This window comes from Oncorhynchus nerka, linkage group LG20 (assembly GCF_034236695.1).
Source record: "Oncorhynchus nerka isolate Pitt River linkage group LG20, Oner_Uvic_2.0, whole genome shotgun sequence".
Lineage (NCBI taxonomy): Eukaryota > Metazoa > Chordata > Actinopteri > Salmoniformes > Salmonidae > Oncorhynchus > Oncorhynchus nerka.
Genome location: NC_088415.1, coordinates 28700528 through 28752340, shown reverse-complemented (window position 1 = coordinate 28752340; position 51813 = coordinate 28700528). Strand labels below are relative to the sequence as shown.

The 51813-nt window shown below is 42.4% G+C and overlaps 4 protein-coding genes and 1 pseudogene across 4 annotated transcripts; 3 read left to right on the top strand and 2 right to left on the bottom strand.

Annotated features, from left to right (window-relative positions):
• The first annotated feature begins 913 nt into the window (after window positions 1-913).
• Window positions 914-8683, top strand: LOC115101882 (RING finger protein 207-like; annotated as a pseudogene).
• Window positions 8684-8786: 103 nt separating this feature from the next.
• Window positions 8787-15274, bottom strand: LOC115101646 (protein-S-isoprenylcysteine O-methyltransferase-like). Its single transcript, XM_029621106.2, has 5 exons — window positions 15018-15274; window positions 14511-14599; window positions 13915-14084; window positions 13455-13672; window positions 8787-13115 (listed from the first exon to the last, which is right to left on the bottom strand). The coding sequence occupies exons 1-5, from the start codon at window positions 15231-15233 to the stop codon at window positions 12930-12932; spliced, it is 879 nt and encodes a 292-aa protein (XP_029476966.1). The 5' UTR covers window positions 15234-15274; the 3' UTR covers window positions 8787-12929.
• Window positions 15275-29766: 14492 nt separating this feature from the next.
• Window positions 29767-31205, top strand: LOC115101645 (transcription factor HES-5-like). Its single transcript, XM_029621105.2, has 2 exons — window positions 29767-29890; window positions 30013-31205. The coding sequence occupies exons 1-2, from the start codon at window positions 29843-29845 to the stop codon at window positions 30433-30435; spliced, it is 471 nt and encodes a 156-aa protein (XP_029476965.1). The 5' UTR covers window positions 29767-29842; the 3' UTR covers window positions 30436-31205.
• Window positions 31206-33954: 2749 nt separating this feature from the next.
• LOC115101644 (transcription factor HES-5-like) lies at window positions 33955-35151 on the top strand. The gene is made up of 2 exons (XM_029621103.2): window positions 33955-34056; window positions 34210-35151. Exons 1-2 carry the CDS (start codon window positions 33997-33999, stop codon window positions 34648-34650), a joined length of 501 nt encoding a protein of 166 aa, XP_029476963.2. The 5' UTR covers window positions 33955-33996; the 3' UTR covers window positions 34651-35151.
• Window positions 35152-37568: 2417 nt separating this feature from the next.
• On the bottom strand, window positions 37569-43092 carry LOC115101643 (taste receptor type 1 member 1-like). Its single transcript, XM_029621102.2, has 6 exons — window positions 42911-43092; window positions 42441-42744; window positions 41379-42134; window positions 40980-41201; window positions 40696-40819; window positions 37569-39827 (listed from the first exon to the last, which is right to left on the bottom strand). Exons 1-6 carry the CDS (start codon window positions 43090-43092, stop codon window positions 38902-38904), a joined length of 2514 nt encoding a protein of 837 aa, XP_029476962.2. The 3' UTR covers window positions 37569-38901.
• Between the last annotated feature and the right edge of the window lie 8721 nt (window positions 43093-51813).

The following is a 51813-nucleotide window of genomic DNA, read 5'->3' as shown; positions in this document are numbered from 1 at the left end:
AGACAACAAGGTAAAACATGACAAGATATACTACGTGTTCCCTTTATTGTTCCGCTCTGCATTAGGAACCAATGCATGACATTTGACAGGAGTCAGTGGAGCCTGCAGTGTCCCCTATGAGGCTCTACTAGGCCAGCACTCCATCCCCTCCAGTCACACTCAAAGACCCTCCTCACATCTGTCATTCCTGCTTGGGAGAGCAGATAAGGCAGCAAGCAGCAAGGTAATTGTTCAGCCCATATTCTTATTATATTTATTAAGTATCTGCTTCTTAACATATTCATTAAGTATAGGCTTACAGGTGCATTTTCAATCATTCTCTGAAACGTCACCGACATAGATCAGCATCACTATGATGGGCTTTCCTGTGTTGTATTTTCAGATGTGTGGAGCAGTGGAGGCTGCTGAGGGGAGGACGGCTCATAATAATGGCTGGAACGGAGCAAATGGAATGGCATCAAACACATAGAAACCATGTGTTTGGTGTATTTGATACCATTCCACCAATTCTGCTTCAGCCATTACCACGTCCTCCCCAATTAAGATGCCACCAACCTTCTGTGGTGTGGAAGAATATTCTGCCTTTTGGAGAAGCTATATGATCCAGACAGTACCAACTGTCACCCCTTGGTATGCCATGAGCAGTACAAACACCCCTGTCTGCTGAACCTTTACCACAAAGGCCAACTCTCCTGCCGCCACTGTGGGTAAGAAAGTTTGGTTTCTTGTGACTGTATTACAGCAGCTTGGAAACATAAAATGGGTCATTCCATTGATTTAGTGGATGGCATGATATAAGTATTTTAATACTTAATACTTATTTCAATGACCAACTCAGGGGCCTTGTTGGCGCCCCCCCTTGGGTTGTGCCGTGGCGGAGATCTTTGTGGGCTATACTCGGCCTTGTCTCAGGATGAATAAGTTGCTGGTGGAAGATATCCCTCCAGTGGTGTGGGGCTGTGCTTTGGCAAAGTGGGTGGGGTTATATCCTGCCTGTTTGACCCTGTCCGGGAGTATCATTGGATGGGGCCACAGTGTCTCCTGACCCCTCCTGTCTCAGCCTCCAGTATTTATGCTGCAATAGTTTATGTGTTGGGGGGCTAGGGTCAGTCTGTTATATCTGGAGTATTTATCATGTCTTATCCGGTGTCCGGTGTGAATTTAAGTGTGCTCTCTCTAATTCTCTCTCTCTCGGAGGACCTGAGCCCTAGGACCATGCCTCAGGACGACCTGGCATGATGACTCCTTGCTGTCCCCAGTCCACCTGGCTGTGCTGCTGCTCCAGTTTCAACTGTTCTGCCTGCGGCTATGGAACCCTGACCTGTTCACCGGACGTGCTACCTGTCCCAGACCTGCTGTTTTCAACTCTCTAGAGACAGCAGGAGAGGTAGAGATACTCTCAATGATAGGCTATGAAAGCCAACTGACATTTACTCCTGAGGTGCTGACTTGTTGCACCCTCGACAACTACTCTGATTATTATTATTTGACCATGCGGGTCATTTATGAACATTTGAACATCTTGGCCATGTTCTGTTATAATCTCCACCCGGCACAGCCAGAAGAGGACTGGACACCCCTCATAGCCTGGTTCCTCTCTACGTTTCTTCCTAGGTTTTGGCCTTTCTATGGAGTTTTTCCTAGCCACCGTGCTTCTACACCTGCATTGATTGCTGTTTGGGGTTTTAGGCTGGGTTTCTGTACAGCACTTTGATATATCAGCTGATGTAAGAAGGGCTATATAAATACATTTGATTTGATTTGTTGTATGAGTGTACAGTCGGAGATTGGAACGTTGGGGGTCGAGTTATGTACATTGAAAGATATATAGAGCAACACAACTTCTCCAGTTAGCAATGGTAGGATAAAAGTCCCTGGGGATTATCTGGGAGAAATTAACAGCTGCAGTGTAAATCCTGCCTTTGTTTCATCCTGCCTGGCATTGAGCACAGTGTGGTCCTAGAAACCTGGCAACTCAGTGACAAGATAAAGAGAATTTGGGCACCTAGGCATTTGAATGATTGATCCCTCTGGGCTCCGGTGAAGTTCATTGCTGTGACCTCCAGGACTGGATTATATAACGTTGTCATTTTGCAGTACTGTGGATATGGATATGTTAATGTCAGTGCAAACTAGTTTAGATGAGATTGTGGTGGTATTTCCAGGATGCATATGAGTTTATTTAGCATAAATCACATGAAGCTTAACATGACATAACTAACTTACTGACATGGATATTAAATGCTCTGTCATATAGGCTATGTGCTCTGTTTTCTATGGGTTGCCTAGTGTTTATGCTCTAGTTGAAGGGTTGTAAACTGTGAGCATTCTATTTACAATGCTCTTGCATGAGAGGGTGAGAGGCTACAGTGGACCTTACTAAGTGTGGGACAAGTCTAGTCAATCCTCTAGCTCCCCTTAAAAGACTGAAAATATGCTTTAAGTAACATGTTCGTTTATGAGATTAATTCAGTTAATGACATGGGAAATCACACTGGTGTAAAGTAATATGCAGTGTTGTTTGTCAGAATTCAGTGTGATACTACAGTACCAGTAGTGTAGTAACCTAAAAAGTGTTAAACAAATCTAAATATATTTTATATTTGAGATTCTTCAAAGTAGCCACACTTTGCCTTGATGACAGCTTTGCACACTCTTGTAGCCAGCCGCTGTGTGGAGCTTTTGGGAAACAACCCACAAGAACAAGATACTCTCCCGCCACGACATTGTCTCCCTTGCCAATCACACGATGGGGCCCACAAAACATGTGGTGTGTTAAAACTACAATCTTCTTCAATCTTAAAGTGTTACGTACCCCTTTAAAAACAGCTAGAAATATTTTATGGATAAACTAGCAGGTGCACTGAAAATGTTGGTGAAAATGTTGGTGAAATCGAAGGCTCTCAAACTCAAATTCTTTCTTCTCTGAGATTCCATTGTAATGTCTGCATGTATGTCTGATCGTGACTGTTTGTCTGTCTACCCACAAGCCCTCCACGATGAGCTAGCTGTACATCATGTTCTCCACAGAGAAGTCCATGCTGTCGATCAACTGTTTCAGAGACATGCAAGTGTGAGTTACAGTCAGCTCCTATCCCTAATATTTTATCACTTAAATAATTAAATAGTCAACTATTAAGCAATATTGAGACAGCACATATGCAAAGCTGTGAAAGGCTGGACTAAGCCATCATAGTGAGTGCATTCTCCTAATTATAACTCTATTAGCTACAGCTGTGGGCCAATTTTATCTTGGGCAGATGAGCCGAAAACACAATAACAAATCATTTGTAGACTGCAATTGACCGCAAGAAGCGCCAAAAAATACAAAATTTGACTGAAACATAATAATTTTGAACCTTGCTACATTTGTATACAATCACATATACACTATACAGTTAATTCGGAATGTATTCAGATACCTTGACCTTTTCCATATTTTGTTACGTTATAGCCTTATTCTAAAATGGATTAAATCGTTTTTTAAAATCATCAATCTACACATAATGACAAAGCAAAAACTGTTTTTTGTTTTTTTTGTTGCAAATAATACAAATTTAAAAAACAGAAATATCACATTTACATAAGTATTCCGACCCTTTACTCAGTACTTTGTTGAAGCACCTTTGGCAGCCTCGAGTCTTCTTGGGTATAACGCTACAAGCTTGGCACACCTGTATTTGGGGAGTTTCTCCAATTCTTCTCTGCAGATCCTCTCAAGCTCTGTCAGGTTGGATGGGTAGCATAGCTGCACAACTATTTTCAGGGCTCTCCAGAGCCGTTAGATCGATCGGGTTCAAGTCCGGGCTCTGGCTGGGCCACTCAAGGACATTGAGACTTGTCCCAACGCCTACTGCGTTGTCTTGGCTGTGTGCTTAGGGTCATTGTCTTGGTGGAAGGTAAACCTTCGCCCCAGTCGGCATGATGCTGCCTCCACCATGCTTCACCATAGGGATGGTGCCAGGTTTCCTCCAGACGTGACACTTGGAATTCAGGCCAAAGAGTTTAATCTTGGTTTCATCAGACCAGGGAATCTTGATCTCTGGGGAGTGGCTTCCGTCTGGCCACTCTACCATAAAGGCCAGATTGGTGGAGTGCTGCAGAGATGGTTGTCCGTCTGGAAGGTTCTTCCATCTCCACAGAGGAACTCTGGAGCCCTGTCAGAGTCACCATCACCACCTCAGCGCCCAATATCCTTCTCCCCTGATTGCTCATTGTTGCCAGGCGGCCAACTCTAGGAAGAGTCTTGGTGGTTCCAAACTTCTTCCATTGGAGAATGATGGAGACCAATGCTGCAGATATTTGTTTGTACCCTTCCCCAGATCTGTGCCTCAACACAATCCTGGCTCGGGGCTCTACGGACATATCCTTCAACCTTATGGCTTGGTTTCTATTCTGATTTGCACTGTCAACTGTGGGACCTTATATAGACAGGTGTGTGCCTTTCCAAATAATGTCCAATCAATTGAATTACCACAGGTGGCTCCAATCAAGTTGTAGAAACATCTCATGGATGATCAATGGAAACAGGATGCACCTGAGCTCATTTTCGAGTCTCATAACAAAGGGTCTGAATACTTGTGTAAATAAGGTATTTCTGTTTTATGTATTTAATACATTTGCTAACTCGTTTTGTCATTATGGGGTATTGTGTGTAGATTGATGAGGACATTTATTTATTTAATCCATTTTAGAATAAGGCTGTAACGTAACCAAATGTAGAAAAAGTCAAGGGATCTGAATACTTTCAGAATGCACTGTATATACCTATAGACAGCAATACGTGTGGTGGAACTTGGTGGAGTTTAGTTTGTTGGGTGTGTGTGTGTGTGTGTGTGTGTGTGTGTGTGTGTGTGTGTGTGTGTGTGTGCGTGTGTGTGTGTGTGTGTGTGTGTGTGTGTGTGTGTGTGTGTGTGTGTGTGTGTGTGTGTGTGTGTGTGTGTGTGTGTGTGTGTGTTTGTGTGTGTGTGTGTGTGTGTGTGTGTGTGTGTGTGTGTGTGTGTGTGTGTGTGTGTGTGTGTGTGCGTGTGGTGTTGTCTAGTGCCTTCTCATGGTGTGACCCCTGACTCCTAGGCGGTGAAGGAGCTCCAGACGTCGGCCAGAGGCCATCATCCTGCTGAAGGCCATGATCGAGGAGGTCAGAGAGAATGTTGATGAGGAGGAGTGCGCAATCAGCACTATTTTCAACAAAGTGCAGGTGAGTCATCGGCCATTTTGAAAACATTGAACTCAACTCAGGGGGTGGCAGTTAACTTAGAAGTTAAGAGCCAGTAACCGAAAGGTCTCTGGTTTGAATCCCCGAGCCAGCAAGGTGGAAAAAAATCTGCCATTCTGCCTTTGAGCAAGGCATCTCTCTGATTCCAAGTTGTTGGGTTAAATGTGGAAGTCTGTTGTAAAATTTCCCTCGATTTCCTCAATTAATCAATGTTGTCGTTGTTTTTTTATGCAGTTCCGCAAATGGTATTAAATTCTACCACAAGGTGTCACTCTTCATGTCCTAGCTCGTAAAGTAGCTGAAGGTTCAATACCTTGCACAACATTACATTAGAGCAACATTTTATTGACTTATACTGGATACAGTTGTAATGCTCAAGTAGTGCTTTTCATTTACAAACCGAGAGGAAATTTATGTAAATTAGTTTTGGTTGGGAAAGTATTCATTAGAGTACAGTAAATTTAATCTTGAGAGATTTGCAATGCAATTAAATGACCCAGATAATATTGTCCTCTTTTGAATGAAAAACTGTCAGATCGAAAACAAATTATCCTAAGAGCAGCGCAAAGGTGAGAATACATTTTGCTTCATGCTACCTTGCCTGAAAATCATGTTTATCATGTAGCCCTAATGTATAGCCTATGCTCAGAGAAACTGTTAACCTGTTATTGTTTGAATGGGCCTTCCGAACAGAGCGCACACAGATTCAGCCACAATGGTTGCCTCTAGCCATTAAAAATCGCTGTAAACTCAATTAACTCTCGAAGAAGGAAGTCTTACCACAGACAGACAATATGCGTCCCAAATGCCACCACATTCCCTTTATAGTGCACTACTTTTGACCAGAAGTAGCGCACTATATAGGAAATAGTGTGACATTCGGGTGCACAAGACTTCCTGCTTTGAGAATTCATTAGACTGTACAATACCAAGAGATATTGAACAGCCTAATGGCTTGTCTAATGCCTGCCTAATATGTATCCTGTTCCACATGTATATATAGATCCTACTGGGAGATTAAGGTGTCCCTGGCAGCAGACCAATATAGATTAAAGCCAAATGAATAATAATGTGTCAGGACTAGCTACATCAGGCTTGCCTGGCACCACTTCCAACCCAGTAGCAAATGAGAACAGCTGTCTCATCTGGCTGCACTCTTACCCACTCTCCAGGTAATATCCTGTCTATGGTATGCCTGTTTATCCTGGAGTAGTGATACATGTTGCCTATTTTTACAATGTCTTATTCACAGTGCCCAACTGTATTTGTAATCCTAATTGATGTTCCATCTTGAGCAGGTGTAATATAATCAACTCAAGCCAATGTTCTCCTCCACCTTGCTATAGTGTAGTATGATGCATAATGCCTAATCTGGTTCTATGAATCCAGAAGGGCACAAACCAAAACATTAAATGGAATATTAGCAATTATGAATACGGTCTTTAAGCAAATTTGTTTGACTTTGATATCTGTTATCCAGCGACTAAAGAAGATTGACAAACTGCCACACAGACTGAGACCAGCTCAGAATAGCAGTATTAAGTCCCTCTCTCTTGTCATCTTGCCTCCTCAACTGATGTTTGGTCATGTCACATCCCAAATATACACCCCATATGCCTTCTTCTATGTTTCTGGTTTAGATCAACACAGAATATCGGTCCGAGTTTGCTTATTGCCTTGAGTCTCTGTTACTGCTGGGCTAAAGACGCTCCGTGTCCATTGCCGGGAGTGTCGGGATGGAGCAGACTGTGAGACATATTTCACCCCTACCATATGGAAATTGTGCAGACCTACACGCTCAAGGGGAAAATGTAATCAGCATGTTATTGATGTTCCCAATGAGTGAAATCTCAACATTCAAGACAGTATGCTTATACTTTCCAAATATGCTCGTCATGTTCTGAAATAGCCAGCGTAATATGAGGACACCCCTACCTGTTGTGTAAAAGATATTATGTAAAGATATTTATTTATTGTGGAAATGTCCTTCTGTCTCCTCAGCCTGCAGTCATCCCTATCCGTGCCCTACCACTTCCCTCCCATCAGTGACATGTCCCTGGGTTCATCCATGGTGCTGAAGCCCACTGCTATATCATCACCAAGGTCCTCCTGGTAAAGGTTGGGGAGACCCCATTTACTGAGGACTGTCGCAACTCTGAGAACAGCTACAGGGTGAGTGAGCTTCTACAACATTTTAATGTTACTGTACAACTCTGATACCCATTGTTACAACATTACTGAGGGATTTCACAGCCAATCACAGTGTTTTTGTATGTGTATTTGAAATGTTTCATGAAAAGATCTGACGTTCAGAGGTGCCTGGTTTATTGATTTGAAGGCGCTACACTGAATCCTCTACGGTCCTGTAGCCCCCCCACACAAAATAAATCCTGTGTTTTCCTTACTGTGTCTAGACGCTGCAGTCATCCATTCAGCAGCTGAATGACCAGGAGACCCACAGGGATCTGACCAAGCACCCCTCCCTCATCAAGACAGACCCCGTGGAAGACATCCTGGGTACCTCCGTACAGCCATATCTCCTCCAAGTACTCTGCAGTGGAACTCATGAAGGCTATGTTTGAGGAGGTGGGAATCACCAAAGCAATGAGGATTCTGAAAAAAAGTATTCAGACAACACTGTTTATAAATGTAACCCAGCTCTCCTTTTAAGGCTCATCTCCATCTTGTTATCTTTCCCCTAAGTCTGGCAGGATATCTTTCAGAGGGTTGCAAATGAACAGAAAATCTATGAAGGTAAAAGAGGTTTTGTTTTTCTGTTAGATATGGTGAGTTGGTGTTTTATATACTTTATGTGTCCATTCTGTTTTCTCCCCAGCTTCATGAGCTGACGCAGCTAACGGAAGAGAACAGATACCTGACCACCATCGCCAGGCAAATCGGCCCCTACATCCGATCCATCGCCAAGGTGAAGGAACGCCTTGAACCCAGGTACTGGAACCAAACCACTGTAACTACTGTACATATCACAAACTACAACATTATTTTGACTAACAAGTTACTCTGGCAAATGTACAATTTGAAATGTTTGTTTCTATCATTGTGACCATGTAAGACATGGTGTTCCGTGAAGTATTCTCTATTCAATGTTCCCACAGACTGAAAGAGGACAGAGGACATGCTGAAGACCTGAGGACACCACTATGGCCACAGATACTAAACAAACCATTTTAACAACACAGATGTAAGCTAGCTAGATTACTTAACTTGTTGGAAGAATTTATCATTGATTTGAGTGAGAACTAACTTCTTTGTTAAACCTCAACTTTATGCTCAACAGAAATGACCTGTCCTGTACCAGATGATAACCACACTCTCAGCAACCTCTCTGACGAGGCTGCCCTCAAGAACAAGAATCTACTGGCCAGGGAAGCAGAAAAACAGAGATTTGGAAGATGTTTCCCTAAGCAACTGGATGGGGTCATGAGACTTCAATGTGCTCACCCATAACTTATGTAAATTATATTGAATATAACATTTACATGTTTCTAACATTACCCATATTAGGACTACAGTAGCAAACCCATGAAGGAAAACAATGAAAGGAAGACAATTTTCTTAGGATAAATTTTATTTTGTTTCACAGGACAAAGTTGTTCAATCAATTCAGAACATTTCAGTCAAGTGAATAAAAGTAATCAGCCAAGAGAGAGAAATATTCTCTCTGCATGATACATTTACATTACCTGTAATAAACTGTAGTATAGTTATACTGTAGTGCAACAACTGGCTTTTTCCATGTTCAGCTCAGCTGGATCATGCTTGGAGCAGTAAACAGTTGTACGTCTGCAGCCAACAATGTGCTCTTATATTATTGAATCTACAGATAATCTTCTCATCTTTATTAATCTAATACACATTACTTTTACAGTGCTCGACTGTCCTCATTTCAGAAACTCTAAACACACACACACACTTGTCTTGTGCAACATACAGTTACAGTGCTCGACTGTTCTAATTTCAGGAATTCTCTTTCAATCACACACACACACACTCCATACAGTCTGGGCATACAGAGTAGAGGGCAGAGGCAACCTTTCACCTGAGACAAGCGGTAGTTCAGGAGGAAGCAGTGCTGGGTTGAGCTTATCGCAAAGGAGACGACCTTTCCTCTGAACCCCTTAGCCATAGGAATGCATCTATTGGTTGGTTTCAATACAAATGAATAACAGGTGGAGTGATGATCAAGTGGTGGTTGAAAGAGAAACAGTCTTGAGTGCATTTTAAAGATGACTGTACCATGTGGGTGCCCCTATAGTTAAAACCTTATGGAAGAAACAACACCCCTGATTCATAGTTTATATACCAAAGAACAATGTTAAAACTTACAGCACACTGGAATAGAACAGTGAATGGATTGTCAGTGTTCATTATGTTTTCATAATTCACAAAGTAGACATTTCTGACTTGATACGCTGTACCGATTGGAAGAATCAGAGAACCAGGGTGCAACTTGCCCAGGTTGTCAAATTAGCAAAATATTAGTGATTGTGCAGCCTTTTGATCCTGAGTGGACATGGGATGTGAATTTAAAATAAATCATTATTTTGTGTAAGGATAAATCAATATTGAAAGTCTGGGCTGATACCTAAAACCAATACATTTTCATAGCATACATCATTTTAATAACTTTGACATTCATCAAAAGGCCTTTTTCTTATCATTTATGAAAGAGCGACATAACTTAAGGGGAAAAGACCATGTTGCAAGGGACCCCATTTCTGTAACTTTCGGGCATTTTTGTAAATGTATAACAAAGTCACTCAGAAATAAATGTTTCTTACTGGGACAGAACACACACACACGTGTATGTGTGTGTGTGTGTATGTGGACACCTCTTCAAATTAGTGGATTCAGCTACACCCGTTGCGGACAGTTTAAATATATATATATATATATATATATATATATATATTTTTTTTAAATCGAGCACACAGCCATGCAATCTCCATAGACAAATATTGGCAGTAGAATGGCCTTACTGAAGAGCACAGTGACTTTCAATGTGGCACCATCATAGGATGCCACCTTTACAAGTCAGTTCATAAAATTTCTGCCCCGCTAGAGGTATCCCGGTAAACAATAAAGTGCTGTTATTGTATAGTGGAAATGTCTAGGAGCAACAATGGCTCAACCGCGAAGTGGTAGGCCACACAAGCTCACAGAAAGGGACCGCTGAGTACTGAATCGCATTGCACATACATTTTTTTATATATTTTTTAAATGGCCTGTTTCTCGGGTTGCAACACTCACTACCGAGTTCCAAACTGCCTCTGGAAGCAACGTCAGCACAATAACTGTTCGTCGGGAGAATCATGAAATGGGTTTCAATGGCTGAGTAGCCGCAGACAAGCCTAAGGCCACCATGCACAATGCCAAGTGTCAGCTGGAGTGGTGTAATGATGAATCATGCTTCACCATCTGGCAGTCCGAAATCCAAATCTGGGATTGGCGGATGCCAGGAGAACGCTACCTGCCCCAATGCATAGTGCCAACTGTAAAGTTTGGCGGAGGAGGAATAATGGTTCGGGCAAGGCCCCTTTCCCCTGAAGGGAGATCTTAACGCTACAGCAAACATAACAATGACATTCTAGACAATTCTGTACTTTGTGGCAACAGTTTGGGGAAGGCCCTTTCCTGTTTCAGAATGACTACGCCCCAATGCACAAAGCAAGGTCCATATAGAAGTGGTTTGTGGGGATCAGTATGCAAGAACTTGACTGGCCTGCAGAGCCCTGACCTCAACCCCATTGAACACGTTTGGGATTAATTGGAACGCCGACTGCAATCCAGGCTTAATAGCCCGACCTCACTAATGCTTTTGTGGCTGAATGGAAGCAAGTCCCCACAGCAATGTTCCAGCATCTAGTGGAAAGCTTTTCCAGAAGAGTGGATGCTGTTATAGCAGCAAAGGGAGACACCAAGTCCATATTAATGCTCATGATTTTGAATGAGATGTTCAACAAGCAGGTGTCCACATACTTTTGTTCATGTAATGCATGTATGAGGGCTGATAAATTTAGCATCCAGGGCTCTACATAAAAAATAAATAATGGGTCAAACTGGTGCTCCAAACTTTAAAACATTAAGTGCACAACCTGAAATGTTAGAAATGTCCTTGTCCCAGAATGACCCAGCATGCACCGTGCGGCCCCATTGAAGCCGCATGGGCGACAATACAATTCCAATGGGGTTTCCCCATCTCAAAAGTATCTCTGATATGGGTCAGATTTTTTAAAACTGTTTGTATTAGAAACAAGCGATTTTTGCTGTGCAAGCATGACACTAACGAATCTGCACCCAGGAAACAACTGTACAGCGAAGCCTTACCATTACAACTAATTGTTATAAAAATGTACTTTCTTTCCATACCGGTACTCCCAAATTATAACTGCAGTTCGCACAGCAAAATATTTTGCTGCATATGCAACCAAATTGGGTCACACTTTAGATCCCTGTGTGCATCCCTAATATTGTGTAAAACCATTCTGATGTCAACGCTGAGGCCTAATAATGATGACTCTGTGATATGACAGACAAACAAGGAATAGAAGAAACTCAACCAGGCTCATTACAGCACTTCTGACTCAGTAACCAAAGCTAAAATCAATTCAGCATCCACTTAAGGCCAGGCACCACAGGCTAAAATGTTGCACAAACCTAGCAATTTAGAGTTTTGGGGGAGGGGGGTATTTGTCAATTAATATTAGTATTTTTTTTAAGTAAAAAATATCCAAAAGGTTTATAAAAATATTTGTTTTAGTTTATCATACTAACATCAGTGTCATGAACTGTAACCACTTTTAAATGGACATACATTCATAATTTGAACGCTCACTACATTGAAATCACACATCGCTTAAAAGTCCATTTCTTAGAGAATGTTACTTTGAAGATATGGTGATTGGGTGTAAGGTAGTCTTAATTCAGTCCTTGTCTTACTGCCATTTCCTGAAAAATCACACTCTTCCCAAATGCCAACTTATTTTCTGTGGTTATCTTTAGATGTATTCTCCAGACTTATACATTGGGAATTGTTGATATGTTTATGACACAATCAGATGTGTATGTAAATTCAGTCCTAGAATGTCTTAACAAAATAAAAACCAAAATATTTAGGTAGATTTTTACTTCATCCAGTGTCCAGAAAAATTGGTTTGTGTTATATGCAAATATTTAATGGTATAAGCTAATTTGCAGATTTGTATACAATTTTTCAGAAAAAAAGACAAAAATATTATAGTGTCCACACTCAACTGGTAAAAGTGATTGTAATATGATTAAGTGTGGGGGGGGGGGGGGATACCCTATTAGGGTGTGGTGCCTGGCCTTAAGATACTCAACTCCTCTCTAAGGAAAAAACAGAAAAGGGAGCCTTCATCAGAACATTGGAGATTAAAGAAAAATACAAACTCAAGTCTCTAGTAGTTAATTTAACCAAACAAAAGAGAAAACAGAGGTGGTTGAATATATGGGCGGGGGGGTGTGATTTCTTTTTGAGAGTCGACCCAGGCCTTGGGGGTGGTATGGGGATGGGAGCCCTTCACAACACTCATAGGTGTCAGTCTCTGTGAGCTCTAAGCACCCCAGGGTGGGCAACCACAGGACCTAATCCACACGCTGACCAGGGCTGCCCCTCACAGTGCCTGTCTGTCTGCCTGCAATTTTCATACATCCAGGACTCCATCTCTCACACCTAGGAGCTGTTGATGCGGATGCCTGAAATAAACGGCAGGCCGGTGCCCACCTTCTTTTTGTACGCCAGGTAGTCCTCTGCAAAGAAATGGATGAGAGAAAGCTCCTCCTCCTCAATCCGTTCACGGAAGAAGCGCCAGCTTGCCATGGTGTAGCCCGCGATGCAGACAGGGTTGCACAGCATCACCTGGAACATTGGACATAGAAAAGTGAAATCAGCGTAGTGGGCTTGACTAGAACATGTTTAAGAAACAAACATGTCTGGATTCTTAAAAGGGAACAGAGTTTAGCTTGTGTATTAGCCTGCATGCTAATATTGCTGTGACAAGGGTTGCAATAGTCTGGTAACCCAAGATTGCAAGGATTTCCAGAAATCGCAGTTGGAGGATTCCAGATTCTGTTTCCAGGAATATTTCTACCGAGATTTCTGAAAAATCTGGACATTTTGGGAACATTTCCAGAATTTTGCAAACCGTACCTTGCACATTCAAGAGTTTCCTTAGCTATTGACAGAATAGGCTGGTACCTGTGTGCCAATGCTCCAGTAGAACCATCCCACGTAGGAGGGGTGTCTGAAGAAGGCATAGACCCCATCCGTGACCAGCACGTGGCTCTGGGCCTTCTCGTTCTGGACGATGTGGTTGAAGTTGGAGCCGGCTGTCAGCATGGCAGACTTACGCAGGAAGTCCCCACACAGCACCATCACCAGGCCCACCAGGCTGAGCCAGCTCAGCTGCTTCAGCTCTGAGACATAAAATGCACAGCCTATTAAGACATTTAACTCCTACTGTGACAACATGCCATGCCCATTTCAACTGAGGCATTGAAAAGTGATTGGCTACGTTCCAGGCTGACTACAACGCAGAAGCCTGCACGACTGCAATTGATGACGTGGCACACAATCATTGGTTGATGCAATGCAACACAAGCAATGTCGTCGGGCTGGAACACGGCCATTGACCCCAAGTGTGGTATGGAGGACAGACCTGGGACAGTGAGCTTCTCTATGGTGAACTCCACCCATGAGGACACAGCAGCCACGGTGTACTCCACACTGTGGTTGAGAAGGAATGAGTCCAGAGACAGGCTGCGGGGGTTAATGATGGCTGTCACCAGGTACTCGGAGTAGTGGAAGAAAGACAAGGAGCACATGTACCTGCAAAGACATGCATTGACTGAGAACTATGCATAACACGTATCGAACTAACAACGGTAGTATTGTGCATGTGTGTGTACACACACACACACACACACACACGAGAGAGAAAAAGAGGCAGCGTCCGAGAGGATCAAAACCCTAATGTATCATGGGTAAATTGACTGACTGATCTACAAATAATAATAAGTTGTTATTTATGATACAAGGTTCTTTGTAGATCTGTCAGTCGCCTGTAATATTGAACAAACCCGGAGAGCGTGTATGAGAGGAGAGAGCATGTACAAAGGTTTATTCATTACGGAAACCGTTTAAGAACCAAACAGAGCAAAACGCAAAACTAGAGTTTTTATTGGACAAACAAAAGGTAGATACTTCCCCATTTCGTTCTGTTTAAGAAACTTTTTTAAATAAGTTTTTGCTTACCAGCCAAAGTGTGTCCATGTGGTTTGGGAAAAGCTTATGATCAAGCCACACCCAAAAGTAAAGCCAAGGAAGCAGGCTCGCACAGCAACCTGGGAGAAAGAAGAGTATGCTTAGGAAACATTTCTACCTTCAATTTGTTTAACTAGCTAGTTATCTAACTATACAAGTAGAAAGCTGTCTCCAAATCAATAGCTAACACAATAACCTGCTCTTAGGCATAGAATATCTATCTAATTTACAGTTTAGGGCTCTATCTTTAGCCAATCAAGCTGACAGCTGTCTCAATCCAAATCAGATAATAGGATTAGCTAGCTAGCACAGCATATTGTTAGGAAGAAGAGGGGCAATGAAAGTGTACCAATAATTTAGATAGCTCAAGCCTAGCCATCTGGCTGCCGTTTTGGCTAATGGGCAAATAAAATAGAAATCAAGATGGCTAGCTATCTAAGGAGCTTAGCTAACGTTATAGCTATCCATCTTCTTTCAGACGTTAGTTAGCTTGCTTACCTTATATAGAGGTCCCTTGTATATGATAAGCAAGAAGCCATTGATAACAGCGATGTACACAGCAATAGCTATTTTCCCCCTCACTCCAGTGAGATAGTCGAATACCCAGTCAAGATGTCCAGCGAATGTTCTAATAAGGGGAATTATAACAACACCCAGTCCTAAAAGAAAGCTTATAATACTTATTTTCCCCTCTAACACCAACTTGCCTGCCATGATGAAGTACCGTTACTCCCTATGGGCTCTCGCGAGTTTTCCACAATGGCAAAATTTACTCACTAATCTTGGCTGCGTTCCAGGTGGTCACGCTGCGCAGATGCATATGATCACTTCATTCATCACACACACTCAGCAGGAACCACATCAATATGGCAGCAATCTTCTGAGAACGCCTGGGAATATTTCTTTATCCTATTTATGTTGTTCCTGATACGTTAAACACTTCTCCAGGCATTGTGAAATGTGATCAACTTCGCAGCGCGACTCTAATAAAGACTACCTACCTGGAACGCCTATATACGTGACGTGACAGAGGACCTTTTACTATTTATTGGCTGTAGATGGCGCTTTAAAGCCATATAATCAAAGGTCACTTCTTGAAGCCCAGCAAGAAATGTTTGACCAGACATCACTTTTGCAACTGTCTAGCAGAGGACACAGCACAGAGCAATGACTGCATATATGAAAGGACAAAGCTCTTGATCACGTGACACCATTCGTTCATAAGTGAAGAATCAATAGCGCCACAGAGTTTCTAAAAGACAGAGGCACAACATCGAGAGACTTTCGGGAACGCTTACGAAGCAGACCAAGCAAACCAGACCGGGGGTTTGAGAAGTAAATGACCCAATGAGAGAAGTGAAAAATGACTCATTATTTGTTAGTTTTCTAAAAGTACAACCTACATTAAAGCCAATGTCTTAAGTAGTTTAACATGTTATTACTCCAACCTCGTGAAAGTGACAAACTGCCACATTTATTTTTTATAAAAAAAGAGGAATGCCTTTGATTTGACAGCACGCGCATCTGCAGTTCGGCGCGAGATGCCTACATAACCTAAAATGAAGACCAAAAAGCACTTAAAAAAAAATAAATAAATAGATTTTTACGATATTGCTCATTTTTACTTTGTGGCTGTGGTAACTAGTGGAAAACCGTTAACCCCAATGATGACTGATAGGGGCGCTGTATTCAAATTAAATTAAAAAAATATTGGTCACATACACCTGTTTCGCAGATTTTATTGCAGGTGTAGCGAAATGCTTGTGTTTCTAGTTCCAACAGTACAGTAATATCTAACAAGTAATATCTAACAATTTCACAACAATACACACATAAAGTAAGGAATATATATGTTTGTTAACCTTTATTTTACTAGGCAAGTCAAATTGTTTTTCACGATGACGGCCTACCCCGGCGATGCTGGGACAAATGTGTGCTGCCCTATGGGACTCCCAATCACACCTCTTGCACTGAGATGCAGTGCCTTAGACCGCTGCGCCACTCGGGAGCCCAGATGAGCAATGTCGGCGCAGCATAGACTAAAATACAGTAGAATAGAATACAGTATATACATATGAGATGAGTAATGCAAAATATGTAAACATTATTAAAGTGACTAGTGTTCCATTATTAAAGTGGCCAGTGATTTCAAGACTATGTATATAGGGCAGCAGCCTCTAAGGTGCTAGTGATGAATCCACTGTGCAGCCATCTTGGTACTCAAAAAGATTTTGGAAGCTATAGAAATGCATTTATTAATGTCTACATTTGTTTTGACATGTTAATTCTATTACAGACACCTTAATGCTTACTTTTACTTTTATTATGTTAGTTAAACATGAAAAATATAAATTATACAAATACAATCTTAAAGTATAGAGTACTGTTATTGTCCCCATTAAAAACATTTTTTAAATCCATGTCATTTTGTCCTTAACATTTAATTGAAATACTGTAAAATTCCATAAATTCCTATGGAGTCCTTCTCCTACTGGGGAGTGCCAATATGGCCGACCGGTGGCTTCAAAGCCTCTCTATGACCAATACATAGTATGAGTAATCCAGGGATTACACGGAACCCAAACCGGCTACGCGCGTGCACTATTGTGCATAAATGTATTTTGTCCCCCTACACCAAACGCGATCACGACACGCAGGTTAAAATATCAAAACAAACTCTGAACCAATGACATTAATTTGGGGACAGGTCGAACAGCATTAAACATGTATGGCAATTTAGCTAGTTAGCTTGCACTTGCTAGCTACTTTGTCCTATTTAGCTAGCTTGCTGTTGCTAGCTAATTTGTCCTGGGATAGAAACATTGAGTTGTTATTTTACCTAAAATGCACAAGCTCCTCTACTCTGCACATAAAATGGCCGACCGAATCGTTTCTAGTCATCTCTCCTCCTTCCAGGCCTTTTCATGTTGAACTTATATGGTGATTGGCATCTAAACTTTCATAGTATTACCACGACGACCGGCAAAACAGTCCGTATCACCCACGTGGGTATAACCAATGAGGAGATGGCACATGGGTACCTGCTTCTATAAACCAATGAGGAGATGGGAGAGGCAGGACTTGCAGCGCAATCTGTGTCAGAAATAGGAGTGACTTCTATTTTAGCCCTTGGCAACGCAGACGCTCGTTGGAGAGCGAGCAGTGTGGGCGCAATAATTGAATAACATGGATTTCTAAATTTATTTTGCAACGCTCGCGCATGCGACGTGTCCATTCTGGTCAGCATGTAGACACATCAATGGTTAGACCGGATGACATGTTTCTGCACCGGATGTTTAGCTACCCAACGTCACCATGACATCGCCTACAAGCGTGATCTGGATTTTCTATTGGTGTAAAAAAAATACTGTCCTGCTCCTCTCCTCTCTAACTAACTTCCCCTCACAATCCCTTCAATTTCCCCTAAATCCCGTTAGTTTGGCTGTTTAGCCTACCTTAATTATCCCTCACCCATTATAGCCCTGCCATTCCCAACCAATCAGAGTGCCTGGAATGCTGATCTTGACACCGCACCCGCCCACTCAGGTCAGAGTTTTATCGTCGTCTGAAGGGAGAAGACGCATGTTTCTGAGGATCTTTTATTGTCGACAGTAACACAAATGTCTGAAGGTTGTGCATGCATTGAAATAACCACAACAATAAGATTCCAAGTCATTCGGAATACCAAAATCATATGAACATCCTCAAATCGAAACAGTTGTGTCTGTGTGGTGGAGACGATCAAGACTACAGTGATGGGCCTCAACATCATGTTCTAACCAGACAGCACTATAGAGGTCAGAACCAAACTAATCATTTATAAGTATATAGTGGAGAGGGCATTCACAGCTGACCATTCAGACGGCTGAGGGCATACCAGCTAACTGTTTTTACGTAGTCATTCTAGACGGATTTAGTGACCAACAGTTGTTTACATGGTCCGTCATTTCCCCCGGATTTAGCTACCAATAGTTTTGACAATTGGAGAAGCAGTTTCTAACTATCTTCATACTGTACTGTCTTTGATAGTGCACTGAAGCCATTGAGCTATTGTAAGAACTGGAGAGACAGCCTCCAAGATGGCCGACTGTTGAAGTAATCTACAGTGCATTAAGAAAGTATTCAGACCCCTTGACTTTTTCCTCATTTTGTTAGGTTACAGCTTTATTCAAAAGTGTATAAAATAATACCCCATAATGACAACGCAAAAATAATGTTTTAGAAATGTTGCAAATATTTTAAAAATACAAAACTGAAATATCAAATTAACATAAGTATTCAGACCCTTAACTCAGTATTTTGTTGAAGGACCTTTTGCAGCGATTACAGTCTCGAGTCTTCTTGGGTATGATGCTACAAGCTTGGCATGCCTGTATTTGGGGAGTTTGTCCCATTCTTCTCTACAGAACCTCTCAAGCTCTGTCAGGTTGGATGGGGAGTGTCACTGCACTGCTATTTTCAGGTCTCTGCAGAGATGTTTGATCAGGTTCAAGCCCGGGCTCTGGCTGGGCCATTCAAGGACATTCAGAGACTTGTCCTAAAGCCACTACTGCGTTGTCTTGGCTGTGTGCTTAGGGTCATCTTGCTTGAAGGTGAACCGTTGCCCCAGTCTGAGCTCCTGAGTGCTCTGGAGCAGGTTTTCATCAAGGATCTCTCTGTACTTTGCTCCTTTCATCTTTCCCTTGATCCTGACAAGTCTCCCAGTTCCTGCTGCTGAAAGAAAAACATCCCCACAACATGATGCTGCCACCACCATGCTTCACCGTAGGGATGGTGCCAGGTTTCCTCCAGACGTGACGCTTGGCATTCAAGAGTTCAATCTTGAATTCATCAGACCAGAAAATCTTGTTTCTCATGGTCCGAGAGTCCTTTAGGTGCCTCCTAGCGGGCTGTCATGTGCCTTTTACTGAGGAGTGGCTTCCATCTGGCCACTCTACCATAAAGGCCAGATTGGTGGAGTGCTGCAGAGATGGTTGTCCTTCTGGAAGGTTCTCCCATCTCCACAGAGGAACTGTGGAGCTCTGTCAGAGTGACCATTGGGTTCTTGGTCACCTCTCTGACCAAGGCCCTTCTCCCCAAATTGCTCAGTTTGATCGGGCAGCCAGCTCTAGGAAGAGTCTTGGTGGTTCCAAACTTCTTCCATTTAAGAATGATGGAGGCCAATGTGTTCTTGGGAAACTTCACTGCTGCAAAAATGTTTTGGAACGCTTCCCCAGATCCTCGACACAATCCTGTCTCTGAGCTCTTATGGACAATTCCCTCGACCTCATGGCTTGGTTTTTGCTCTAACATGCACTGTCAACTGTGGAACCTTATATACAGATGTGATCCTTTCCAAATCATGTCCAATCAATTGAATTTACCACAGGTGGACTCCCATCAAGTTGTAAAAACATCTCAAGGATGATCAATGGAAACAGGATGCACCTGAGATCAATTTAGTCGCATAGCAAAGGGTCCAAATACTTATGAAATTGTCACATTTCACTTTTATTTTTTTACATTAAGCAAAAATGTCTACAAACCTGTTTTTATTTTGTCATTATGGGTATTGTGTGTAGATTGATGAGGAATGTTTTTTATTTAATCCCTTTTATAATGCTGTAATGTAACAAAATGTGGAAAAAGTCAAGGGGTCTGTATACTTTCTGGATGCACTGTACTCACGGTCTCACATGCCAATTCGTGGGAATTGACATCTTGCTTGTTCTGGTTTCTGGGTTGTGAATATTCGTTTAGTGGGGAGGGGAAATCTGCAGTCATGAAGCACCACCACACAACCACTGGTAACATTAATAGAATGCTGTTCTACATGTAAACGCTACATAAAGTGTTGGTCCCATGTTTTTTGAGCTGAAACAAAAGATCACAGAAATGTTTCATACACGCAAACAGCTTATTTCTCTCAAATGTTGTGCACAAATTTGTTTACATCTCTGTTAGTGAGAATTTCTGCTTTGCCTAGATAATCCATCCACCTGACAGCTGGTGCATAATAAGAAGCTGATTAAACGGCATGATCATTGCACAGGTACACTTTGCGCTGGGGACAATAAAAAAAGCCCACTCTAAAATGTTCAGTTTTGTTACACAACGCCATAGATGTCTCAAGTCTTGAGGGAGCATGCAATTGGCATGCTTACTGCAGGAATATCCACCACAGCTGTTGCCACAGAATGTAATGTTAATTTCTCTACCATAAGCCGCCTCTGTCATTTTAGAGAATTTGTCAGTACGTCCAACCGGCCTCCCACAACCGCAGACCACGTGTATGGCGTCATGTGGGCAAACGTTTTGCTGATGTCAACGTTGTGAACAGAGTGCCCCATGGTAGGGTTATGGTATGGGCAGGCATAATCTAAAAAACAATGAACACAATTGCATTTTATCGATGGCAATTTGAATGTACAAAGATTCCGTGATGAGATCCTGAGGCTCATTGTCGCGCCATTCATCCACCGCCATCACCCCATGTCGCAAGGATCTGTACACAATTGCAGGAAGTTCTTCCATGGCCTACATACTTACCAGACATGTCACCCATTGAGCATGTTTAGAATGCTCTGGATCATAGTATACGACACCGTGTTCCAGTTTCTGGAAAAATCCAGCAACTTCGCACAGCCATTAAAGAAGAGTGGGGCAACATTCCACAATCAACTGCCTGATCAACTCTATGCGAAGATGTCTCGCGTTGTATGAGGCAAATGGTGGTCAGACCAGATATTGACTGGTTTTCTGATCTGCGCCCCTACCTTTTTTAAAAAAGGTATCTGTGATCAACAGATGCATATCTGTATTCCCAGTCATGACAAATCCATAGATTAGGGCCTAATGAATGTACACTGCTCAAAAAAATAAAGGGAACACTAAAATAACACATCCTAGATCTGAATGAATGAAATATTCTTATTAAATACTTTTTTCTTTACATAGTTGAATGTGCTGACAACAAAATCAAAAATGATCAATGGAAATCAAATTTATCAACCCATGGAGGTCTGGATTTGGAGTCACACTCAAAATTAAAGTGGAAAACCAGACTACAGGCTGATCCAACTTTGATGTAATGTCCTTAAAACAAGTCAAAATGAGACTCAGTAGTGTGTGTGGCCTCCACGTGCCTGTATGACCTCCCTACAACGCCTGGGCATGTTCCTGATGAGGTGGCGGATGGTCTCCTGAGGGATCTCCTCCCAGACCTGGACTAAAGCATCCGCCAACTCCTGGACAGTCTGTGGTGCGACGTGGCGTTGGTGGATGGAGCGAGACATGATGTCCCAGATGTGCTCATTTGGATTCAGGTCTGGGGAACGGGCGGGCCAGTCCATAGCATCAATGCCTTCCTCTTGCAGGAACTGCTGACACACTCCAGCCACATGAGGTCTAGCATTGTCTTGCATTAGGAGGAACCCAGGGTCAACCGCACCAGCATATGGTCTCACAAGGGGTCTGAGGATCTCATCTCGGTACCTAATGGCTTTCAGGCTACCTCTGGCGAGCACATGGAGGGCTGTGCGGCCCCCCAAAGAAATGCCACCCCACACCATGCTGGAGGATGTTGCAGGCAGCAGAACTTTCTCCACGGTGTCTCCAGACTCTGTCACGTCTGTCATGTGCTCAGTGTGAACCTGCTTTCATCTGTGAAGAGCACAGGGCGCCAGTGGCGAATTTGCCAATCTTGGTGTTCTCTGGCAAATGCCAAACGTCCTGCACGGTGTTGGGCTGTAAGCACAACCCCCACCTGTGGACGTCGGGCCCTCATACCACACTCATGGAGTTTGTTTCTGACCGTTTGAGCAGACACATGCACATTTGTGGCCTACTGGAGGTCATTTTGCAGTGCTCTGGCTCTTGCACAAAGGCAGAGGTAGCGGTCCTGCTGCTGGGTTGTTGCCCTCCTACGGCCTCCTCCACGTCTCCTGATGTACTGGCCTGTCTCCTGGTAGCGCCTCCATGCTCTGGACACTACGCTGACAGACACAGCAAACCTTCTTGCCACAGCTCGCATTGATGTTCCATCCTGGATGAGCTGCACTACTTGAGCCACTTGTCTGGGTTGTAGACTCCGTCTCATGCTACCACTAGAGTGAAAGCACCGCCAGCATTCAAAAGTGACCAAAACATCAGCCAGGAAGCATAGGAACTGAGAAGTGGTCTATGGTCACCACCTGCAGAACCTCTCCTTTATTGGGGGTGTCTTGCTAATTGCCTATACTTTCCACCTGTTGTCTATTCCATTTGCACAACAGCATGTGAAATTTATTGTCAATCAGTGTTGCTTCCTAAGTGGACAGTTTGATTTCACAAAAGTGTGATTGACTTGGAGTTACATTGTGTTGTTTAAGTGTTCCCTTTATTTTTTTGAGCAGTGTATTTCAGTTGACTGATTTCCTTATATGAACTTTAACTCAGTAAAATCTTTGACATTTTTGCATGTTGTGTTTATATTTTTGTTCAGTATATATTTGCGCCTCAGGAGACAGTTGTATGATATTTTCTGTTTAAAACAATGCAATCACACAACCGTGACTTGACGCAACTGTAGCTTGGAAACGTCAAGTGTACTCTGGGAACTGTAGTCCTCTTAATTCAGCAAATCAAAGGTGTTTTTGATTTGGTTTATTTTTTTGTTGAAAACTGAATCAAAAAGACAAGTTTATTAGACTTTGGTGTAGGCTACAGTAGATTCTGACTCGAGTCCCCTTCCCAGTGCCTCATGTTTGTTTTTTAGATAATACATTCCCTTATTGTGAAACTAAAGCATGTAGAAAATGTATAGTGCAAGATCGTAATGTAGCTGTATCTGGTGTGCGCTCAACATCCTGACCTGTCCCCACTGAGTTAATCCTCTCTCTTAAGTGCACTGAAGTGCCAGTGCATCAGTAGATACATGTACATGGATGAAATGTTGCTTTTAATTTGCACTCAAATACCATTTAGTCTATTTTATTGGGGTGAGGGAGTTTGGTATGGAAAGTCAATGCTGTCATAAGGCTTCAGTATGTTTCAGTTTGGTTGACGCTTATCCAAACTCGGCTAGTCGAATGTGTGCTCTCACTCCCTTTAAAGCGACAATGGTGTGCTCTCACTCCCTTTAAAGCGTTTGTCAATTTTGAGATGCCGTAGCGTCTCACAATAGTCCGAACTAATCTAAGATAACTCAGGAAATCTGTCATTAATTCTGACGTTTTTGCCGAAGAGATCTTCGTCCTGCAATTCTACATCTAACTAAGATGTTTGGTACAGTATTTTTCAATGAAAAACTGCATGAAAACAAGTCGTCTCTCATTGAATGACAACAAAGAATTTATTGAAGAACCCCTACTGTTAACCAATCACCGACGAAGGGACATGGACTTCGGCTCTGAACTTTGGCTTGCTTCTAGGATTTTTTGTTGTTGTATCCAAACAGCCGAAAAACACACTCACTAAAGTTCAAAACATCACAAAATGCAGTCATAATATATTTACAAACTCTGCTGAACTGTTTCAGCTATTAAGCAGACCTTTAGTCTGCCTTGCAAGATTGTCTGGACTATTAATACACATATAATTGTATTATTCAAAGGCTGTTACATTCCTAGGCAATCTGGGCAGCAAAGTTATACAATAGTTTACTTTTTGAGTCAGATGAGCATGAGTTGATTGGAATGTTTCAATACAGCTCATGCAAACAAAAACAGTAGACAGTAAAAACAGTATTACAAAATGTAAAAACAATACTCTAGGATCTCGAGGGCCACTGTACATACTAGTGACAACTGCTAACCAGAATAGTATTGTCCTCACTAAAGGGCCTTTGAGAGGAAGCCACAGTATGTCCTCAAGGTGAAGAGGTGTTGAAGAGGCCCCCCAGGGGAGAAGTCTTCACAGGCGAACATGATGACGTCGCTTGGTTTTCGTAGTAACAGGAACTGCAAGAAGTCGGCCATCATGGCCGGAAATCCGGGTGCTGCCACAGGTACGAGGCATGCTCCCCCTTCAATTCCTCCTGTAACACCCTGTGTAACACACACCAGGTCATATTGGAAATTTATGGGTTTACTGGTTTGAAAGTAAGGGGCTAGGCCAGGTAAGGAATACCTAGGATAGGATAAAGTAATCCTTCTCCCCCCCCCCTTAAAAGACCTAGATGCACTATTGGTGGCTGTTCCACTGGATGTCATAAGGTGAAAGCACCAATTTGTAAGTCGCTCTGGATAAGAGCGTCTGCTAAATGACTTAAATGTAAATGTAAATGTATGAGTAGGGGTTAATGGTTAGGGTGTAGAGAAATACTTAATGTCACCTTTCTGTTCAGGAAATTGGAGTGCATCCAGTCCTAACACACCAGACGCTTCTACTCAAACACTGGCTTATCATCCCTCACCTCTGACACACATACACCCAAACATGTAAATAGGGGAAGACTCCTAATTCTGTGTGTGATGTCCTCTTACCCATCAGGTAGGAAGTAGCAGTGCCAACACTGAGGGAGTTCTATTAACCTGAGCTGCGGTGCACCCAGCTATGGTCAGTGACGTGAAAGGTAAAACGCGGTGAGGGAGGAGCGCCCTTCTCAAATGGAACAGTAATCTTGTGCAGCTCAGTCATGTTGTCAACAAAGCAGCATGGTGCATCATTCAGAAACATAAATCTATTTTCTGTAAATATATGTTCAACATTTCAAACTATTTTTCATTGGGAAGGCAGATAAATGTTTTTTTTATCAAAAGCAATCAAATAACTTTGAGCTGACTTCGCCGTTGGTCAGAGCTGGGCTGTTGGCTCACGCCCGGCATGCCCTGGGATGTCCTTCACTGAGTCCACTGTCCTCTCCACCCCAAACACCTCCAGTGTCTCCAGATTCATAAACTGTTAGGGTGTTTGGAATGAGAAACAGAAACAGTAAGCACAGACTTAGAAAGTCCAACTCTCAGACCCCCACCCCACCATCAAGCAAACATCATTACATGACTAGCTAGTAGCCTATAAGTAAATAGCCAGCTAACCATTTATACACAATAGCAAGTACAGTAACGTTACAGTAGCGTTTGCTAGCTAGTTATCTAGTAGGGTCATCACTAGTTACCACAAAGTTATAAACCCTGCCTATATTCTACAATGTATCATATCAAAATCGTATTTTAAACCAAACGTTAACCGTATGTCTAACCCTTACATTAAATTAAGACCAAAAAGCTCATTTTTGTTTATATTGTAATGACCTGACTAGATCATAAATGAACAATTGTCCAGACAGAGGCTTGAGTTTGCGAATTGACGGTTTATTAAACCAACTTTACACAGGCTACTGTTTGGGCCGTAGCACACGCCAAAAAGATGACAGATAACCCACAAGCCAATCGTGACCTTCTCTTGTGAAGCCCAGACGTAAGAGAGAGAACAAAAGCTGAACCTGGTCTTAACTTCCAATGCTCCACCCCCTGCCCAACCCCCCTCCACGCCACTCCGCCAACCACCAGGATGCCCGGCATCAGAACATTCCAGGCATTCCCGTGATTGGCAGATAGCAGGTTGATTGACATGTCGGACCCCGCGAACACCGGGTACTGGTCAGTACAACACAACCACCTCCTAGCCTAACACCTAACACAGCTGTCTGTGCGGGTCGCTACAATATGCATTTTTTACGACAAACCATTTGGACTTTGTGGCTGTGCTATCTAGTGGAAACCGCTAGCTAGCATGAAATTCTATTGAAATTAACCTAGCGGCTGTGCACATAAATTAACATTAGCTGGCTAGATTTTCATTATCAAGACACTCAACTAGCTAGCTTGTCTAGCCACAAACAGTTACGATAATTCACGAAAACAAATTACGCTCACCTGAGACTGTGATATTAGATCACTAAGAGCAGGTACTGGACAAGAGTGCATGAGTGATTCCACTGTTCCATTCCTTCTGCGTGTGCATTGTGAGCCAATCTCGTCCATGTATCAGCATGAAGATAAAACGTTAATTACTTCGGCTGTGAGTGATTAAAAAATAATAACCCTCAAAGACAATTCATGCAAAAAAAATATTGATATTTTTTGCACAAAGGTGATCATTTTAGGAATGTTGTAAATGTACTTCTCTATGGGAGCGTCTGTGGGAATTGTCTTTCTGGGCTTGGCATCAGTTTTAAACTGTAGTACCGCCAGTCTCTGTGCACATGGGATCAGAGCATGTGAGTTGAGTTGAGCGGTTGGAAATCCGCTCGGGCCTTTCCTACCGCTCAGCTAAAAACTGCCACGCTCACAGGAAAAACATTGCATATCAAAAATATAATTTCACTTGTGATCTAGCCTACCATGAGGCTCTACTGTAGCCTATACCAGGGGCGCAACTTTCACTGGGGAAGGGGGGACATGCATTTTTGACCCCCATGGGTTTATCAATGGAATGTGATACCAAACAAGGCAAAGGCGTGCTTTAGGACCGCGTGGACAACTCCGAGCATTCGGGTAGGCTGTTTGGAGTGTTTATCCGACTTGATAAAATTCTAAAAAAAAGATGTCCCCCGCACTTCTAAAACCAAAGTTGCGCCCTTGGCCTATACTATACTTATTTCAACATAAGCATAGGCATAAAAAACAATATTGTTCCTTTTGTATGAAGGAATATGGCTTTCCGTTTCAACTCTTTTTTTCAGAGAGTAGTCTTCAATGAATACTAAAGCAATTCATGCTTTTCTTAAGGCCTACAATGCACATTTTATGGTTATTTTATTGACCAAAGAATATCACAGTCTGGACAGCATATACATACAGTATGGAGACTAAACTCTATTTTTACAAAAGACCATAGATTAAAAGTCAATCACTTTATCAATAATAGTCTCTGGAAAAATATATACATCATTTTATCGTAAAAAAAAAATATCCCAATCATTTCAGTTGCAAAATAGTCCACAACAATTGACATAGTCCACATCTTTAGTTCTTCCAGAGATAAAGATGGATTTGGTGTGAGAGTAACTTTGCATAGGCTACAAAAACTGCTCATGGTTACTATGCGCAGTCCCACTGCTGGTTTTGGTGTTTCCATGGAGATCCTAACTGGATAAACAGTGGGGCAACATCTTCAACAGGTAATGGAGACAGTCGTAGAGTATCTCTGGAGTACTTTGAGTAGCCATTGTGGAAGAGCAGGGGACTCTTGACTGAGAAGGACGTGTCCCACACGTCTGTGCTGGAGACCCCGTTGTGGCATTGGCTCTTGAGCTCAGTGTAAAGTTTCTCCACCCTGTCAGTGCACTTTCTCTCTTTACCACTGTGGGAACAAAGAAGGGAAACATATGTTAAATAACCTCAGAGTATATACCTCCCATAAGATGAACATCTTCTCATCAGTTTAATATCCAGGTCCATTTGATGTGGTCTTTACCGGGTCTGTTGGTCCTTCATGCAGGGCTCCACAGTGCGACCATTTTACTCACATATGAGCTTAAATATTTTGATGTGTGACCTGGAATTTAAATGTACGATTCTAGCTTTATTACCTCAAATATTTTTCATTGTGCTCCTACATTTCTTTGTGTTCGCCTATAGTTTTCAACTTAGGCGCACGTGTGCTTCTTGTAAAAAAAAAGGTCAGCATAGAGCTCTGTCATGTTGAATGTGCTGTAAGATCTTTGTGTTTTGCCTGCTTTGAAATGAGGATGACTCTGTGTATTTCATGTGGCAATAAGAAGTGCATGAATTAATTAAATACAATGGCCCTGATCCAAATGAACAGGTTGGAGGTGCCCTTTAAAATGGTATTGCTAAATTGATATTATAAATTCACATTGACTATTTGATTTGGTGGTAATAGTATAATTAAGCAATAAGGCCCAAGGGGGTTTGGTACATGGCCAATATACCACGGCTAAGGGCTGTTCTTAAGCACAACGCAACGCGGAGTGCCTGGATACAGTCCTTAGCCGTGGTATATTGGCCATATATCACAAACCCCCGATGTGCCTTTTTGCTATTATAAACTGGTTACCAACATCATTGGATCAGTAAAAATAAATGTTTTGTCATACCCCTGGTATGCGGTCAGATATACCATGGCTGTCAGCCTATCAGCATTCAGGGCTCGAAAACACCCAGTTTATAATATAAAATCGTACATTTTCATGTATTAGTCAAATAGTCATCATAATATCTAAAAGCCTTTGAAGTTTGACTTTTTATTTTATTTCCTTCTCTTACTTTCTCACTCATTCTATTTCATCTCCCTGTTTCTCACAAAGCAGGTCTCACATGGTCCATTGGGTGATAAGTGTCCTATCTGTCCAGATGGTGTTCCTGTGAGATCCCTATGAGAGCCTTGTTGACTGCACTGTGCATGGGCAGTAGGGAGGAGGGGGGCCCTGGTCACTCGAGCTTTGTTTGACGGGGCACACTTCCTTTGTGTGTTCGCCTCAGTGTCATTAACACTGAAGTGTGGGAAGCACAGGAGCACGGCGGCTCTCACGTTCCACTGGGGCAGGAAGGGGGAGTGTGTGACTGGGACACAGGCAGAGCGAGCAGGTGTGTGCTGTAGCAACGCTGGCAATCTATATCTACATGTGTTGGTTTCCAAAACTCAATGCTGGATAAATACTGGGTTACAATGCAGACTATTTATGGCAGTTACAACTGTGCAATGTTTATAACACATAAATCTACTACCTGACAAATATACAGATCACACCAAAGTTGAACTTAAAACTTAATGTTGCCCAATCAACCAACCCATTAATACATCTTTACATGACATGGCACCAAAGATCCAAGGGAATGAACAGATCTTCATGGATCTGAAAGCAACCTTTTTGATTAAGCTAGTGGACACACAGTAGCCCCATGAGCTATTTGACTCACAGTCCTATCTCAGTCTCACACCCACGTGTGCCCTGTGCCAAAGCACTTTGTGCTCACCCTTTATTCTGTGATCCTGGCAAGAGACGAGCACACTCCTTCCTCTGGGGTCACCACTTTCCCAGATCCACAACGCGGCGCCATGTCCGCCCCCCTCCCTCCACTCCCTCTCCCTCCCTCCCACCCATCCCTCTCCCTCCCCATCCCTCCACCTGCTCCCTGGAGGCACACTCTTTGTCCCCTCAGCAATAAACACTTCATTGAGCATGTGGCAGCCCAGCATCTATCAATGCCATTCCCAGCCCTCTCATTGGCTCCGGACTGTGAGAAACTCCAACAAGCCCAAGACCCACACATTCATATGGAGATTTAGGAGTATAAATAGGAGGGAGAACCAGAGGGAAGACAGCACATATCCAATTGGCTCTTTACTGAGACTTCAGCTCAAAAGAACTACTACTGCTAAATCCATTGGCACCAACTATGATTAGACAGATGACTAACCCTAAGCAGCACCTCTCACTTACTAAGGTAAACAAATGCTTTTAAGTCTTTGAATACATAAATACATTTCTTTCTTATCCTATTGCTGTTGATACTAGTACAGGGCAGATCAAGTTGACTAAATTGTTCCTTGTTTTCTCTTTGTGCAGATAAGGAAGCCAGTGGTGGAGAAGATGCGTAGGGACCGCATCAACACCAGCATCGAGCAGCTCAAGTCCCTCCTGGGTCCCGAGTTCCTCCGCCAGCAGCCCGACTCCAAGCAAGAGAAGGCCGACATCTTGGAGATGACTGTCTATTTCCTGAGCCGCCAGCAGCAGGCAGGAAGTTCCTCCACTGCAGCAGCCAATGAGGGCTACTCTCGCTGTGTGCAGGACGCTGTCAGCTTCCTGTCTCAGTGTGAGGTGAAGACACAGTCCTACAACTCGCTGCTGAGCCACTTCCAGAGCCTGCAGACATCCAGCCAACACAGTCAGGCTCCCTGGTCCTTCTCCCCGCCGGGCTCCCCAGTCCACCAGGCCACCACCAAGGGTGTGATGAGCTCCGTCTCCCATCCACTCTGGAGGCCCTGGTAGAGCAATGCTTCAAACTTTTTCATGTCAGACAAACGGAATTGGACAGGCCAGTCTATATTATGACAGGCATGGACAGTGGTGTTCGGAGTGACGAAGGTCTAATTCTTTTGCATTTGGCAAGAGATGCTACGTCGGTAGTCTTCATCCAGATGAAGCAAGGGCATATTTTGCCAGTATTCCTTTGAAAGGAAGGATTCTATGAAATGATTCAGATTGGTTTGGATACATACTCTGTATATGAAAATGTACACTGAATTAACAGTGTTACTATTATGCATGTTCTTGTCTGAGAACGACAACTCTGAAAGTACAAACAGAGTTAAATTATGCTAATAACATACTTTTATTGTATGTCTAACCCATAATGGGTTGCTACTGTTTATTTGGTGTCTGTGACACCACCTGTTTTTTTTGCATTAAAAAAAAAACTATTTACAATAAATTGTCACAATGATACAATGTATCAATTTGGTGATGTATGAATATTATGCTACAAATGGATCCAATGAATCTACTTTAAATGTACATCATGTCATGATTATGTAAAATGTATGTTATTAATAATACAAATATTCAATGTTCAAGGAAAATGCTAAAATGTTCATTCTAACTTCGAAGAGACCCCATTCATAAAGGGATGTTGTGTATTCAACACGAGTTTGTGTAAGTTTGTTTGTTTGTCTTTATTGATTTAAATTACACTATTTGGAGTGACATGTCATCAAGCTTTTGAAAATAAATTAACTTCAATTGAAGTTTCTCAACATTTACATTTCTGGCTCTATTTTCTCTGTCGTATCAACTCATATCTGCACAAAGTTCACCACCCACATCCACTGTGATGACATCAGTAGTGGCTAACTTTTTCATCCATCTATCTAGTAAGTATATTGATTGACTATATTCACAAACCTAAATCTAGATTGTGAGGAGCACCTATCCCACTGCCCAGAGATGTCAGATCGATATTGGTTCCTGGTTGACAAACCCCAACCTTGAAACCTATTGTTTATTTGTGGTTGGACAAAATCTGTGCCTAAAATAATGACTTTTTGTCAGAGGAATGCATGACCATAACAATGAAGGGCTCCCATCAAGAACACCACATTACTGAGGACACCTGTCTAAATGTATATCCTATCTACTATATATGCCTATACTTCACTCATATAGAACATAACCTATTATTTTTAACTGGTTCTGTCACACCAATTAATCACACTATGGATTAAGGGATGTGATTAATATCGTATGATATATAGTATGTCCTGATCTTTAGCAGTAAATTTAGGGTGATTGTAATAATGGAACAACAGTGCAGAGTAGTGGCAAAAAAGTGAGTCACCAACTTGAACATCTATATAGTTCTTAAGAAGAGTAAACTTCGATGACCTTAAACTTTAATATTTTAACTATTTTTGTCAAGTTTTTGTTCCAACCTCTTTGCTAACAAACCAGATACAAATAATCAACTAATCATGGTCGTCCGTCTAGGCCATGACTAGCTGAGTCACATGTATTACACCCCCCCCCCCCCTCCCGCAGTGGCATTGCTGAAGTTTCTCAGGGTTAGTCCTGCAGATGGTCTGGCGGTGACTATGGTCCCCTCTCTCCCTTCAACCAGAGATCAAACACCGTGGCTAATGTGATGTGTAACAAGACACACTTCTATTGTCCCCTTATTGAGGCCAGTGAATGGACAGAGAGTGTGGGAAACAGGGGCTAGCACACTCCCAAAGGCAGAGGGCTGATGGGAACCTGCCTTACTCCTCCACAGGCCTGGCAGTCCAGAGTGTATGGCAGGAATTGAGTCTGTGGGTGGGTCACTGTTCACACAAACTTAAAGAGCCACGGACAAAGGCTAGCCAAAACTGTCTCGTCACCACACTGTCAATGTGGTCAATTCACGGCTAGCCCAAAAGGGAATGTCTAGCTAACAGGTAAATCATTTTTGTATAGATGAAGTTGACAAATTCCCCTTTATGAGTAGCTCTAACTGACTTCATGGAAAACGTTCAATGTTCATCCAGGCCAAAGTGGAAGAAAAATACAGGGTGATCGTGTAGCTCTTTGTCGATGTGCAAGGCACCATTAACTAGATTTTTTCCAGATGGTCTGTGACATAGGGTTTCTGTTTGTCATGTGACAAAGGATCAATTAACATTCCCAATGGGTCATTGGGGGAGCGGCCTGGCTTTTGTAGCTCATCTACCCCAGTGCTGGTGACTGGTGGGAAACTAGGAGGAGAGACTTCTCCTCACAGCACCCACAGGCCAGGCCACACATCTGTGACCTTTGCGCTGCCTGAACCACAACCATGGCATAGTGCCAGTGACTGTGGCATTGTCCCCAGTCTCCCCACCCTGGCCCAGCAGCACATAGTCCATCAAAGATCATAGATAGAAGTTCTGGGATTTATCTTGGGAAAGTATCCATTTATCTTATTAGTTACAGTGTTACACTGTAGTGCCTCTTCTTTGTATTCAATGCCATAATATTTACCTCCAGGAGATATAATAACTCTTCAGTTATAGGGCTACATTCAATTGGAAAAATAAACTGTTGCTGTGAGATAATACGTTCTTGAATGAACCTTTCCTGGGTGCAATAAATCCACGCGTGGGCATGAGTTGTCTTGAGCTTTCCCACACTCAACAGCCAATGAGAACAGATATAACAGATATAACAGACAACAGATAACACAATGGTTCAATGACTCAACTGTCTGTCAGTGGGGAGACTGCTTGTCTGGACGGAGTGTGTGCGAGGGGTGAGTGTGAGGACAGTGTGGTGTGTGTGTGGGCACACAACCTCCTCCCTCCGCATACAGCTGGATGTGTGAAAAAGTCTGAAGTATACATAAGTGTGTGTGATCCCCACATTCCAACACAGCGACAGCCTGTGTCTATGTGATTGTCTTCTGTATCAGACATTAGCATAATTTAACATTAGCATAATTTAACATTAGTATCATTTCATAACAATACTAGCCTACTGGTTATTATAACACTAACTTTAAAATGTGTTGTAAACACTCTATTACACAATTGGCTGCTTAAATAAAATGAATTGTATCCGGATGTTATGTCTTTTGTCGAAACTATGCAACAAATATATTCTTTATGGTCTAAATTAGATATTTTCTTTATTGTCTAATTTAGATATTTTCTTTATGGTCTAAATTAGTCTCTTTGAAGAGGGCTCTTCCCTTCAAAAGTGTGTCTTCGTTTCACTTGTTTTTACCTGTCATTATGTTGAATGTTAATTGCATATATAATGTATTCTTGTCATATTAATCAATAGTTGCTGCTTATCTTGGGAAACATCACTGTATTGCCTCTACTACCCCATTACCCATCAAGTTATTGATGTTTCTCCTATTGTTGCGATGGGCAGCTCTGTGGTCTCAGTAGTGTGGGAACCCCAGCTGGGCCTGGGCCACATGGCTTTGTCATGCTAATCCCTTGCTATATAAAGGGGGAGAGATCCCTCAGAGGTCCCAGACCACACTCTGCAGCCCAGGAAAAGTAGCCAACAGACCTGTCACTCTCTCACGCAGACATGGCTCCCTGCTTAACTTCCTCTTTCCACCATCTGAAGTTCGCAGAAAAATACATTAATGTATGTGTTAGGTTCAATCAATGTATGTGTGTATATACAGTATAAAATGTGTATATTCATGTATATTATGGCTTTTTATAGTATTTGACTGAATTTCTTGTTGTCATATATTAGAACTGTTGACTAATCAAATGTTCTTCTCTGCCTCCTCAGATAAGGAAACCCATCGTGGAGAAGATGCGTCAAGATCGCATTAACGGCTGCATAGAGCAGCTCAAGCTCATCCTGGAGAAGGAGTTCCACAAAGAGGACCCCAATACCAAGCTGGAGAAAGCCGACATCCTGGAGATGACCGTGAGATTCCTGAGGCAGCAGCAGCAGCCGCAGCCGGCTCCATCTCAGAGGGACTACAGCGAGGGTTACTCACAGTGCTGGAGGGAGTCTCTGCAGTTCCTCTCTGGAAGCCCCAAGAGAGACACCACCACCACTTCCGCTGGACCTCTTCAGTGGCTCCAACAGCAGCTCTCCTCCCAGGCCCAGATATCCTGCAGCAGCCCGATGGGCCGCTCCACTTCCCCAGTCTCCTCCATCTTCCGTGCCACCGCCAAGCTCCAGGACAAAGGAGTTAAAGGTCCAGTCTGGAGGCCCTGGTAGAGAGAGTTACTGGAATCACTGTAAAACCTGAGGGAAACACTGGACTGTATGTCCCTCACTATGTAGGAAATATGCATTTCCAACCTCCTCCACCGTTACTGAGCTCTTATTGTCTCATCACATTGATGGCCATATATGTGTGGCACATTTGATTTCTGGCATATTTGAAGTGAGGGTTGTCACTTTTTTGTGAAGATTGTTATTTCTCCTACTTGTTTTGTCAGTTTTTTTTGTTTGTATTGAAGAATTTAGGTAATTATTGAGTTATGATATTTTATTGTGAAATTTGAATTGATGGTGAAATGATTGCTTACTCCAGTGGAGTTCATGTGTTATGCTAGACTTAACCAGTAACTACAATATGCTACTGTATTTTCGCCAGCAATTATTTGAGGATATTTCTCTTTTATTATTAATATGTTATTATGTTTGGATGGATGTATCTTTTATAAAGGGACTAGTGTGTTGGTATACTTTGTAATAGCACTGTTGCTATTGTTCTGAAAGAAGCATTAAAGAAGCTCTTAAAACTATGTATGACGTGTATGACAATGAAACTATAATAACAACCTGTCTTTTGTCCAGGATTGTTCTTTTTGACCAAATTGTAGTGGATCTTGCAGTCCACCAATTCTGTTCTAACCAGTTCATATGATCCTCCTCCATGAAATGTCTTCTCACATTTGATTAACAAATTCAGGAAAATCCACATACAATTTTTGCAATAGTTTCCCTTTATAGGCATCTGTATATGGGTTTAAATCAGCTGTCCCATTGAGCTCCTGAATCCTGCCACCACAGATACCCAGTGAGAGGGCACACAGACAGACGGGCACTCACACCAACAGAAGGCAAGGCACCTCTCTATGGCCTGCCCGTACAGTGCCTTCAGAAAGTATTCAGACCCCTTGACTTTTTCCACATTTTGTTATGTTACAGCCTTGTTCTAAAATGTATCAAATAAATAAAAAATCTCAGCAATTTACACACAATACCCCATAATGACAAAGCAAAAACAGGTTTTTAGAAATGTTTGCAAATGTATAACAGATAAAAAAGAGAAATACCTGATTTACATAAGTATTCAGAGCCTTTGCTGTGAGACTCGAAATTGAGCTCAGGTGCATCCTGTTTCCATTGATCATCCTTGAAATGTTTCTTCAACTTGATTAGAGTACAACTGTGGTAAATTAAATTGATTGGACATGATTTGGAAAGGGAGGTGACCAAGAACCCAATGGTCACTCTGACAGAGCTCTAGAGCTCCCCTGTGGAGATGGGAGAACCTTCCAGAAGGACAACCATCTATGCAGCACTCCACCAATCTGGCCTTTATGGTAGAGTGACCAGACCGAAACCACTCCTCAGTAAAAGGCACATGACATCCTGCTTGGAGTTTGCCAAAAGGCACCAAGATTCTCTGGTCTGATGAAACCAAGATTGAACTCTTTGGCCTGAATGCCAGGTGTCACGTCTGGAGGAAACCTGGCACCATCCCTACGGTGAAGCTTGGTGGTGGCAAAATGCTGTGGGGATGTGTTTCAGTAGCAGGCACTGGGAGACTAGTCAGGATAGAGGCAAAGATGAACGGAGCAAAGTACAGAGAGATCTTTAATGTAAACCTGTTCCAGAGTACTCAGGAGCTCAGACTGGGGCGAAGGTTCAACTTCCAACAGGACACCGACCCTAAGTACACAGCCAAGACAATGCAAGAGTGGCTTCGGGACAAGTCTTTGAAAATCCTTGAGTGGCCCAATCAGAGCCCGGACTTGAACCCAATCGAACATCCCTGGAGAGCCCTGAAAATAGCTGTGCAGCAGAGATCCTCATCCAACCTGACAAATATTGAGAGGATCTGTAGAGAAGAATGGGAGAAACTCCCGAAATACAGGTGTACCAAGTAGTGTCATACCCAAGAAGACTCGAGGCTGTAATCACTGCCAAAGGTGCTTCAACAAAGTACTGAGTAAACGGTCTGAAAATAGCGGGAATGTGATAGTTCAGTTTTTTATTTATAAAAAAACTGTTTTTGCTTTGTCATTATGGGATATTGTGTGTAGATTGATTAGGAAAAAATGGATTTAATACATTTTTGAATAAGGCTGTAATGTAACAAAATGTGGAAAAAGTCAATGGGTCTGAATACTTTCCGAAGGCACTGTATTACCACTTTCTATTTTTCTAAAGAGAGGCCAGACATATGCCACACAGACACTGAAGAAAGACCACCAAACTAGCTGCATCTTAAGAGGGTTAACTTTGGTTTTAAAACAACAATTATTTTTAAATACATAATCATTTGAGTCTTTTGACCAGGATTCTTATTTTTTAGCAACTTGTAGTGGATGTTGCTATTAATCAATTCTATTCTAATCAGTTCATATGATCCCCTTCAACTAAATGTCTTGTCAATTTTGATATACAAATTCTGGAAAATTCACATATAACTGTAGCAATAGTTTCCCCCTAAGAGGCTTGGGTTAATTATGGATGTTTTGCGTTATGGAAAAGACACGTTAACACATTAAAGGGAAATTCTACCACTTTTCAAAATCATATTAATTCTCTCCAAAGCTATATCAATGTCTACAAATATGGAAATAGCACATTTCTACATTTTATTGTAGAAAAAGAAAAACCGTTGAATGAGTAGGTGTGTCCAAACTTTTGACTGGTACTATATGTTTACACTGATATGGTGCTGGAGATAACGAGTATGACTTTGAAAAGTGGTGGAATTGCCCTTTAAGGAAATACAAAGAAGGAAAACAAGGTTATTTCTTTATTTCAAATAGTTATTTTATTTCTTTATTTCTTTATTTCAAATAGTAAAAAGCGCTATACAAAGAAAAGTATATTAATTGATTAAAGCAACAAGTATCAGAGTACCAAACTTGTACACGTAACCACAGCAGTGTTCTAGAATATTGGACCGTTGGGTTTTATACTTTTCGAATTCTCAGTGCAGCAAAAGCAATTTCTCCAACTGTCAACAGATTCAAATGATTAGAGGATGCGTACCAAGAGACGCATTGGTTGGGAATTGTGGTTAGTTGTGCATTCAGTCTGTGCGTCCCCTGTGGATGGGAGTCTAGCTATGTCACAATGGGACACCGGACTATTGTGTCCTAGCTTCTGTGCTTCTGATTTACACTTTATGTAATGTACATAGTGATTCACACATTTGGATTTAAAACCAGAAAGATAGATAGATCTTTGTATATTCACAATTATAGCGTCTGTGGCAGCACCATTGAGGCTTAGTCAATTTTCTTCTTCACGATGGGCTGATCCCTCCTGATGACCCGGTTGGACATGACTCCAACAGGGTCACCAACAGGGATCAGCCAATGAAGTTGGAACTCCCACCCAGTTGACTACATTAAAATGGTGGAAGCCCTCAATGGCACTGCCCATGCTAATACAGTTTTTCAGCCACTAGAGCCTCTTTCATTCTCTGTTTAAAGCAGAGCACAATGGGACATGTGTATGGGTATTTTGGATAGCTGGTTTCAAATCAGAGGCTTATACCGATGTAAGATCTCAATTTGTTGCTGAATGTTCCTGCACTGCAGGGAATGAAAATGTGTACTGAATTTTATTTTTTAAATGCTTTTTTAAATTTCAGACTTGATTTGCCCTAAGGAGAAATGTATCAACCCATACAAAAATGTCCATTAATTATAATCCACACAATAATTCACACTTCCTTTGGCTGCAGGATTATTTTCCTGCTGTAGCAAATGGGCTCACATTAAGATCCTACATCTGTAGGCATCTGTATGGGTTTAAATGATCTGTACCAGCTCCTGAATCCTGCCACCGCAGTGACCAAGTGAGAGGGCACACAGACAGGCGGGCACTCACACCAACAGAAGGCAAGGCACCTCTCTAGTGCCTTCGGAAAGTATTCAGACCCCTTAACTTTTTCCACATTTTGGAGACCAGACATGTCACACACAGACACTGAAGAAAGACCACAACACCAGCTGCAGCTAAAGAAGGTTAGCTTTGGTTTTCTCAATTCCCCCCAGTAAAAACACACACTTAAAAATAAGTGCTTTAAAAAGCTATCAAAGCTACATGACAACCATGTTAGAGAAAGTTATACATACACTTAAATGTGCAAGGGCAACATGTATTTTCTACCAGCTAAGAGCAGAGCAACAATTACTATGTCATTTTTAAAGCCATACAATGGATTGGTATCCAGAAATGCAAAACGCAAATTCTACGATGAAAACATATCTTTCAGTCTTTGTTCATGGTATAAATCTGAATACAGTTTTGGAAATGGGCCGTTGTGTTCATTTGTGGCCTCAGCACCATGATGTAAACCTTGGGCATGAAGTAGCCACCGAGTATACCGAGCACACTGGACACTATGGCCAGCACATGCATGGCCATGGCAAATTCCCCCCTGCTGACAAAATATATGGTGAAGAAGCTGATCCAGGAGATCATGTATATCATGAGACTAAAGGTCATACACTTGGCCTCGTTGTAGTTGGCTGGCAGGTCTTTTCCCATGTAACTGAAGGAGAAGCAGAGCGTGCTGAGCAGAGAGACATAGGCTAGCTCTATCATGGCCCAAGAGGAGAGGGTGTTACTACACTCCGTGACAATGCTGTCGGAGTAGAAGTCCACGTCCTGGGAGGGGTACGGGGGGTTTAAAGTAACACGGAGCACAGAGATCAACAAAACTGTCATGGAAACAACGAGGACGGTGACTTCAGGCCCATGGTTCTTAGCCCAGGTATCATAGGCCCGAGGAAGCTTGGAGGACAGCTTAAAGATGCACACTACCTGGAAGGAACGCACGGTGACACAAGCCAGACACACGGTGAAGCTGAAGACGAAGAGAGGCTGCTTGAGAAGGCAGTCAGTCTGAGACGGGAGGCCAAAGTGACACAGGGCACTGGCAGCCGCGGCGGTTAGGGCTAGAAGCATCACCAGGCAGGTGTGCCCGCCGGCCGACTTGACCACAGGGGTGCCCAGGTTGAGGAGGAAGATGACCCCTGTCCCCAGGGTTATGAGCAAGGTCAGAGCCAGGAGGAGTAGCAGGGCGATAGACAGGGGACCGCCCCAGGCCAGCACTAGGACCGTCCGATCCAGACACACCTCGCTCTCCGCTGGGGACCACTGGTAAAGCTCACACTTCTGGCACCGGGTGGATCCTAAAGAGTGACATACCATAACATCAATGCTGGGGTCAGTTCAATATTTATAGTACCACGTTTCCAAAGATGAAGGGGTTTAGCTACATTAATTAATTGAGATTAAAAGCATCCCCATAATTGAATGGATAGCAGTGATTACAACACCATCAGAGATCGTATTCCCATCATGTGTTATTCGAGTAGACTGCTAAATAGCTAACGAAATGGCTACACAAACTATCTGAGTTGACCTTTGTATTTGATTCTCTATGCACACACAAAGGGCCCTACACACTACACACACTGATACTCCAACACACATATAAACACTCACTCCATAATTTGCTCACACACACATAAAACGCACATACATACTGACTCTACACACACTCACATACAATCATCATATATGCAGCTGCTACTCTGTTTATCATATATCCTGATGCCTAGTCACCTTACCCTGATACATATTGTATCTACCTCTATCAATCCAGTATCTCTGCACATTGTAAATATGGTATTGGAAGTGACCCTGTATATAGTATGCTTACTTACTTTATTGTGTTCTTATTGTTTCTTATTTTTATATATTGTGTGTTTTAGTTGTTCCTTGTTATTTTTTGTATTACATTGTTATTGATTACTGCATTGTTGGAGTTATAGCTAGCAAGAAAGGCATTTTACTGTACTTGTGTGCATGTGACATTAAAACTTGAAACTTGAAAACTAGTGCTACCACCTGCTATAGGAGGCAGTTTATGGAAGGGCAACATATGCCACCTGCTGGACACTTTCAAACAGTACAAATGGAATGTTATTCAACAGACAGGGCTTGGACAATGGATGGGCATACAAGACAACTGGTTGGTGTAATCTGTAATCTCACCAGTCTTGTTGAGGAAGTTGTGAGCAGCACAGGCCAGGCAGTCGAAGCAGCACTTGTGTTGTCCCGTCTGCAGCTTCCTGTGTCCTTTGGGGCATTCTGGGGAGCATATCGACGGAGGCACCTCCTAGACACACCCAGAAACACACACCGATGTTCCTCGTCCACCTATAACCAAGGTTTTCTCTTTCTATTTCTATAGTACCCAAAAACTATTCTGCAATTTCATCTGACAATGGATATGATTATAATACTACTGCGCAAATGCTGTAATTCTGAGCCTTTACTTTTCCTGTGTATCCGTCGTCACTACCCCATTCAATTTGAGCAGGGTCCACTGTGAGGTCAGTGGGGTCTGCAGTATAAGAGCCCACCTCACGGAGAGACCACTCTGTTCCCCTCCAAATCCAGTTCACGATGTCATATTCTGTGGGCGGGTCTCCGTTCTCATTAAAGTAAATAGACGAGTTCCCAACAGAGAATCTCACCTGCTTTAACAGTGGCAGAAGCTGAGGGATAGACAGAAGACAAAGAACATGTACTAAACATGACTGTAACATACCTGTGATAGTAAATATGGTTTACTGTTGATTTCCAATAGTACATGGCGTTCAAGTGTATAGTGGACTTCGCTTTCTTTAGAGCAGGCTTTTTGACTACAGTACCACCATTTTGAAAACACTAACCTGCCAAGGTAGCACTTCAGACTTTTGGCATTCATCCAAGCCACAATCAAGTGCTTGATGCAGTGCATGTGCCACAGCATATACAGCTTTGTAAACATTATAAGAGGATTTGATGTCATAGTCCCCCAAAGAGAAGTTTTCTGCTGCCATGCTGGAGAGGTCCGTATTTTGCAAACATTCAACACTCAGGTCCATCGTGCCATTGGAGGTGCCACTAAGTAACTTTGGAACAGCATGGCTTTTGAACTCCTCAAACCCAGTTATTGCTGTGTATTTGATGGAGATGCCTAGTACAGTCCCAATGGTGTGAATACCTGGTATTCCCGACACTAGAGTGGTGACTGACCAGTCCTCTGTCCCTATCCACACCTTACCAGTTACACCCTGCTCTATGACAAACGGGAAGAACTGACTGACTTTGGTCTTGCTGGAGAACACGACAATAGTGTTGACCTTGGTCTTCAAAATGTTCTTGACTATGTTCCTCATGGTCTGGTTGTTGGCGGAGGTGAGTTCGGGGATGACCCCTTGGTAGGCGATGCAGATGTCAAAGTGAGCAGCCTGAAGGGAGAGACTCTCTATGCCCTGGAGGCCGTAGGAGTCGTCGCTGCCCAGTAGAACGATCCAGGTCCAGTTAAAACGCACCAGCAGCTGGACCATGGCGTCCACCTGGTTCTTGTCACTGGGGATGGTGCGGAAGAAGGCTGGGTAGAGGAGCTTGTTACTCAGCATCTCATTAGAGGCTTCATAGGAGATCTAGGAAAAATATCACAGATAAGAGGAGGAGGAGGAGGAAGAGGAGAGGGAGGAGGAGGATGGGGAGGAGGAGGGGGGGATAAATAAGAGGAGGAAGAAGAAGAGGAGGTGGACAAAGTATAAAGTATAGGATAAATATGAATAGAATATAATAAATATTTACATATATAAATAGGTTTGAAAAAACAAGTAAGATCAAAAGGAAGAGCAAAAGAAGACTAAAACAAATGGTCACAACTGTATTCCATACTTAGTCTAGAGAGAATAGATATTAGCATTAGTATTACTGGTGACCATACACTGTACCTGTGGCACTAGATAAGAGCCCAGCACTGCAGCAGGGGTGAAGGTGTAACTGCTACTATCAGGCCCGATCACTGCCACTGCCCTCTGGTCACCACCTGTGTTGTTCCCTAAAGTTCTCTGGTACTGTTGGGCCAGCATGGCCAGGGTGGCCAGCACACTGGCTGGTTGATTGCAGGTGTCATACGCCTGGTAACCCAGTGATACCCCTGGGAGAAGATGCTGGTTTTTGGTACCGTTGTTGATCTCCTCCAAAGCGAATCTCATGGCTTGTATCAAATGATAGCCATGTTTATTACATTTGCCTCTGAACAGGAGAGAATTGATTGCAAGCAGAATCAAAATAAATCTATAATATAAAGAAAGTGTTTGACTCAAGTCCCAATAACCTGATTCTCTAAAATTAACTAAAATGCCAGGGAAATAGATGAACAAAATATGTCCTCTTGTGAGATCTTTGCTATTGTACTTACTCTTTACAAGCTCCCAGGTCTGGTAGGTTGGAGCTGGAGGGGGCCAACTTGTGTAGGGGAAAGAGACCAGAGATGGAGTAGTCCCCTGGAAGCTGCAGACCGGTTCCCTCAGTCAGCTGGTGGCCAGTCAGGATCAGTACCAACCAGCCCAGGACGACACACACATCACCACACACATCCATACCTCAACCTCAACAAACCACAGCCCTGAACTGGAAATATGGGCATTCTACCTATTTTTATATTAGAATGGATGGATGGGTGGAGTGGAAAGAAGGTGGAATGGAGGAAGAGAGGGAGGGGAATGTGGATGGTTTTGCATCTTTCCCAGTGATGAAGTAAGGAACATTTGCATTTTGAGATTGGTTTTTCCTACAGTAGAGTTAGCTTTATATTGAAATGAACTGCATGAATGTACAGGAGTAGAATCTTATTTTCATCACTCTTTTGTGATCACTGGTAGGCCTGATCATGACAACGAAGAGACAGCCTATAAGGAGGAAGTCAGAGACCTGGCAGTGTAGTGCCAGGACAACAACCTCTCCCTCAATGTGAGCAAGACAAAGGAGCTTATCGTGTAATACAGGAAAAGGAGGGCCGTACAGGCCCCTATTCACATCGACGGGGCTGAAGTGGAGCGGGTCGAGAATTTCAAGTTCCTTGGTGTCCACATCACCAACAAACTAACATGGTCCAAACACACCAAGACAGTTTTGAAGAGGGCATAACAACACCTTTCCCCCCTCAGGAGACTGGAACGATTTGGCATGGGTCCCCAGATCCTCAAAAAGCTCTACAGCTGCACCATCGAGAGCATCCCTACCGATTGCATCACTGCCTGGTATGGCAACTGGTCTTGTTCTGACTGTAAGGCGCTACAGAGGGTAGTGCATATGGCCCAGTACATCACTGGGGCCAAGCTTCCTGCCATCCAGGACGTACATACTAGGCGGACCTATATACTAGGAAGGCCCCAAAAATTGTCAAAGACTCCAGTCACCCAAGTCACTACTGTTCCTTACCGCAAGGAAAGTGGTACCGGAGTGCCGAGTCTAGGACCAAAAGGCTCCTAAACAGCTTTTACCCCCAAGCCATAAGACTGCTGAACAATTAATCAAATGGCCAACCAGACTACTTACATTGATCCCCCCTGCTACTTGCTGTTTATTATCTATGCACAGTTACTTTACAAACTACCTCGACTAACCTGAACCCCTGCACATTGACTTGGTACCGGTAGCCCCTGTATATAGCCTTGTTATTGTTATGTAACTTTCTTGTGTTACTTTTTAATTCAATTTTAATTTTTTACTTTAAGAGAGACTTAAGAGACACTTAAAATCTGTGCAAAAGTCCGATTGTGGCTAACCTTTCAGTCAAAGCAATGTAAATCAGAGATGGTTCATTTTTTTCTATCTTATCTGTTTTGTCTTGATTTTTGAGGGAGGGGCGAAGGGGAATCCCGATTAGAATATGTTGAGGGGAAAACACATTTTCTAACAAGAGCACATCAGGGTACTAAAATCTGTCCAACATGTCTTCTGCTCCATTTTTGAGTGGTGGACAGTCGGTATAGAAACCTTCCCGAAGTTGTTATTGCTGCTAACACTGTTGGGCTGAATTTCCATTCTCTATCCATTACCAAAACCACAGTGACATTTGAGGCCCAGATTGTGCTCCATGTGTAAATGTGTAAACACACCTTTAACCACTGACAGCCTATTTGCCTCATACTCACACACTGCAGGATCTGCAAAATCAAGACCACAGTTTCCCTTTGTTTTGACAGCAATATTAGACATTTTGTTAACCTCATTATTACAAATGCAAATGCCATGTAAAGTAAAAACATTGTACAAGCTTGGCAAAATAAAGTATTTCCATGTCCATCAACATAGTTGCAATGAGGACATTTGCCTAGATGTAGGTTTCTAGCCACGGGAGGGGCAAAGAATGCATCTGTGGTTTTTAGTGCTGAGAAATTAGTGCTATTTGATAGGGGCACAACGTTGGTTGTAGAAATGGGGGGGACATAATATTTTTTAGTATTATTATTTTTATCCGGTCAGATAAACACTCCACACAGCCATCCCGACTGTTCAGAGGCGTCCGCATGGTCCTAAAAAACACTCCTGCCCCCAGTGAAAGTTGCACCTTTGCTTTTTGAAGTTGGTTCGGTTTGGGTTCGATAAAAAAAAAAACTCATGGTTTTTGATTTCGGTTTCCATTATTTGGGTTGAACACTGTAACAATACAGCATAAACAATTAATACAAGTCCCATGATGGTAGTGACTGCTCATTACTGCTCATCACTTAATTAACCATAATTTATTCAAATGTCTTTACTTTAATAAAATATGTCAGATGTTGTGTATATTACATTTGTCATCATCTCATCTCTGTAGAGCTGTTGCATATGCTGTCTGACAAAATCACTATTTTGTAAAGAAGGCATACATTTATGACTGCTGAATACCAACTATCAATCACTTAGCTCATGTATTTTCAGGTAGAGATACAGTACCTCCCAAAGCAACAGCTGTTCTCTATACCTCACGATCGCGCATTCTTCTACTTGTTCCATAGCAGGCATAAAAGAAACAAGGGGACAAGTAGATGCGCAATGAAATGGTCATATGGTCATTGTAGTTAATTAACACTTTTTATGCACTAAACCATGTAGCACAATGGACTGTTGGAAACTACAACACCACACTACATCTCCAAGTTAAGGATGGATGTGATTTATCTCTAGAGAAACTGCTTTGCAGACTCTTGGCACACTCAACCAGCTTCATAAGGAATGTTTTTCCAACTGTCTTGAAGGAGTTCCCGCATATGCTGAGCACTTGTTGGCTGCTTTTCCTTCACTCTGCGGTCCAACTCATCCCAAACCATCTCAATTGGGTAAAGGTTGGGTGATTCTGATGCTGCACTCCATCACTCTCCTTGGTCAAATAGCCCTTACACAGCCTGGAGGTGTGTTTTGAGTCATTATCCTGTTGAATAAACAAATGATAGTCCCACTAATAGTCCCAAACCAGATGGGGTGGCGTATTGCTGCAAAATGCTGTTGTACCCTTGCTGGTTAAGTGTGCCTTGAATTCTAAATAAATCAATGACAGTGTCACCAGAAAAGCACCCCACACCATCACACCTCCTCCTCTATGCTTCACGGTGGGAACCACACATGCCGAGATCATCTGTTCACCTACTCTGTGTCTCATAAAGACACAGCAGTTAGAACCCAAAATCTCAAATTTGGACTCATCAGACCAAAGGACAGATTTTCACCGGTCTAATGTCCATTGCTCATATTTCTGGGACCAAGCAAGTCTCTTCTTCTTATTGGTGTCCTTAAGTAGTGGTTTCTTGGCAGCAATTTGATGATGAAGGCCTGATTCACACAGTCTCTTCTGAACAGCTGATGTTGAGATATGTCTGTTACATGAACTCTGTGAAGCATTTATTTGGGCTTCAATCTGAGGTGCAGTTAAATCTAATGAACTTATCCTCTGCAGCAGAGGTAACTGGATGTTCCTTTCCTGTGGCGGTCCTCATGAGAGCCAGTTTCATCATAGCACTTGATGGTTTTTGCGAATGCACTTGAAGAAACGTTCAAATTCCTTGAAATTTTCACCATTGACTGACCTTCATGTCTTAAAGTAATGATGGCCTGTCGTTTCTGTTTGCCTATTTGAGCTGTTCTTGCCATAATAGGGACTTTTACCAAATAGGGCCATCTTCTGTATACCACCCCTACCCTGTCACAACATTGATTGGGTCAAACATATTAAGAAGGAAAGAAAATCCACAAATTAACTTTTTAAAGGCACACCAATTGAAATGCATTCCAGGTGATTTAAAAAAATATTTTTATTTCACCTTTATTTAATCAGGTAGGCCAGTTGAGAACAAGTTCTCATTTACAAATGCGACCTGGCCAAGACAAAGCAAAGCAGTGTGACAAAAACAAAAACACAAAATTACACGTAAACAAAGTACCTCATGAAGCTGGTTGAGAGAATGCCAAGAGTGTGCAAAGCTGTCATCAAGGCAAAGGGTGCCTACTTTGAAGAATCTCAAATATAAAATATATTTTCATTTGTTTAACACTTTTTTGGTTACTGCATGACTCCGTATGTGTTATTTCATTGTTTTGATGTCTTCACTACTATTCTACAATGTAGAAAATAGTAAAAATAAAGAAAAACCCTTGAATGAGTAGGTGTGCCCAAACTTTTGACTGGTACTATATATATATATATATATATATATAGTGAATTATAAGTGAAATATGTATATATATATATATATATAGTGAATTATAAGTGAAATATGTATATATATATATATCGGAGTCATGCAGTATATATATATATATATATATATATATATATACACGGTTGAAGTTGGAAGTTTACATACACTTACGTTGGAGTCATTAAAACTTGTTTTTCAACCACTCCACAAATTTCTTGTTAACAAACTATAGTTTTGGCAAGTCGGTTAGAAGGACTTTTTGCATGACACAAGTCATTTTTCCAACAATTGTTTACAAACAGGGTAAGGGTCAGACGTTTACATACACTAAGTTGACTGTGCCTTTAAACAGCTTGGAAAATTCCAGAAAATGATGTCCTGGCTTTAGAAGCTTCTGATAGACTAATTGACATCATTTGAGTCAATTGCAGGTGTACCTGTGGATGTATTTCAAGGCCTACCTTCAAACTCAGTGCCTCTTTGCTTGACATCATGGGAAAATCAAAAGAAATCAGTCAAGACCTCAGAAAATAAATTGTAGACCTCCACAAGTCTGGTTCATCCTTGGGAGCAATTTCCAATCGCCTGAAGGTACCACGTTCATCTGTACAAACAACAGTACGCAAGTATAAACACCATGGACCCACACAGTCATCACACCGCTCAGGAAGGAGACACGTTCTGTCTCCTAGAGATGAGCGTACTTTGGTGCTGAAAAGTGCAAATCAATCCCAGAACAACAGCAAAGGAACTTGTGAAGAAGCTGGAGGAAACAGGTACAAAAGTATCTATATCCACAGTAAAACAAGTCCTATATCGTCATAACCTGAAAGGCCGCTCAGCAAGGAAGAAGCCACTGCTCCAAAACCGCCATAAAAAAGCCAGACTATGATTTGCAACTGCACATGGGGACGAAGATCGTACATTTTGGAGAAATGTCCTCTGGTCAAAAAGTAGAACTGTTTGGCCATAATGACCATCTTTATGTTTGGAGGAAAAAGGGGGAGGCTTGCAAGCCGAAGAACACCATCCCAACCGTGAAGCACGGGGGTGGCAGCATCATGTTGTGGGGGTGCTTTGCTGCAGGAGGGACTGGTGCACTTCACAAAATAGATGGCATCATGAGGAAAGAAAACTATGTGGATATATTGAAGCAACATCTCAAGATATCAGTCAGGAAGTTAAAGCTTGGTTGCAAATGGGTCTTCCAAATGGACAATGACCCCAAGCATACTTCCAAAGTTGAGGCAAAATGGCTTAAGGACAACAAAGTCAAGGTATTGGAGTGGCCATCACAAAGCCCTGACTTCAATCCTATAGAAAATTTGTGGGCAGAACTGAAAAAGCATGTGTGAGCAAGGAGTCCTACAAACCTGACCCAGTTACACCAGCTCTGTCTGGAGGAATGGGCCAAAATTCACCCAACTTATTGTGGGAAGCTTGTGGAAGGCTACCCTAAACATTTGACCCAAGTTAAACAATGTAAAGGCAATGCTACCAAATACTAATTGAGTGTATGTAAACTTCTGACCCACTGGGAATGTAATGAAAGAAATAAGAGCTGAAATAAATCATTCTCTCTACTATTATTCTGACAATTCACAATTTTAAAATAAAGTGGTGATCCTAACTGACCTAAGACTGAAAATGTTTACTAGGAATTGTCAGGAATTTTGAAAAACTGAGTTTAAATGTATTTGGCTAAGGCGTATCTAAACTTCTGACTTCAATTGCACATATACATATATATATTTCTTCTTCTTGTTATTTTACAATTATTTGTATTGTTAGAAACTTCAGGTGTAGGGTCTTAATTTTTACCAGTTTCTCACAGCAGGAAAATAATCCTGCAGCAACAGGAAATGTGAATTATTATGTGGATTATAATTGATTGCCATTTTAATAGGGGTTGGTCAATTTTGTGTTAGGACAAATCAACTCTGAAATTTGAAAGTGGAAATCACAAACTTTAGAAGCCTTTTAAAAATAAAATACAGTACACATTTTCATTCCCTGCTGTGCAGGAACATTCAGCAACAAATTGAGATCTTACATCGGTATAAGCCTCTGATTTGAAACCAGCTATCCAAAATACCCATACACATGTCCCATTGTGCTCTGCTTTAAACAGAGAATGAAAGAGGCTCTAGTGGCTGAAAAACTGTATTAGCATGGGCAGTGCCATTGAGGGCTTCCACCATTTTAATGTAGTCAACTGGGAGTTCCAACTTCATTGGCTGATCCCTGTTGGTGACCCTGTTGGAGTCATGTCCAACCGGGTCATCAAGAAGGATCAGCCAATCGTGAAAAATAAAATTGACTAAGCCTCAATGGTGCTGCCACAGACGATATAATTGCGAATATACAAATATCTATTTATCTTTATTAGATATTGGTATTACATGCCTTATTTATAAAGGCCTTTTCAAACAAAGTGAACAGTTACAAAGGACCATTTTTCATGTCTCCTCTGGTTGCTTGTACAGTACATTATCAGTTGGAGATGTCCTATCAATTATGACATCATCTTTATGATCCCTCTCGAATTCAACATAAGCAATTAGGGCTCCCTAGTGGCAAGCGGTCTAAGGCACTGCACCTCAGTGCTAGAGGTGTCATTACAGACCCTGGTTTGATTCCAGACTGTATCACAACCTAGCCGTGATTGAGAGTCCCATAGGGCGGCAACAATTGGCCCAGTGTCATCGGGGTCAACAACGTATTTGGACTGTAGTGTTGATACAGGTGTAGGCATGTGAGTAGCCTGTGTCAGTCTCATCGCACACTTGTGCGGATGAGTCAGTGTCCCGAGAACGTGACTGTGAGCCCCTAGGGCCTAGGTGATGACTGCTGGGTCAGGGTGTCACCCAGTAAAAGTTCTGGACAACTCACGACTTGTGGTTCTGTCGGTGTTGCTTTACTCAACAGTAACTAATCTGTGTGCCTTTTCCAGATGACATCCTCTGCAGTCTGGACAATGTATGACACAGGTCCAGTCTGAGCAATGACTGTGGCAGGAACCCACTTTGGTCCTTTGAGGTAATTCCTTGCTAAGACAGTTTCTCCCGGATTCAGATTTCTGTCCTTTGCGCTCAGTTCGTGACATTTGACTTGACATTCTTGTTGACGTCGCACTGTCTCCTCTGCATTCGTAGGTTTGAGTAGGTCGAAGCTTGTGCATAGTTCTCTCTTCATGAGTAGCAATGCAGGCGAAGATTTGGTGGTTGTGTGAGGGGTGTTCCTGTAGCACAGGAAGCTGTTCAAGAATGGTGCGGTGTCGCTTGACTATGAGATGTTTCATGGTCTATACCAACCATTCTGCCACCCTGTTGGTAGATGGGTGATACACCATTCACCTGTATGAACCATTTCTTGGGGCACTAGCCCGTAGTACGTTGTTGCTAACGAGTTGGAGTGGTGTTCCGAACCGAATAAACACTTCTCCAAGCTTCTCGATGGTCTTCTCAGCAGTTGTAGACCTCATGATGGCTAACTCTGACCACTTGCTATGAGCATCCACGACCACGAGAAACATTCTGTCTTTGATTGGACCTGCGAAGTCGACGTTTATGCGCTGCCATGCCTCCTCTGGCCAACCCATGGATGAAGAGGTGCAAGTTGAGGTACGTTTCGAACCTTCTGACATGAGAAACATGTTTTCACTTTCTCCTCAATGCTTCCCTCCGATCCAGGCCACCAGAAGTAACTTGGTGCAATTTCCTTCATGCAAACCAAATACACTGCAACGCAGTGGTCTTAAACAGAACAAAACAGGGATAAACATACCTGTATTTGTCCAATAGAAACTCTCGTTTGCAACTGTTGGACTAATGATTACACCCTAGATCAGTTAGATGCAGGCAGTGTGCAAGGCGGTATTGAATGTGTCACTGTCTGTCCATGTGTCACTATTTGCCACCTCAAATTTATCTCTTGACTTGTGTGCACCTACGTTGTAAATGTTCATTCATAGGCCAGGTTGTAGCAACCTCATGATGGCTATAGGTAAAATTTGAGTATCATGTAGTAGCCTAAACCTATAGAAGTGTAGACATGTGAAGTGTAGAAATATTTCAGAAATGTACTAACAATATTAGCAATTAACATTGTATTTTTTGTTGTAACAATTAGTGGTCCAAGAAGAGCAACCAGAACAGCCAGGCCTCAGAGGCAGCACAGGACCAGGCTAAGATTCCCCACGTGGATGACTATTGCATACTTAAGCCCATACATTTTTTAAAATTATTTAATTTGGCCACTCAGTTAAAAACAAATTCTTATTTACAATGATGGCCAAGCCCGGACAATGCTGGGCCAATTGTGTGCCGCACTATGGGACTCCCAATCACGGCCAAATGAACCAGGGACTGTAGTGACGCCTCTTGCACTGAGATGCAGTGCCTTAGACCGCTGCACCACTCTGGAGCCCCCTCTGTCCTTGGATCAATTTGAAATAAATAGTGTAAACAGTTAAAAATGTTAATACACAAGCCTATTAGGCTTTTGTATAATTCCACTACCAATGCCTGATGGACACTGTTTGATGGATACAAAATCATGCTAATGTCAACCATCTCTCCTGTCTCTAACACCCAACATGGCAGCAGAAACGGCCAAGTCTCCACTACAGAAGGATCTT

What these genes read in the sequence shown, in the direction of transcription:
- LOC115101646 (XM_029621106.2), bottom strand. Translation starts at nt 15,233, where the DNA reads ATGGCAGGCAAGTTGGTGTTAGAGGGGAAAATAAGTATTATAAGCTTT. An exon ending in ACATGGACACACTTTGGCTG is followed by an intron (nt 14,085 to 14,510) that starts GTAAGCAAAAAC and finishes ATGTCTTTGCAG; the next exon opens with GTACATGTGCTCCTTGTCTT. An exon ending in AGAGAAGCTCACTGTCCCAG is followed by an intron (nt 13,673 to 13,914) that starts GTCTGTCCTCCA and finishes TTTATGTCTCAG; the next exon opens with AGCTGAAGCAGCTGAGCTGG.
- LOC115101645 (XM_029621105.2), top strand. Translation starts at nt 29,843, where the DNA reads ATGATTAGACAGATGACTAACCCTAAGCAGCACCTCTCACTTACTAAG. An exon ending in AGCACCTCTCACTTACTAAG is followed by an intron (nt 29,891 to 30,012) that starts GTAAACAAATGC and finishes CTCTTTGTGCAG; the next exon opens with ATAAGGAAGCCAGTGGTGGA.
- LOC115101644 (XM_029621103.2), top strand. Translation starts at nt 33,997, where the DNA reads ATGGCTCCCTGCTTAACTTCCTCTTTCCACCATCTGAAGTTCGCAGAA. An exon ending in TCGCAGAAAAATACATTAAT is followed by an intron (nt 34,057 to 34,209) that starts GTATGTGTTAGG and finishes CTGCCTCCTCAG; the next exon opens with ATAAGGAAACCCATCGTGGA.
- LOC115101643 (XM_029621102.2), bottom strand. Translation starts at nt 43,092, where the DNA reads ATGGATGTGTGTGGTGATGTGTGTGTCGTCCTGGGCTGGTTGGTACTG. An exon ending in GACCTGGGAGCTTGTAAAGA is followed by an intron (nt 42,745 to 42,910) that starts GTAAGTACAATA and finishes TCTCCTGTTCAG; the next exon opens with AGGCAAATGTAATAAACATG. An exon ending in CTGAAGTGCTACCTTGGCAG is followed by an intron (nt 41,202 to 41,378) that starts GTTAGTGTTTTC and finishes TCTATCCCTCAG; the next exon opens with CTTCTGCCACTGTTAAAGCA.